This window comes from Thalia democratica, chromosome 4 (assembly GCF_965202585.1).
Source record: "Thalia democratica chromosome 4, ktThaDemo2.hap1.1, whole genome shotgun sequence".
Classification (NCBI taxonomy): Eukaryota; Metazoa; Chordata; class Thaliacea; order Salpida; family Salpidae; genus Thalia; species Thalia democratica.
In genome coordinates, this window is record NC_139168.1 from 37,631,995 (window position 1) to 37,696,482 (window position 64,488).

The following is a 64,488-nucleotide window of genomic DNA, read 5'->3' on the forward strand; positions in this document are numbered from 1 at the left end:
TTTAACATATCTGTATTAGGCTTAACATAAGTAACTAAAAACTAAAATTTCCTAGGTACGCACTGCCGATTCAGTACGCACTTCTGCGCAGTGTTCAAAGTGCGTACCTAGTTGGCAGATTACTGTATTTTAAATTAAAACTTTTATATCAGTTCATTCACATTCTATTTTTCGATCAAAAAGTTTTGTTTGATACCGTTTAACAATTTTTAAATGTTTTTTATAATAACTTAGAAAAAGAATAAATATTAATTAAATAATTTTTATTTGTAATATCTTCGATAATCTGTACTCAACCTCAGGGGTTTGTTTAGACTGTTTTTTTGGAGTCTGTGCGACGCTGAAAAAAAAGCCGAAAACGGAAGGTTTTATTTACTAAAAACGTTGTTTACTCATATTTACTTGTTTTAGTAGATTTGCTTGTGTTTTCTTTCCAAAATTGTAAATGTTTATAAAACAAGTATAAAAATGCTTTAACAACCAAATACTATAAAAATAATTAAATTATAAGTAAATTATTTCAGCAGTTGAAATAATTTTATAGAAAAATAAAACTTTTGTTATCAAAATAGATAAAACTGTTTTTAAAATGATTAAGTATTTTAGAGAAATGATAGATAACAAGATATACTGGTCAGAACATATTAAAATGATAAAGAGCATACTTGTTGAAACAAAATGCTAAATTTACAATTTAGCTAACTAAGCGTGCAATTTTAACTTAAACAAACATTTAGGCAAACATTTTTCAGGTACTTAGTTTTCAAAGGGTATAAGAAATGTACAATTTTTGCAACACTGGTAGAAAGTAATTTATCAAAGACAATTCGTGTTTTTAACAAAACTAGGCAGTTTTTAAACGACAAAAAGTTATAGACAATTAAAATTTCACTTTTCATAAGTCACATAAGGTACGGTTTGTTGTCTTGCAGGCAAAACTTATATAACTAATGTTAATGAAGTCAACAATTTGTAGTTTTTTAAAGTTATCTTTTCTGGAAACACAGAGTAATTATATGATATACCTTCTACTTTTAAAAGAAGTTAGAGCTAGAGCTATAAAATTTAGGATTTATAAGTTTTTTTTTAGAAACACCATTAATGTAACAAAACCTTGATTCAATAATCTTAATTTATTTTCATAAAAATTGTACAAATATGTCAGTTGAGTTTACAAAAAACCAGAGAAATAACTCTGTTGCTTGTAATGGAGGTTATTCATATTTCTTTGTGAAAAAATCAAAAAAAGATCCTAGTGTTAGCTTCTATACCTGTGAAAAGTATTGGGACAAGGATTTTAAATGCCTTGCTAAGGTAAATTTTATACATATATAAAAAAAAATTAATTATTTTATTTTACAAAGTTTAACACATCTAAAGTATTTTAAGTTTTTTCTACGAAAAAATTGATTACGTTTTTTTTTTTTTCAAGGTGAAAGAACCAAAGTTTCTATTCAATAGACTCTTGCATATACTAGTTTTTTCATATAATAACATAGTCTAAATATCATAATAAAGTAAACCTACAATTTTGGTGAGAAGCAAAACCTAACTTAACTACTGTTCCATTGCCTTTTAGATACTAAAGCTAGTATTATATTCAGTTTTGGGCTCGTAAAACCTTTATTTCACAAACTCAGTCCAACTCAGGCTTACTAGATGTAACTTAGCTATTTTTGATCACTCAGAAGTGATTTCTATCTCAAAAAATAGCAACCCTGACATAAAAGTATCTCAATGAACTTAGGTGTTAAATACTTATTTAATGAATTTTGATATTTATACATAATTATAAAGATGTATGTTAAGAATACAAAATTTTATCAAAACATATTATAAAACTAATGACTAATAGCGAGTTTTAATGATTAATCCACATTTCTACTAGTTTGGTGTGAAGTTTATGATAATTGTTATCTTTATTATTTAATTCTTGTAAAAGTATTGTTTATAAAAGCAAACACTGTTAGGAAATAAATTTTTAATTAAAGTAATGCTAACGTTATATAAATAATTTCTACTTATAAATTCACCTGAAATAAAGTACTTACTAATAATGTATAATTATTAAAATTTAAGTCAATATGACTTTAAGGTTATAAATTGTTTTTAGCTAAATAGTTTAAACAGTTATTTAGTCCAAGTACAATATAAAAATTCAAATAACAGGGAGGTCATTTACCTTGTAATCTAGGAAAAACTCTGGAGTAACCTGGATTTGTAAAATTTAGGTTAAATAACCTACAAAATCCTAAAAATTAACAATTTTTGACAAATAGTACCTTGAAAAACTGGGATAGTAAACTAAAATCAATAAAAACCTTGAAATTTAGGTTTGCCATACACTCGGGATACTCAGGACTTTCGGATAGCTCAGGATATTATAAATTTTAAAAAATCAAGATGAATCAGGCGAGCTAAGCTATTTTTATTGAACAGTTAGTCTTCTTATAGTTTTAAGGTTTTCAAGAATCTCAGACTTGTTTTTTTCTTGGTTTGAATAATGTTTGTTTGTTTTACTTGATATTGCGATAACTTATAGTCAATTTTAAACAAAAAATAGATTTCCATAGCTTTTAAAAAATCAAAAAAATAATTATGGATTTAAAAAAACTTAGGTTGACTCAAGTTAGTTTAAGGTCACTCATGACATTGTTTTACTAAAATATAGGCAACCCTGAAAACGAGGATTTTATTATCTATTGTTAAGAATTTTTTGCATCAAAATACTTAAAAAATTTTTCAAAATTTAGTACCATCTAAGGCAGTGTTTTACCTAAAATTTAATTTTGTACTAAAAATGGACATATAAACTTATACTTTTAATAACCTGATTTTTTAACCTTCACCAACCTTGTATATTCCATTTAAAACTTGCGTTTTATAAAACTCCTTTAAAATAGCAATAGAGCTTATTTTTATAACTTTATTGTATAAAATACATTTTTTAACCATTAAATGTGTTTTCTTCTAAAAAGAAACATAAAAACTTGTATTTAAATGAACCTGGAAGAAATTTAAAAAACCTGGATTTATTTCTATCAAGCCAGTAGCCACCCTGTAATAAGGTCTAATTAAAATACATTTGTTTAACACTTTAAAAAGCCTGGATGAAAATCAGAAAATTTGGATATATTTCTATAAAATCAATGGCCACCTGTAATAAGGTCTAGTCTAAATACTTTTATTAAAAGAAAATGAAAAACCACAATGTTTCTCTTTAAAAAGTTTAAGGTTAATAATAACTTAAATCTGGATTTTAGTTAATAAAACTAGTACTTAAATTATAGTTTTTTTGACATATTTTAACAGTTAATGTAAACTGTTTTTAAATTATTTTCTATCCTTTGAATGTATCATTCACTAGTGTAAAGTTTTTATGATAGCTGTTGAAATTTTAATGTTTAATAAAGCTGTTTATTTTTCACTCCTAGGTTGCAATACACTCAAGACACTCAGTAGACCAGGGTAACTCAGAACAAATTGAAATAAAAAAAAAAGCTCAGGATGACTTAGGACAACTCAAGCTAACTCATGATAGAATTAAGTTAAAAATAAAACTATGGCTGACTCAAAACAGTTAGCTTTTATTATAAAAATCTCAAGATACTTTTATATTTGAAAAAAATTCAGACATTTTTTACATAAATCTTAGGTGTGATTTTGTTGATCTAGATCCAAATTTTTTTATTATATAATTACTTTTGTTAAAGAACTAGATATATATTGAAACAAGTTTATTTAAACACTTACTTAGTCTTTTTATTAATCAAAAAACTAAAGGATGACTCAGGACAGTTTAAGGTCACTAAGGATAGTTTTTGGTCATCCAGAACAGTTATTTTGTGTCAAAGAATGACAATTTTGTAAATAGTCTAGGTAAAAAAATCTTTATTAATTTAGTTTCCCGCTGTTTTTAATTATAAAAACAATATTTTTTAAGTAGTTTAATCAATACTATTAAAGAGCTTTTCGAAATCAATACCAAATTATTTATATAGTAATTATATTTGATAATCATAAGTATATAAACAGTTTACTATTTTGTATTTTACAAGTTCTTTAAGTAGACTCTTATAATTGTCGTTAATCTTAGGTACACATCAAAGAAAGTGTGATAGTAAAGAGAGTAGGTTCCCACTCGCATATACCAAACCCAACAAAGAAAAAGGTAGTTCAATTCATTTATACTTAATTGATTAAGAATATTTACATAAAATAACTCATTACATAATGCTAAGTTTTACAAAATTAATCAACAGGTACGTGAAGCAGTTGAAAAGTTAAAAAACCTTAGCAGGACTGGTATGGTAAGTACAGAAAGCTGTGTCAATCGATCGCTGGAGGTTGCTGGGAAAAACTGTGGTATGCAACTTCCAAGCAGAAACGCTTTAAAACAGTTAAGTAGACGAACAAGAAGAACAGCTGAAAATGTTACTCCCGAACCTTAATAAGTTTTTTAGTAGTATTATCTAACTTAAATCTATTTCTATAAAACTTGTTTCAGTTCTTACTTTCAACTTATCAATTTCTCTATCGGTTTTCGTTTTTGTTCGTTATAAAATTCATTAATTTCTGAAATATGTTAATAACTTCTATAGTTATAAGTCTGTGGTTAATTTGTCTGTAAACTACATTATTAAGTTGATAACTTAATTGGTAATACTTTGAAATATACATATTTATAAAATTAGATTTTAAAGTTCCATAAAGGTATATTGAGTTAAATTAGTTTTTAGTAGACGTTTAAAATTAGCATGGGAGGCAATCAATAAATATTCATTTATACAAAATTTAGATCTTTTAGGTTTTATCGATTTTAAATCATACAGTAAGACGACACACAAGTGTCATTGTACTTTTATTATTAAACCACCTACAACAACAGTCTTTGTGTAACTGTAAGTTATTATTAGTTGTTGAAAATTTATTTTAAACATCCTATATTTTTACTTAAATAAAAGTAATGTTTTAAAAAAACATTCTTTGTGTTTAAAAAAAAAAAACTAAGCTTATACTTTGCTAAATATATATGATAGTTATTTGGTTTTAAAGCTATGACTTAAAGAAATGCTTTTCTGAATAACAAATATTTTTTTTGCTTGATCTGGATTAAACTTTAGTAACAATGGTAGCCTTTTACTAGTAAAATACCATTTTTTCTATAAAAGCTGATCGTGGACATAGATCATTCAAAATCAATGTTAAAATCAACAAAAGAAATACTGTTTAAAAAAAAAAAACGGAAGCAATAATAAAAATTTAAGTTTACAAAACTTGCCATAAGAAAATTATTCTGTAAATTATAATATCTATATTTGTTACAAAAGTAGATTTATTCGGACAAAATCTATACCATAGAACATTTTACTATGAAAAATATTTGGGATACTAAATAACTTGATTTTGCTTAAAACCTTATCTAGAATTCATAAAAGTAGCTGTAAAAGCCTTATACAAGAAACTGGCCAATTATCCTAGAAAAAGCTGCTTGCTGGCTGTAGTTATTAAAAATATTTATAAATCGACAAACAAAAGTAGTTTAGATCGAGAGTATAATAAAATAAGCATAAGTATTAACTTTAAGTTTCATTAAAAAGAACTATGTTCTACAGTACTAAAAATTATTTTATTGTTTAACTGTTTATTTTACAGCTTCAAAAAACTAAAATTTTATTGAGTGTCAATTGTTTTAACTCGTACAAAAGTAGATTTAATGGGCATAAATCAGTTACCACTATAAAAAGTAGTTCCGGTACTAAAATGTGCATTATTTAAAGTCTGGATTTAATTTTACTAGGCAAAAAACAGGCCAATTTTCTGCTGCCCGCGAGCCGTAAATATTCAAAATTACGGTGTTAATCAGCAAAGAAAACCTACATTTGACTAAAAACACGATAATATTAGTGAGAACAACAATTTTATTTTCAAAAACTTCAATTTAAAAAATTATGCTTTATATCACTTAATTATTTTCCATAGCTTAATTTATTCCAAACTTTTAAAACGAAACATTTTTATTTTTAAATAAATAAACATTAATAATTTTTTCTGAAGTTCTACTTGCTTTTATTGTAATTTTCAAACCTTAAAACTTGACGTGTATACCTTTTTAAAACGAAAATAATGGAGAATCTTTTTATTGAAATAGAAAAAAAAAAGTTTTATAAGAAATTTTAAACATGATGAAAGTAGTATTAGTATTAAAAAAAACAATTCATCGTTGAAACCTAAAAATGCTAAAAAAAGTAATATTAGTTATTAATAGAGACTGCTCAAATTAAGTTTTATATTTAATGTCTGTCCAAATTTTTCGTAAGTCTCAGTTACTAAACAGTTTCATTTTTCTAAAGTTTACGTCCTTTCACTTTATAATTTAATTTAAACTATAAATTTTATTTACAAATAAAAATTTAAACGTTTATATACTGATTCTAGAATAAATTGTTTGAAAAAAATATATAATAAATATTTTAAAACTTATTAGTTACAGATAAACTTGCTACTACTTATTGACACTTATGTTTATTTGTGCAATACTTAAGTAAAGATATAAACTACAGTGTAAGTTTTTTATCAGATAAAATAAAGAAAGTACTATTAAATGTCAACAGAAGAGCTTTTTAAAAAATCAATAGTCAGAATTTTTTCATTAACGTAAAAATTTACCATGTTCTATTTCCAAATGATTTTTACAAAGTTTATTGAAGTGGGCAGGGCAGTTTCGCTCTCATAATTTTATATCTTTTAATAACAAATACAACTTAATTTTTAAACATTTTGTACTAGGGTGATTTAGAGGGGATTATTAAATTATTTTTAATTATACGTATAAATTTTCTGTAATAAAACATTTCACCAAAAAGTCCTTATGTTAGTGCTGTTTTTAAGCTTTAAAAGTAAACTTGTGTTTACTAGTCTATTTCGTAAAGTTTTAGAAATATATAAAAAAAGTTTTGTACTAAAAAGTAGAAATCATCTTTAAGGACTACTAGTTACAATATATTTTTTTGATGTAGTAAAAGTAAAGTTTAAAAATTAAATAAAAATTACTAAGTTTTAGTGAATTTGAGATTACATAATAGTGTTATTTATCATAAAAAAACTAATATAAAACACATTAAGCTAGAGGTTAAATTAAAAAGAAAAATTTGTTAGAAGTCTTCTTATCATTTAACAAAATATATTTAGCTGATTTTTTTGAACGGGTTTAGACTAAATTTTAGTTCGCTCATACTAATTAATCATGTCGCTCAAGTATTGCATGTAGACACAAGTATGCAGTACCTTTAAGTGGATTTCACTTTTTGACAAGCTTTTAAAAACTCTAACAAGTACTTTTTCTCAATGTCAAGTTTGGTTAACTTGAAAACTTTTTAGTTGACTAGTTTTTAAGAAGTCATTGAGACTGTAAAATTCACTTTCATAAAAAAAAATCAAATAGTATATTAAAAGTTGCTGCAAAGATAAATTACTTTAATTTAATTTAGCTTAAAAAGTTTTATTTTAGATACTAGCTTTAAAATTGTGTGCTTTTGAAAAGTGTAAAAATGACTGTTGTAAATTTTATGACTCAAAAAAAAAATTGTTGGTCGTTTTATAATTTTTAATCCTCCATTTTATATATTTTTAATCCTCCTTTTTTATATATTTTTAATTGTTTAGTTATTGTTTTTTTAAGTATATTTATGTAACTTTATAATTGAATTTCGTTTATCACACTTAATCAAACTTTTCTTTATAGCTCTATTGTAAGACCTGATGATATTTTTTATCAGCGAAAGACTGTTGTCTAAATATGTTTCTACAAAAAAAAATTTTGTAGAAATGAAAGAAAAGCTTTTATTTACGTAAATATCTTTAATTGGCACAGTATGATATATGTTTGCATGAAGTAAGACTTTTGTAAAGCCGTCAGTTCAGCCTGTTTTTGTGTACTGAGAAAACAAGTAGAATTTGGTCAGCTTAAATGCTTTTGTTTTCTTTATATTAATAAGTCAAATACTATCGAAATACGGCTTTCCGCTGAACAGAAAAGTAGGCTTTGTAAGCTCAAGTGGTTTATTTTTATGCGATGCTTGTTAACTTACTGGTCATTTCGAAAGTAAATTTACATGGTGTTATGTTATATTATCAAGTATGATAAAAGTAAAGCTAAATTTTTTGATATTTGTTAGTAGTTTAATTTAAAATTTTTGTAAAACATTAGTTACAAGCATATCTATAAGACAGATTAGTATTTTTAAACAATATAAACATTTATAATAAAGTGTCTTAAAATTTCAATTTTGAGTAATTATGTTAAATTCAAATGAAAGAAACGTGTTTATAATCGCAAAAAAAAAGTCAAAATACGTTTTTTGTATGTTAGTACTTTATGTGAAAAATAAAATATAATATGAACCTGTTTTTTTCAGGAGACTTTAACTTTATTTAAGAAATTTGTCTGTTCTTTATAAATATTTCAATTTATGCTTTACTAGAGTTTTTATTTAAAGAAAGTTATTGACTACATTATAATCTCAAAATATGTTAAATGCTTCAAAACTTTTTTATAATATATTAAAGTAGTTTTTTAGGTATTATTAATCGAAATCACAAATTTATATCATAATAATGAACATCAGGAATATCGGTGTTCAAACAAAAGCTTGTGATTTGCCGGTTAAAAATGAATTCGAGGATGACGATAAACCGATTATTCACGTGCCTTGTGCTTCTCCTGCATTTTCTAACAACAGCAACAAAATGTTACCTGTTAAGCTGAGCACAAAAGTGGTAGAAAAAAGTGAACAAGGTAGTGAAGTTGTTTAGTATAAGCATCATCTAACTACATTCATTTAGTTTGATTTAGTTGAGTTGAAAAAATTTGAAAAAAAAAACCTTAAAAATAAATTCTTAAAGACTAAACTTAATTCCGTTATTTTTTTGTAATCCTTGAACTTCGTATGATTATCTTAAAAAATTTAAAAAAGTTATAATTTTAAGTGACAAAACAAACTAGTTTTGAGATGTAATTTTTATTTGCTTATTATTTATAAATTTACTATACCGATTTAAAACAAAAAGAAACCAAGTATGCATTATTTTAGTTTTAAAAGATAATTTGTTAATTCTTTAAAGTATATAAATTTTTAGCAAACTTAACATTCTATTATTTAATTAAGTATTTTTGAAACAACAAACATTTTTGGTAGGCTTAAACTATTTAAATATTTAAAACTATATGCTAAACGTAACTAAATTAAAAATATGTGATAAATATAAGACCAAAATTTTTATACAAAAAAAAAGCAGTTTGCTTTTAATTTTTTAAATAGTATAACTTATCAAAAGGATATAAACTAAAATTAGGTTTAACTTAAGTCCTTGCTTTAAAAAAAAACCTTAGTAAACTTTGTGTGTACATAAATACGAAAAGTATACTTAAAGGTCTAACTGATTAACATACTTCTTGGACAGCATTTTTTTTTAAAAGCTTTATTTTATTATTTTTTAGATTTATACTCCGATCCCTTACTCACCTTCCCCATACATATTAAAAGTTTATCAAAAAATTAAAATTTAATAACTAAAGTTAAAAATAACGATAAAAAAAATTAATTTTTTTCTACCTAAGCAAATATGCAAATCAGACTGACCTTTAATTATAATTGCCCATAAATACCGTATACGTATTTTGAGGATTATTTAAGTTTTATATTGCAGAAAAAATGGAACCAAATAGAAAACTTTCGTATCGAGTACCAAAAAGAATTAAACCAAAAATTTCAAATTCCATTAGAGTTAAAACTAGATGTTGCAGATTTTCTAATGACAAGGTAAGTTTGTTGTTTACATCTGAAATACTATGAGTTGGTTTTTTTTAAAAGGTTTAACTAAGTTCAAAAAAAGTAGCAACAAAATAAAATAGATTAAATAAACTTTCTAAAATATTTCAAAATATACTTTTTTCATAGTACTTTATTTTATTAATAAAAAATGTATAAAAATATGAAGCTTAAAAGTTAATAAATTTAGATAATCATTTCCTTAGGACTTATTTCTAACACAAATAGTACTTTCTGGACTACAATCAATAAACAAACCTTTTCTTTCTATTTAATAATGTTCTTTTATTGTATTTTGTTTTAAAGTGTGTACCTAAAACAATACTGTTATAATAGTGTTAAAAACTTTTATATTTATGTACTAACAACATTTTTCAAAGGCACTGTTTCTCATAGTTTGCACTTGTGCACAGTAGTGAACATAGAAAGTACTTTTCTATACATATATTTTGATGAGTGGTTTAATTTTTCCAAAATAAGTTTATATAGTACCTTAATAATTTTTCGAAATATCTATTTTATTTAGTTCTTTTAAAGTTTTAACGTGTTATTAACAAATTAAAACAGTTCTGCTATAATAGTACTAAGTTGAGTATTAAAAAGGTATATACAAAATTATCAAGATTCCATAGAAACTTTTCGGAATTTTACGCTGTGCACAGCTGATGAATATTTTGTGAGTGCCTGTTTCAAGCACTTTAGTACAGCAGTTTAAAAATGTGTTAAAGAATAACCACAGGGAAACGTCGTAAATGTTTATAAACTTGGCATTTTGAAGATTGTTGTTGATATATTCCAACGAACCCGTATAGTTGAATGCTTTTTTATCACAAACCTTTTGCAAGCGTTGTTAATTTTTAAAAGCAATCTATTTACTTCTAATATTTACAATAAAAACATTCCACGAACAGACTCCATTACCAACAGCCACAGCTAGTATGAAAAACTACAACGCAATAAAAAACAACTACATTTATACAAACTATGACAAGTTCTACATTGGAACGGATGTCAAACCTACATCAGCTCTTAGTAGCAGTCTAACTACGACTGCAGCTCCCAATATTAGTGAAAAAGAAAGAGCAATTTATTACCAATTTCTTACACAGCGCGTTCGTGCAAATACTTTCGTTTTAGAAAATAAAAACATTTTGAAAAATTTTCATACAAACTTTAAATTTTGTTTTAAGTTTACACCTATTTAAAGACTTATTGCTTTTCTTTTTTTTTTCGCAAATTCGCAGCGAAGAACTTTTAACATAGTCGTCTGTACACGTATTTTGTATAAAAATTAACATATAGAAAATGTATCGCTTAAAATGAAGTTTATTGTTGATCTTAAAACTAAAAATAATGCAATAACAACATTGTTTATAAAAAATTAAAAACATATAGCTCACCGGTCTGAGCGGAATCCGACAATATCGATCCACTTCAGCTTTACAAAAGCGAAGAAATTTTGTTAACTTTATAAATCAAATTCCAGCTACTACAAGTAAGTTAAAAAAAGCAAATACATTATTCATTAAACGCTTTCATATATACGTTAAAAATGACATTTATAAAATCGCTATACAGAGTAATTAACTCCAAAAAATGTTTTGTTATATTATAAAGTTATATACTTTTTACTTTAGAATATACAATAAAAAATCTCGACTCAGAATAAAGCAGAATATTATCACTTGAATGTTTTGTATTTTATTGTCAAAACAATGTTTAACTTCTTTGAAATAATTCGAACGAAATCCTCAGTCAAGTTATTTAAAACGAGTAAACGTTGTTTTGACAACAAAATCTAAAATTTTTAATTGATGTATTAAAGTTATACATGTAAATTTTATATAATATACTTTAAAAATGAAAAAAATATAGCAAGTATCACATTGTTGTCTTTAAGTTTATATAAAAACATTTTAGTTAATATTACTTAAAACGTTTTTTAATTTTTATAAAACTTATAACTTGTTTTTTTTTTCAGTTTCAGTGGAAAAAACACCAAAAGATGAAATAGACAGAGACGTAAGTAACTTTCTATTAAAAACAATAAATGTCTTTTACTAATATTTGCTTAAGGTTTAGTAAATATGATATAAAGATTTGACATTGCAGTTTGTTGTTGATAAAATGTTAAAAATAATCGAATTGAAACTTATTAAAACAAATTTTGCGATATTTTCCTAGTGGATATCGATGAAACACTTGGAGAAAGTTAAGGACCAAGGTGGTAAAATGTGGTACAAGAAGACAGAAAAACAAAAAGTGGTCTACTGTCCACCAGAAATTAGAACTGTTACACACGTGGAAGACATATGTTGCAAAGTACAATAAAATTTTATCATTTATTTTTACTAATCATAATTACTAAATAAGATATTTTATTACTGTGAAACCGTGTATTTTTGTCTAATAATAGCATGTTTAAAAAGTTATGTATTAAGTAAACTACTTATACAACAGAAGCTAAAACATTATTAAACAAAAAAAAGTAAATTTTTAATTGTTAAAATACTTTATGTTAGGTACTTAACAAGTATTAACCTACGTTTTATGATACTAGTGCTAAATAAATCGTATAAACTTAATAAATACTTAAGGAGTTTTTAAACAAATCGAGAGAGGAAGTTTTAGAAGAAAGTTATGAAGTTGAGCTTCTGTTTTCTCCAAAAGGACCAGTACTAAGAGAAGACAAGCATCTGACTGGTATTTGATTACAATAGAACTAGATAAACCTCTATGTAAAGTTTTGTTATTAATTTTTTCTGTTTAAATCTTTAACTGTCCCACTACATAAAATTTTACAAAATTTCGTTTAAAAATTATGTAACATTTTCTTTTTGACACCACAATAACAATAGTGTTAATAAAAACAATATAATTAAAAAATAGTTCTGCAGTAAATTTAGGATATAGGGATTAATGCTTAGATATAAAAACTCTTTCATCATTTATTACAAGATAGAATTTTTTACATAACTGTTTATGTAAGAAGTTTGAATTTTAAATAAGCTATACTTTAGTTTTGTCGGATGCCAAAGAGTTCTTACTAACTCTATAATAAAAATGTTCGCTATAAGAATATTTGTTTTTAAAGTAATGTTTAATATGTGTAAACATTAAAACAAAGCACCTTAACATTTTTAACCTTGTTTTTTTTACTATATATTTAGACGATTTTTATGTTAAAACTACTCGAAAAGGTTTTATGTTTGAAGCAAAAAAAAAAAACAACTCTTTAATGTTTTAAAGTGTAGAATTTTGAAAGACGCTAAAAATTAAAAATAATAAGTATACTTTTTTCTAAGATTAAAACAAGAACTATAATTTAGGTAAATTTTTAGAGAAAAATAGTAGTTGTAGAGTTGATTCCACTACCAAATATTTTGATAAGGTTTAGTTTTTTTAACACAAAAATTAATCAAAAAAAATTATGTTGAAAATTTGTTAAACATTAAGCACTGAACATTATCAGTGACTTATTTTAACTAAACGAAAAATAGAAATCTAAAAAGAAAATTAAATATCTAAAACAAAATATTATAATGTTATGAATATTAACTAAAAAAAACAGGCAGAAAAGAAGTCTACTTTTGCTCGCACTTAGATCCGCAAGCAGCATTGAGAAGGCTCAGGAAAGCTCAACAAAAACAAGATGATGCGCTGGTTGATGAATTAGAATTTCCTCCAAAAGTAAGCAAAATTAGTTTTTTATACTAAAATGTATTAGTATGCAGTAAAAAGCTCTGGACTAATTAAAGGTCTTATAAACTATCAATCTTTTAGTTTAAACACTAAGAGTTTACGTTTTGTATTTTTATTTTAACAGTAAATAAAATAACAATTAGGTTTGTAAACTCTACTTTTGTACTTAAACACTTAAAACAATTGTTAATTTTTTTACTAACTTAAACAAAGTATAATTGAAAAAAAAAAATTTCTTCAATTTTATACTATTAAAAAGGGTAATAAAACACTATACCAAAAACGGTTTCAATCAGCATCCTCAAGGACTTCCTCTAAAAACGGAGCAAATGTAAATTTGACCCCTGAGGTTGTTAAACAAGACGATGGATCAGAAAAAAATGTTAGTTTAAAACAAAAATTAACAATAAATTTTCGTTTATGTTTAAAAGCAATAAACTCTGAGACATTTAATATTAATCTTTTAAAAATATAAACATGCTCAGTAATACTTTTCATTTTTTAGTCATCTATAGATTTTCAGTAAAAATGTTTATTAATGTATAAAATTAGAGAAGTAATTCACTAGCTCTATAAAAAGCTAAGTTTGTTTTTGGCAAATAAGCAGTCTTTGAACTACCTGATTATTTGTTTTGAAAAAACAAAATCTTTTAATAACAGTTAGTTTTGGTGTTAAATTAAAATATCAGTAAACAAAAAATTGTTTGTCCAAGGATAGCAAGTTTAGTTTTCTGGTGTGTTTTACATGTAATTAATTTTGTCAACTTTCTTCAAATGTGATGAAGTTAAGTAAACAAACGATGTATAATTTCTTATTTTACACGTCAAAATTTAGATCTTATCTTACAAAGAGATTTATTGTTTCAGGCATTTAAATAAAATGACGTTATACTTAATACCTTAAGAATTTTAATCTTTTTTTTTAATTTAATAAGTTATCTTAGATTTTTTCGTGTTTAAATAACATAAAAAAACAGGTGTTATATTTTTGTTAACTAAAAGTTTAACAAAGCTGTTGTAATTCTAAAAATACAATTTATTTAAAATTAAAGTAGTACATAATGCCATGTTTTTAGAACTTTAACTAGTTGTAATTTTAGTCAGATACAAGCAGTAGGAGGAAGAAAGGTAAGAAGTTTTTGCTATTTGCGAACGAAAACAAACATTCAAATGATTCAAATGACTCCGGGATTGTTGATGAAATAAACAGTAATGAAAAAAAAGTGTGTTTTTATTACTTTACTAAAAAAAAAACATCAATTGTTTGATATACATAGTATATAAGTTTGTCTATTTTTGTCATTTAAATTTTTAGATATTTGTTTTTAAGTCGTACAAATTTATATTTCTTAGCAAAAAAGTTATTGTTTGAATATAAAATAGGATTATTTTTAACATTTTTAAAAAATTTTAGAAGAAAAGCATAAGTATTTTAAGTCTTAGCAACCCAGACAGAATATTTTTACTCATTTTATACAGTAAGTTATATAAAAAAATATACCAAAAAAGTACTTACTTTAGTCTATTTCTTGACCGTGGACTTTACTATATTAAAAGTTTTAGAATGTATACCTTATTACTTTTTAAATAATCTTAAAGTTTAATTATTAGCAAATGAAGTTTATTTTTAAATACTTTTTGTTTAATATGGTTTTAGCTATAAAATACTGTTGATGTTAATACTTGTGATGTACCATTTTAGTTTTACTGTTTATACTGTTATATATATATTAACTTTATAATGTGTATTTTAGTAAAGCTCTATTTCTACTTAAATATTAGACTAAAAAGGACACAAAAACAAAAAGTAAGTGTAATTCTCACAAAAGACAACCATTAAGAAAACGAATAAAAATAAAAAAACAAGTTGTTTTAATGGAAAACTGTTCGAAAAGTTTTAAGTCATCTACACAGGATTCGGTGAGATTAACAAGCACAAATATAGCTTGCAATGGATGTCAATTATTTATAAAATAATTGACTTTAGTGTTTTAAAATCAAAATGCATGCATAAACTAATTTTTAAATAAACTTAGCGATTTATTTTTAAATAAGTTGATTGATAAGTCATTTGTTTTGTTAATTTCAAAGACGCTTACTGTATTCTACCAAAGTAATTACTTAAAAAGTGTTACTTGTACTACATGAATCTTTTACACTTTTCAAATGGTAGTAATTAGTTTAACCAAATTTACTTGGTAAATAAATAGTTAGTTACCTTTATATTACTTTATGAATACTAATTTGTAATGTTTATAGATTCTAAAGTTGTACTGTATAAAACTTTATTTTAATGTTTTATACAAAAACTAAAAAAAAAACTAAAAAAATTTATCTAGAAGTTTGAGTAAACATTGATGCAAATATTTAAAACAAATAAATATAGTTGACATAGATAAACTACTGAAAACTACAATTAATACATGTTATAAAAAACAAAATTTGTATGCATCAAAAATGTCTTTAGAAATTATCAATGTTATGTAGTTTAAAGATTTATTATTAATCTGTTTTTGTGATCAGCCTATCAAACTTATAAACAATTACCAAAAATTTTAATTTTTTTAGGTAGCATACTAGTACTTTAGTTATAAATAATATAATATCTAATACATAACTATAAACGAAACTATATTCTTATTGCACAATTAAAAAAAATTACTATTACAAACAGAAAATAAAAATTAGCTGATGCTCGATTAAATTGAACACTATAGAAAATCATTTTTTGTGCGGGTGTTTTTGACTAATTTTAGTCTACAACCACATGACTCTACTGTCCTGGGCATGTCGTTAAAACGTATGAACTCGATAACCAAAGAGTTTTACGTGCACCAGACACTAGGACAAAATATTTTGAGCGTCTTTTTCTGTCGTTCAATAAACTAATATAGTTACCAAAATAACAAAACAGCAAATTTAATTCATAAAATTATTGAAATTATGCATTTTTTTTGTAGCTTAGCCTAAACAAACTGTTTTGTAAATTGTCTAAATTGTTTACTAAACTAGGAAGACGATATTGAAGTATTTGAGGAAGAAGAGGAGGAAGATGCGTTACCTCCAAAATCTGCTGCATCTTGTCCGCCTCCTAGACTTTTGCTGAAAGATCTTCAAAAAAAATCAAGATCAAGAAGAAGGTAACGTTGCTACAGCTTTTATAAAAGTTCTAAAACATTTGCATACAATTCGTGACTTTATTTATTTTCGGACTGGTATGTAAACTATCAAATTAGTTTTTGGTTGTACTAAATTTCTTCAAAATTTGATATTTTTTTAATAAATAATATAATAATAATAGATAATAAATAAACTCTATTTATACTTTTTACTGATTAAATTTTAAAGATATATAGTACAAATACTTTTTATAATAAAGTTATTGCAGTATTGCTTCATAAATCATCAACCGAAAATTGTTCAAAATTTAACTCTTACTGTGTTTTGTAAACATGTTTAGCGCTTAACTTCTGTATTATTTTTTATTTAATGAAAAAAGCTTCTTAATTTTGAAGATTTTTTCAAAGTAATTATATAGTTTAGTTTACCAAAATTGAACTAGTTTGATTTTTATATACAGACAAAGCACTGCAATAAATCTCATATCAGCTCCTAATAGTAGAAGAGTAAGTATAACTTTTTTATTCGGAACAAAACTTTTTCACTACAGAGTTTTAAAACATTAATTTATTGTATATTTATACTTTTTTATTAACTTTTCAGCTATAAATATGTTGTATACTTTGGAAGGTTTATGCAAATTTTAAATTAAAGAAGTACTAATCTTATTTCAAAAATTGTTTAGACTTTGTTTAATCTATGCGTTTGAAATAAAATTCGGAAATTTGTAGTATGTACTATAAACAGAGTTTGTGTTTTTTTCTACAAGTATTAAGAAATTTAAAATAAAAATTACAAGTATTCTCATTAAAAAAAAATAGACTCATAGTTTTAGTTTCTGATTAAAAGAAAATTTAACATAGAGACCACCGCCGCCCAAGCTAAAGTCAAGAGGAGGTGGATACAACTTCCCTGGTTGGGATGAAGTTTGTGTAGAAGTTAGGTTTGAAGGAGAGGTTTACTACGAGAACTTTCTTGAATGTAAAACTCTTCAAGTAAGTTCTATGCATCAAAGTATAAGTCTGTATGAATTATTGTGAATAGATTTTTTTTATCTAAATAAGGTTATGGTTACATGAAGAAGTTTTTTTTTAGCATAAAGTAAAAAAAGTTTATAACTGCGTGCCCCAGAAAAAATTTATATTATTTTATTCACTAACTGTTCAAAATTTAGGTTTAATTGTTTGCTAACAAAAGATTTTAGTGAAGTAACTTCACTGTTTCTTTCCTATTAACAACCCAGTTGAAGTGTGTTGATTCGTTGACACACAGAAACATATGTTGGTAGAATAAAGGAAGATTACTGTATAATTTGTTTTTATTATTTTATTCAGTTACATGAATACTAAAAAAACTGCTTTGTTTGATTTAAAAAAAACTTAAATACACAAATTTGTTGAGTTTATCTAGTTTTAGTTTTGTTTTCTAAAGAACTTTAAAAATTACTAGTTTCAACTAAAAAAAATAGCATATGTTATACTTTATGAATTTATAATATTAAAGTATGACTAAAACTTTGTTCTCGAATTATGTTATATGTAATTTATTATACAAAATTATATATGTAAAATTTACACAGTACTTAAATAACAATTTTGAACTAAATCACTTTAAACTACATTAAAAAAAAAATCATAAATAGTTTTAAGTTATTTTTAAAATAAAACTTTTTGACAGTGTAATGAATGAACAACAAATAATCTTAAAATAAATTGTACTTATCAAACAACTCTTAATTGCACTAATATGTCTAGGCTGCTCAACTAATAAGGAAATATTTTAGTAAACAACAATTTGAAAGTTTAATTTGTTTGTACACAAATTTATAATGTACACTAAACGAAAACAATCGATTACAACAGGACGTATACACGTGGATAAAGACAGAGTTAATGACTAAAGAAGTAATAGAGCCATCTTGCCAACTTATGCTTTCAATTGGTAGTAAACTATGGCCCTTAGAAGCAACCACGGCCGGGGTAGCTCTGTCTAAATTTCCATCAGTTTCTTTTACCTGTGAGATCATTGATGAGGTTTGTTTTATAAGATTGAAAAATTTAGGTCTAGTTAAATATTTGTGTTCCTTTAGGTAACTAGCATTATAGTGCTAAAAAGTGTTTTTATTTTAAGTTATGCCAAGTATGATGCTTTAAAGTTAGCTGTTATAAGAAGAAAACAAATAAACTAATATAAAACATAATTTTTCAAGTACATATGCTTAATCATAACTTTATTGTTTGTAAAAATCATAATAACTACACAGTATGGAAACGGGTGTTTTTTTTACGAGCGTTAATTTATTACGAAGGGTCATTTTTGCACGATAGTAAAAAATATATATAGAAAAAAAGTTACCGACCGAGGGTAACGGTTAGTGGTGACAGTGATAGTAAAAATAAAAATGAAAAAGAACATTAAAAAAAAAAAACAACTAATAAAAAAACCAAAAAGGAAAAAAAAAAGTTACCGACCGAGGGTAAGGGTTAGGGGTAAGAGTGATAGAAACAAAAATGTACCATCAAAAAAAATAACAGGAAAAAAATATATAAAAAATAAATTATATAAACCAAAAATATAAAATTAATTAATATGGTTAGGGGTAATAGTGATAACTAAAAAAAATTAGATAATAAAAAAAGTATTTCAACCTGTGCAAAAGCGTCTTCGTGTAAAAGTGACCCTCCGTGCAAAAGTGATACCGTGTAAAAGTGTCCCCTTGTGCACAAGTGTCACCTCGTGCAAAAGTGACACCCACCCATTCAGTACATTCGATAATCGAAAGGTTCTTTTTGCACAGGTTCTAAAACCAAAAGTTTTCATCGTCTTTTTTTGTCCTTCAATAAACTACAATAAAGTTTAGACAATAGTAAATGACTTAAACAAAATCAAGGATTACCAAAAGTCATTTTTATAACCGTCCATTTAGCAAGTATCTAAAATATAAACGCCCCTATTTAGTTAGAAATCGTCCCTTTAATTTTTATTTACCTATTTAGTTTTGCCCCTTACCAGTTACTATTTCCAAGGGGTTTAATATTGCCAACTTTGGGAAACCCTGCAAGAGAAAAAAAACAACATTTCTTATTAGAACTAGACTTAAACAAAGAAAATTTTTTTTTAAGCTTATTGATATAGTTAATAAACATTTAAATTATTATCATTTAAAGCTCTTAAACTGGGGTCAGAAAAAAACTTTAATAATTCTGATAGATATTTTTTATTTATGTATTAACTACTTAAAAGAAACTTTAAGAAAACAGATTTTTAAAATGAAGTATAACTTTTTCAAAGCTTTAGCTTTAATGAAAATACAGCATGGTAGTATTACTATTTATTGAACGACAAAAAAATACGCTCAAAAAGTTTCGTCCAAGGACCTGGTGTACAAAAAAACCTTTCGGTTATCGAGTCGCACATTAAATCAGTTTAATATCATGTCCAGGACAAAAAAAAAGTATAGATCTTACTTGTATTTGCTTTAGTACAATATTTAAAAAATGAGTTTTATGCAGTTTTCACCATTGAAGAGGAAATTAAGTATTAATTTTAGTAGTAATTAAATTACTGCTGATGTATTGTGAATAAACATTGAATTTTTATTTCAAGTAAAATAAAACTAAAATTGTCAGTTTTAAAGAAAAAGTTTGTTTTATAAAAAGTCGTTCGTAAAGCTATTTATATAACTTCGAATACCAAAATAGATTTACAAAACAAGAATTGACTTTTTTTCTTAACAGGCTAAATGGTAGCAATATTAAACAAGCTACCAAAGAAGTAAGCAATTATTTTTTTTTTCTAGTTATAGAAATTAAAAATTTTAATTCAACTTTTGTTTTAACGAAAATTTTACAGGGTGATTCATTTTCAAAGAGAAAAGAGGCGAGCTTTAGCAGGTACGCTTCAAAGTTCACACTACCTTTAAACTTTAAAGAGTTAGAATTTATGAGTCCCATGAACTACTTGATTAGATACAGCTCTGTCGAAACTGCTTGGAATGACTATTTTTCTGGAGTTTTCAAGAGCTATTTGAAAGGAAAAAAAAAGTTTGTATCCACCTCAAATTTCAATTGATTATTCAAGAACTTTTACGCGACCAAATATAAATTTAATGGAATTTAAATTGCAAAAAAATCATTAAAAATATTTTAAGTTTTTAGTGCATTTACCAAATACAAGAAAATTAGTTTTGATTTAACTGCACCACTTATCTACATTAATTTTTCTTTTTTGTAAAGTTAAGTCTAAGATTTAAATGATTAAAAGTAGATTAGGGTTGTTATTATACGATGAATCAGAAAAAAAAAAACATAAGTTGCATTTCATTAATTTCTTATCCTTTATATGACACTAAAAATTTCAATAACTGAAAAGTAAATATTTTAAAATGACACTGTTTTCATTACAAAAAAAAAAGTTTATTATTTACATTTAATGATAATGTGAAGTTTTAATAATAAAACAACAGCACACTAAACTACGAAGAAACGAGCAATGCAATGAACAAACTGTTTGAAAAATTTTCAACGCCACTCCTAAAACGAATACTACTTCTTACTGGTTTTGATCCTAAATCACGAGAAGAGGTTGACATGAACGACTTTAAAGAAGTAGATGATTTAAGTTGGAAGGAAACAGTTTCCGTGGATAGAAAAATATTTATTTGCTTCTGTGCAGTTGGTAACAGAATTATTTGCAATGAAAGTACGATGTTAGTTTTTTTCTTATAATATTTATTGTTTGTACTTATAACAATATGAACTAACAATAATTTTATTTCTGGTCTAATTTAAAAAACTAAAGTTTTATTTTTCAAAAATAAAAGAAAAATGATTGATAACATAATTACTTCTAAACTAATTTGTTTTATTTCTTTTTAAGAAATTTTTTTGATGACGGTTGTGTAGTGCAGTCCAGTGTTTATTGTATGATAGTAAAAAAAAACTTTGATGAAAAGTTTCTTCTTTTAAAGAAATTTTATAATGAATATATTTTAAGCCTAAAAGTTATTAATATAAAATTTAAGAATGTTTTATTTTGTTAAACTTATGTAAAAGTTCTATTTTTATATGTTAAATAGACTACAGATATGCGACTTAATGCCTTTTAAATGGACACCAAAGAAGCTTTTCATACTAGAATATTTAGTTTTGTTTCTTTAATGTTATAATTATATGAAAAACTATTTTTTTTATCTCAATCATGTAGTCCTACTTTAAACCGTTCGTTTTGTTTATCACTTACAGGTTATATAACAAAACAAATAATGAACTTTTAATCTCTCTCGTTTACTAGTTAATAGTTTAAAATTAGTTACAAACTTCAACTACTAAAAACAAAAAACAATTGCAATACTATCTTAAACTTTATTCTAATTTAACTAAACTAATATGCACCAGGATACGCAGTAAAAAAGTATACAAACTTTTTTTTTTATACAAAAATAAAAAGTAGTATTAAATAAACAAGCTATTAATTATTATGTACTTATAATTTAGAGACAATCTAAAAATAACATTTTAAATTTGTAAAAATGATGAAAATAACTGAAAGTCTGTTTAAATTATACCTTGTTTTACACTATATAAAATTATTAGTTTATTTCATAATTAAACTTGTTTTCATTGACCAAAAATTATTATAAACTGTTTTTGACAAAGTATTAAAAAACCGTTTATGTTTTGCTCTTATAAAACGTTTCGCCTTATTAGTTTAGAATTTAGATACAGTAGACTACCGCTTAATTACGCACTTTTTTGGTACGCACCTCGTCTTAAGTACGCACTTACCTAGAAAGACAAAAAAAATCTAAATTTTCTTAGACTTAGATTTTTTCTAAAAACTTGATCCTTAGAGTCATTTTCTGACGCTTTCCATCCATAGTTCTAAATTTCTCTAAATTTTTCTAAAATTTCTAAACATTTTTATTCAAAAACTTTCAGAAAATCTGCAAAAGAAAGGCTAGTTTTAATGTAAGATAATACAAAACTAGTTAAATACAAAAACTAGTTAAAATTTTTATAAAGTCAAAATAAACATATAAAAAGAAGCAACAACAACAAAAAACTAAAGTTGAATAAAAAATAATGAGCATCTTATTATTGTGCACTTATACTATAAATATTTCTACTGATATAAACTTTCTTACAAAAACAGTCCTGAAACGTTTTTCTTTCAAATAAAAAAAATCAAACACTTTTTAGCTAATGGAAAATTATAATAAATGTATTAACTAAACTTAGCTTGACTAGCATTATGTAGAAACTTTTTATAGAAAAAATAAATAATTTTAAAATCTATTAAAAAATTTTGCAGAGTAGAACTATGTATCAAATGTTATTTAAAATAAAAAGACTTGTTTATTTGGCTTAATTATTTGGTGGCTAGTTGTAAGAAAGAAAACAAACAACTAAATTTCATATTATACTATGTCGTCAAAAAGTACGCACTACCCGTGCTAAGTACGCACTTTTTGGTCGGGTTCAATTTGCGTACTTAAGCGGTAGTCTACCGTAACCAATAGTTTACGTTATCAAAAAAATGTTTTACAGAAGGTTGTAAATAAAGAGTTATTTTTATAACCATTGGAGACAAAACTAATTGTTCCTAAAAAAAAATAATTGATAAATATTTCTAGAGACGGAATTTATGTAGGAAGTTTAAAGCAAAAGAATCGTTATTTAGAGAAAGCTGACTTTTACAACCTAGATGATAAACTAGAAACAATAAAAATATCCTCAGAATTAAAACGCTTACTTCTTTATGTAAGAAACACATGACAAGATCTTAATTGCCTTTTCGAGATTATGCCTGTTTTAAAAATAAAGTTTATGCTTTAACAATTATTGCTTTTGATTTTTGAAGCACGAATTACTATCTTTTGATAAATAAAAAAAAACATTTCTTTTGAAATATCCGTATAACCTGTTGCTAATAGTTTTTGTTTTTAGCTATAACTAGTACAAAAAAAAATTAAATGACTGATGACTGGTAATTTGATGTCTCACAATTATTAAAAAAAAAAAGTTAAGTCTTTGGTTAATTTTTTTCTATATTTTACTTATTTCAACCTCTTTTATAAATGCTTTCAAGTTTTGTCATAACCAGTAAATTTACTAGTTTTATTGTTTACTAGACTATTTATTTTTTTAACTAGATCTACAAAAAGCTATATGGTAAAAGTTATTAGTCTAATTGTAAGAGCAAAAAGTTATGTGAAGTATTGTGGTCTGATGACCGAATTGGTGTGATCAACCCTTTTGTTAAACTTGAGCTTGTCTCGGCATACGAAAAGGCATACGGCATACGAAAGTCCAGGCTTCTGCTCTGCAGACTTTCGCCTGTGTTGATCGGTCAATAAAGATGATTTTCTCATAAAATAGTTATGTATAATTAGCAAATTGTTTTAGTTTTTTTTTACTAACTTAAAAAAAAATCGTTAGCATTAGAAAAAATTATATTATTTATAAAAAAACAGAAAAAATAATTAAATAACATTTAGCATAAACTCTAAAATATAGACTTAAATCAAAAATAAACTTTTTGAAACGTAATTAATTAGTAAGACTTGAAATTTTGCAAATACTTTTATTTTTATTTTTTTATAATACAAAAGAGCTATAGTAAAATAAGTAGTTTTAAATTATCAGGTACATTAAGGGATGTCTGAGATTTCTTAGTAAAATCTATTCCGCTGAGATGTTGAGGTTAAACTAAGGTGTAATAAAAAAAAAGTATAGGTGGTATAATTTCTTATTTCCACAATTAATAGTGTATAACTTCAAAACTTTTATGTTGCTAACTTTTACTTTTTGACGTTAAACTGTATCCATGTGGTGTACGACTCGATAACCGAAATGTTTTTTCGTACACTAGGTCTGAGGATCAAACTTTGAGCGTTTTTTTATCGCTCAATAAACAAATTGATATTATGTTTTTAAACTGGTCTGTTTATACTAAAAAATGTTAATTTGCAAGGTTCCTCTGATGATTTGACAGAACATAGTGTTTACCAAAAATTTTTACACTAGTTTGTCCAACATTGTAACTGATAGAAACAGAACAAAGTTTTTCATATGTTTTGGTGTAGCAACCCAAAAACTTAAGTTGATTACTAGCAGATTTGTTGTAAAAACGGTAGCTGAAAAGGTTTTAGAACAAACTTTTGACTTTTTAAGTTTTATTTTTTGTCTAAAATTTGTGACTACTTAATTTAGTTAACTTTTTATACTTATAACAATTAACGGATATTCATTAGCGATCTACAGTCGAGCTAACTTGTTGCTTTAAAAAAACATTTTTGAACATTGATTTTAGACGGTATTTACTACTCAAAGCTGAAAATGTCTACGTTTTCGGGAATTAACAATTTTATTTTGTTTAGTTTTTATTGAACTGTTTGTAATTTCTGTTTCATGAGTTTAGCCAACTATCAGCTAATCATGATGTTTATTCAACAGTTGAATTCAAATCCCGTAAACTAAAATACTTTGATTTAGTTAATTTTAGCACACAAATTTATAAAAAAATATAATTATATTGTTAACAGTTTATGCGCTGTCTTTATTGCTAAAAACAAGTTCTTGTTACATTTAGCATGACAAAAGTAAGTGTTCTTATAAAAAGAGTAAGTTTATCATTTAAAACATAAACTAAAGAATTTATTTCAAGTTGTACTTTATGTATGTTAAGTTGTACTTTATGTTTACTTATTGAAATATCCTTTTGCAAAAATACTTTTATTTACCTAACTTGTGACTTAAACTTGCAAAAATTTATATTTAAAAAATCTGAGGTTAAATAATTCACTCAAAAATCTTGTTTTCCTACATGGAAGACTTATATTAGCTAAAGTAAAATATTTCTCACGATTTTTTAAACTTGAAAATATTTGTATATAAGTGTTGCTATTTTTCATGATGATATATTTTTTAAATAAGAAATTGTTTGAAATAAAAAGTATTTAATACTGATTACTGTTAACGTAAATTATTAAAGTAAAATAAGAGCAAAGATTTTAATTAAGTAATATTGAATCATATCTGAAAGTTTAATGTACATAATATAAATCACATTCTATTGAGTATGAAACTTTAAATTAACTCTTGTGATATAGTCATTTTTGTAAAACGTCTCCGCATGGACCACAATTTATTCATCGTCAATTAGAACGTTTACTTAAAATATATGACTTTTTTTGTATTTGAGCAATAACTGACAATGTTTTAGATTTTTATTTTAAAAGAATAATCAGGTTTGAATTTCTAATCAAAACTAAAAAAAAAATATTTAAAAAATAACGAAAAAAAAGGATGGTGGACTATTTTTTTTCTTAAGTTACCTTCTTAAGTATTAGTAAAGGTTCAAAAATTAAGAAGACGGATTTTTAGTGGTTTTAATTTTTGGTTTGCGCCTTCAATGACCAGTTTACTGAGCTCGCCGACTTGGATTGCATAATCTTAAAACTATTGATTTATCAACTGTGGCTGTGAGTAAATAATAAATCAAAACTGAACTTTAATTTGAAGCTGCCACAATTCTTCGCACCTGCTGTTTATTTTCGCACTTATGATTTGGATTCAACAAACGAAATCAGCCAAAAAACGACCTCACTAAACTAAATTCAAATGGTAGAAACCATATTTGTAATTTACTTAGCATTGTTATATTTTAAACTGTTTTATATATTTAAAAGGTGTAAGAAAATCAGACAAACTACGTTACATACGTCTGACATGTATCTATTTTGTATTCTTAAAATTTTAGTTAACTGAATTGGAGTATTTTTTAAAAGATTCAGACTACATTAACAGATCATCAAACAAAGTTTCACTAATATTTATGAATAACTTCTGACTCATTTAGCATTAACGTGATATAACTTTAGCTCAAGTATTTTACTTTAGATATAATTTTCAAGTGATTAAATGAAAAACTTATTAGTAATAAAATTTATATTCTTCAAGTGCAGAACCAAATGTGACATAATAGATAAAAAAAAAGTCTAGCTTATATAGTTTTAACTTTACTGTAGTTCGAGTTTATTTAAAAACATTTTATCACGCGTATAAAAATTGTAAGATAGCTTTTAGTTATACAACTTTTCTATAAATTTCTTTTTTTATCATACGTAAACTATAAAAAACTCAATGCATCAAATTACTTTAAACATAAAAGTATCGTTTTATAGTAAATGTACGTTTAATTTATGTTATATTTTGTTATTAGATTGTTAATAAAAATTTACTTTTAAAATTAAAAGAATAAAATTAGTTTAATTACATAGATTTTTGATAAAAGCAAAAAAATACAACGTCAATTTAGTAAACATATTAATGAGTCAAAGATTGTTTTAAAACTACAGCCTAATGTTAATTTTAAGCCATAAAAAATTATTAGCTTCAAGACATGTTATTGTAAGTAAAAAAGTTATGACACAATAATACCCTTTAACATACAGCAGTACTGGGACTAGAAGAAAAAGAATGAAAGAGTAGAAAAATATTTACAGAAATACAAATCTCATTTTTGTTTTAACTAATTGTATAAATTGAAAACATTCCAAGTCTGTATACTAATACACTGTTAAATATGATAAAATTTCGGTAAACAACTATTTTTTTCTGTCGTCTTATTTGATTTTGAAATACTTTGGATTTTTATTAACTGCGATCATATAGGGCAAGTTTGTTGTTTAATACGGGCTTTCAAAATTCGCAAACGTAAAACAAAGAGAAAAAATACATAAAAATATGATCATTGAAACATATTGCTACAAAAATCTAGCAAGATATCAGCAGAAACAATATTAGTAAAAGTAAAACAACTTGAAAAAAAACACGATTTAACTTGCAATAATTACAAAAATTTTAAAAAAGAGTTAAATTTTTTAGTATTTGGTAGACATTTAAAATAAAATTTACAGATGTATATAAACGGACACAGTAAAATAATTTCTAAAACGTAGTAAAGTACGTTAATCAAATACAACTTTTGTCTTTAAGAAAAACGCAAACCCTGCGCCAGCCGCATTACAGTCACTGCCAGTTCATACAACTTAAACACCTTGAGCGAAATTTATTTTTTCATCAGCTTTATGATCCAACCCGTAACCATCAAACGCTGACCCATCAGATACTACGTCACCGTTGTCAATAGCAACAAGCGTGGTTTCTTCTTCAGCAATGGAATTTTTAAGGCCATTTTTCACTCTTTTACCCGCTAACTTCTTGCGTTTTCTTCTAATATATTTTAATTTGTTAAATAAACATGATTAAGTATAGAAATTTATAGTCTATAAACAATTTAACTCCTTAATATCAGTATAATTTTAAATACGATAAATAAATTAAATAATCAAAAATTGTCTATATAATAAAAACTTGATCCAGCGCCAAGCAAAAAAAATTAAATTATGGATAAACCTGGTGATTTCTTTTTGTAAACTTACGAAGTCTTGGGAAACTCAGTTTAGTGGAAACCATGTTTAAGGATGAAAATTAAATTTTTTAGAGCGTAAAAACTGGTTGACACGAAATTTGGTAGATTTTTTTTTTAGAAATTGAAAGCCGAAATTTTTGAAGCTCACAGAAAAAATCAGACAAAAAATAAAAAATACAGTCACCTTTCGCGAATCTACGCACTTATTTAGATACGCATTTAAAACAACAATAAAATAAAAAATTTAAAGGTTTTTATAGAACAGGTTTTTTAGAACAATAACGAAAGGAAAATTTCAAACGAATTTAAAATAAGTAAACTGCTCTGTATATTTAGATGTCTTACCGCCCCTTTATACAACTTTTATCAAATAAGTTACAATGTTTAGATCCTCACAATATGTATGACACAAAGTTTTATTTTAACTCAATAAATCTCTTATTTTTAGCTAATTTGTTCCTTGCCTACTTATACTTGAACATGTCTCAAGATCTTTCTCTAATACCATGCAAGACAAGTTTAATTTTAGGTGGCCAAGGAACAAAGTAGAAAAATAAAATAATAACACATTAACAATTTTTATTAAAAACATTATGCATTTATGAAAATCTTTAATGAAAACTATTGTTGTAAAGATATAAAGTCAGGGTTGCCACTGGTTTTTGAGAAATTTCTTCCAGGTTTTTAAAAGTACACATTTTTGGATCTATTTTTAATTTAAACTTAAGTTTAAGGTTTAAAACTATGTTAAGTAGTATAACAACATTGAAAAGAAACTGTAAAGCTACTCTAAATATGGTTTTAGTAAAAAAAAAATGATTATGATAAAAAAAGTTTATCTATATAATAGATTTTTCGTGTCAAATCAAAATTTTACTACGTAACATGTAAAAAATGTTAAAAATTTCAGTTTTCTTAGTGATTTTTATTCATAATTCCAGTTTTTTCCAGCCTTTTTTTAAAACTTCTCAAATTCCAGGTTTTTTTAGCCTAAATTGTCAAATTCCAGGTTTAGTGGCAACCCTGTAAAGTTGAAAAGTCAACAAACTGTATTTTATCGAATGCATTATAAGAAAACAGCGAAAATGGTAGGTATATTATTTGCTACCTCTCGTTTAGTTACGTTCTCTCGTTTTGTAACGAACTTTTGCTGTGGACATAATGTGCGTAGATTCGCGAGAGGTGACTGTATAACTTTTAGTGTTTAAGTATATTCTAAATTAAATTATTAAAAATGTATCAGGAATTTGACCTGATACGATTAACAAAAACCTTAATAAACAGTACAAGTGAGAAAAACAACTTTGAGTAATAATCATTTAAACTTAGTTGTACACAAACCTGTTGTTAGCGTTAGTGACGCTTCCATGCATAAACTTGCGTTTCTCTTGCAGACTTGATGTCATCAACTGTATTTCGTCATTATCTTCACAGGAGCTTTCAGACGATGACGTCATGCTACGCATGAGAGAGCTCGTTTGGCTTCCACGGAAACCATCTGTTGTGATGTAAGAAAGGTAAATGCGGTTGTAATCGAGCAGTTTTTTAACATTTTATATTTGCAACAGTTTTACAAAAAAAAAAAAGAAAATTTGTATACTTTTACGCCCGTGCATTCTGCCGTTCAGCTTGAAATATTTTTTGTTTTTTCTTTTTTTCACAGCATCCATTATCTTTTCCTTTTTCTTGCAAACGTAAAAGGTGAAGCAGGAAAGAAACATGAGAAGCATTAACGACAAGATAAAGCTGATTATGATCACGTATAAAACGCTCCAATCTGCAAAATAGTAACGTTGCAAAAAAAGCTAAACTAACATTTAAAAACAAGAATAAAAAATTAGAATTTATAATACAAGTCCCATTTTAGCTTGAAAATTTTAATACTTTTATTATCAAGTTTGACTATTGCCATCAATATTAAAGATAAGCCTAGGGCAGGGGTCAGCAAACTGCGGCATACAAGCATATTTTTATTATATTTGGTCTGAAGTCCATAAAAGATAAAACTGCGAACTACAAATATGCAAATTTGGCCAGCAAAATTAAATTTTGAAACTTACGATAGATATTTTGGTTCTAGTAATTATATAAACTATAACATAAAAAAGATGAGCAACAAAATCTCAGGTAAATTTGGGAAATATTAAAGACTTACACTTCATATTTCTGGTTAATTAAGAAGAATAAAACCTAAAACTTTTTTTTTATTTGGCTTCCGACAAAATTTGGCTTCCGACCCCTAAACCTAGGGTTATTTTTCTAATGCAAAACAGACGATCAACCTACTTTAAAAATTATTGCAACATTTATTCGGTTGTTTTAATTCTTTAAAATTTTTAGACTAAAACTGTACATATTTTAAAAACAAGTTTTAAGAGAAATAAATTATATTTTAAATTAAAGTGACAAACTAGAACTTTATTTAAAGGTTACTTAACCATGGATATCTATACTTTTTACATTTATAAGCCAAGAGTTTACAAAACTTAACATGTTGCTCTAATCTAAATTAATTTACGTCCATTAAATTTAGTATTTCAAAAACTAAAGTCATTGAAGAAATATAAATTAAGAAAATTTTTCATAAATGCATGTTTTTTGGCTTTTAATCAATTTTGTAATTCGAAACTTGTAATAAAATAAAACAATAAAAAGTTTATAAGGTATTTGTTTTTTTCAAACGTAGGAAAAGAGAAACTGTTATTATAATTTATTAGTAAATAAAATACAACTTAAAGGGAACAATTTCATTCTTCAATACCAGTTTAAAAAACACTGATAAAAATATAATGTTATTAGTACAAAAATCTCAGTTTAAAAATTAGACTCAATAATACAAACAAACAAGGATAATAGTTAATGACTTCAAAATTCTAAAACAGTGTCATAAAAATTAGAAATATGTATATCTGAAGCAATTGAGCTGATAAAAACTTCTATCCAAATTTGCACATATTTTGATAACTTTTGATTAAGTATAAATTATACTAAGGGTATGATAATATGAGTTTCCGTCTGGCACTATAATTAATTAGCTTACATTGAACAAAATTACAAAGAAAAATAATATCTTATTTCATTTTCTTATTTCAGCTATCTTTATTTTATTTAAACTAAATAGTCTTTAATTATTAATACTGTTTAGGGTTTCCTCTAAAAATTCAAGAAAAAATTAAGTGTAAATGTTTTGAATTAAACTTTATCCGCAGAAAGTCCTTCTTTATTTAAGATTTTTTTTAATCTTTACGTATTTTCAGTTTTTTTTTTTTGACACATTTAAAAAACTTACAAAAAATAGTAAATTACTACTAGAAAAAATAACTTTATAATGAATTTACTTACTTTACTATCTCATATGCACATAAATTTTCCTTTACTTATTTGCATTTGTGCACATAATTTTAAGAGTTAGAGAACCATGGACTTAAACTACGTTAATATTCATAATTTATTTTGTATAAAACTTGTTTGTATAAAACCATTCGTTTTATATAGAAAATTACTTTTTGTAGAAGTTTATTATTATTGTTATTCTATGTTTGTTATATAACAAAAAAATATATAAACTAAATAGTCGATGTGTATCTCGATGACCAAACGGTCTTTCTATACACCGGGTCCTTTGACCAAAATATTAGAGCATTAACTTTTTATCGTGTTCAATAAACTAATATGATTTAAGTTTATATATTATTTAATTTCAAAAGACTTTTATAGAAAAGCTTGTTTTAAAAACTTATTGTTAAAATGTATATAGTTTATAGTACATCTATAATAACACAATGAAAAGTAATGGTTTACCATAATTAAGTTAAGTGCAGCAGCAGACACCTAGTAAATCAACATAATAGGAAATCTTATATAAGTCTTTTAAAAGTCTTATTCTCATTTCTAGTCACAAAAAAAAAGTTAAAAACTGGTCCAGTGCTTACAAGAAAAAGTAAAATCCTGTTTTTTTTTGTAAAATTGCGATTATCCATGAAAAACCAAATTAAGTAAGAACCCTGTCAATCACAGTAAAGTTTGTAATTTTCACATTTTATTTTAATATAGTTTTGTTTAACCGCAGTTTTTTATATGCTTGAAAATGATTTTGATGTATTTGATGTATCACATGGTCAAAATAACCTTACGAAGTAAACTTTAAAACTCTTTGTTTGGGTTTTAAACGGTTTTTATGTACAAAGTTAATATTTGCCAATATCTACTAATTACATATCATGCGTAATTTTTTGCAACTTTCTTATTAATAAAAAAATTCTATTAAAGTCACTTAACAAAGATAACTAAAATATTAAACTAAACCGGCAAAAAAACTATATAAACATGGTGATGTATAAAAATTAAATTTCAAAGCTTTTAAAATTACTTTAAACAAAAACAAACCGCAATTTCTGACACCATCTCCAGCGTAGACTCTGAGAAAGTTTTCCATCCAAAACGTGTCGCATTCACAATACTTGTAATGACATCTACCACGACCGCTACACGTATTACGGCACTCTGTCAGTGATGATAAAAATTTTGCACAGACTGTACCGTACTAAAGTGTTTAAAATAGTGAACATAAATACAATTGGTTCAGAGTTTTTTGGAATAGATTGAAAACAAGTCACAGTTGTAGTGAGTATCAATCTTGAAAAAAAAGTCTCTCAAGTAGCATGCGTAAATAATTCTTTTTGACTTTTATTTCAAAATGACACCAATCGCCTTTATACATATGGTGACTTATTGCACTATGTTTGAGGGTTAAAAGTTACGGGCTGTATACTTGTTAGTGGCTAGTATTTGTAGATATTGTGATATATAACACATTAAGGATACTAAAATAATTGGAAAAGTTAAAAAATTGCTGTTCTTTTTTTGTTTGAGGCAATAGGGGAAAAATACTTTTTATAAAAGTTAATCTTATTTTTTACATAAAAAAGTAACCTGTTAGTTATTTTTTACCGATTTAAAAGATCACAGTAACACTTGAGATATAAACATTCAAAGTGAGAGTGTAGTAGGTTCTTTATAGAAGGAGCAAACAAAAAAGCAAAAATAACTACTTTACTAAAAATCTATCTCTTTCTTCAGTTTTAGGCAGTTGACTTAAAAGTTTTTCAGTCAAATCTTTGATAAATTTAAAACAGTTTGTAGGAATTATTTTTTTTTTTAATAAACAAAAAACTGATTTATTTTTATAATAATAGTCATGTTTTTTTTTCGTAAATCTGCTTTCTACAAGTTGCTTGTTATACTTAAAAGAACATTATCTAGAAAGATTATTAAATTTCTTTAAAAATTAAGGCGGATATAGATTTTATTTCAGAAATTTAGTGAACTTTTCAAATTTCAGAAAAAATTGGCCATGAATTTTTTTTATTCCATACAGTTGTATGTATCATACTTTTTAGTTGGTTATACCTCAAAAATTAGTTAAAATTTTTTTGTTCTATAAAAAGTATATTTCTAGTCACTCTTATAAGATTTCTAATAATAGCCAATGTTAATTTTTGTAAAAAAGAAAATTTAGACTCCCCTCTTTGGCCTTAAACACAACTTTACACTTAATGATTTGAATTGATAACAAATTCAAAAGTACTCATAACCCAAAAAAAAATTTTTTTGAATTATAAATAATACATAAAACTTTAAAAGTTAAAAAATATAAGACGTATTGAATTGTTTATTTTTATCATGAAATTTTATTTTTTATTATAGCAATTTAATATTTGTATTTAAGAAGCTAATTTTAAAAATTCAAAAGTTTATGAATTAATTTATAATTTTAAAAAGTTAAATGTATATAAAAGAATCATCATATGTTTTTTCAATATAAAAAAATATTCAATCTAAAAGGAATTGTATTTCAAAGTTTAACTTTAGACATAATAATTACTTAAATAAAATATAAAGGGCAATTAACTTATTTAGATAGAAAATCAATAAAGCTTTTGTGTGTTTGTGCTCTTGAGTCCAAGCTTTAACAAATTAGTGCGCTTAGATTAATTATTTACATTAAACTGTTAGTGTGGTGAAACTATCCGGAAATACGATTAAAATTGAATGCTTTTAAGATGTATTAAAGTACTTAGGTATAACAATAAACAAGAAGTTTTTTTTTTAAATAGAACACATATAAATAAAAGACGATAATCAAAACAAAATCAAAAAAGATAACACAGTTGTTTAATTTAAAACATAAAGTAGTTCAAATTCTAGAAAATTTAAATTCAACAAACTTACCATAAGTTTCAACAGCTTTTACTTCCACACCAAGTAATGTGCTTGTTGTTTCTAGATTAGCACCTATTTCATCTACAATTAGTGAAGCTTGAATGTTATTGATTGGTTTAACTGAAAACTCTTTGGATTTCATGTAAAAAACTAGAACCATTCTGTTGTTAAAGCTTAGCATTAATTACAACTAAATCAAGTTAGGTTAAAAGTTTAGAAATATAACTAAGCAGGAGTGATAAAACTATTAGTACTCCTATTAAGTTAGTAAAAAATATTGTTTATAAAAGAATTATATCTAAAATATTATACTATAGTACATTATTGAGATAAAGTTAACAATTTGAAAACAGTTTAACCATATGATAACTATTTTTTGTTGGTTAAGTAGTTTGAAACAATATAATTTACCTAATTTAAGCATTTTAAGTATAAACACTTATTACTTAAACCACTTTTTAATAATATAGTTTACATACGGCTTTACTACAAAAACTTGTATAAATTTCTTAGATATATATATATATTTTGTCAATGAGTCTAATTTTAAAAAGTTTGGCTACTTTTACAAATAATCATTTGGTTGTCATTTTTTTTTGTTTGAGTAAACTTGTAATAAGTGAGCAAACAATGATCCAACGTAATAATGATAGTAAATAATTAGACTACGAATTTTGTGAAATTAAAATTTTTAAGTACTTTGCAATTAAACCACATGTAAGTACACACAAACTCAAAAAGCATAAAGAAAACAAGTTTCTCACGTGTCGTATCTATGATCATCGTATTTTTCAACAACAACAATTTCCCCATTAAACTTCGACAAACTAAGTTCCAGTAATTTCACAAAGTCATTAAACTCAGTTTTGCTCTGGATTGCTCCTTGCGGTAAATGAAGCTCAACCTATAGTTTTTAGGGTGTGATCAATACTTTAAGAGAAATAAAAAATACACCATGTAAGAAAAATGTTTGGTATCATCAACTTATTGTTTAAAAATTAATAAGTCGTTAATTAATTTTTTGTTTATTTATAATTTGAGTTTTTTAATAATATCTAAAGTGAATAAAATTTAAATTTAGAAAACAACTTGTACTGCTAAAAGTCTTACATAGTACGGAATGTTCACGTCAGCTTCCACATGAACTGTCACGTTATCCGTGGCAATTCTGTTTCTCTTGTTGGTAACTTGCAGCGTCAACTTGTAAGTACCAGCTTGTAAGTTTGTCAGAAGCAGTCTGCTCGTTTCGTCACTGTTGTTCACTATGCGCTGTTATTCATAAACTCCTTTTATCATAATCAATATATAAAAACAGCGTTATAGACTTACTAGGAAGTAAAATGTAGTTTTATGTGGGCACAATTATTTGATACAAATATTAATTTACTAACCCAAAATGGAGGGCAGGTATCTTGCATTATCCAGTTAAACTTAACAATTCCATAGTCATCACTAGACTTGTTTCCATCCAGTACTACACTGTTGTCAGGCAACTGAATTGTGATGTCATCGCCCGCCCTAGCAACAGGTGCACGTTCTAAATATAAATACCGGTAGTTAAGTAATTTTAAAGTATTAGTAAATACAAGGCACTGATTTGCGATATTTAAAAACAAATTTAAAAGAAGTTTTATTGTCAGTAGGGATTTTGTTATAAATCAGATCATCTCCTACATAGGAGAGACATCGCGTCAAATGTTTTGAAGAGTTGCTGATCACAAAGGACAAGACAAGCGTAGTGCTATTTCAATCATTTGCATCAACACCGAGTCAAAACTCAAACATTGAGAAGAACTTCGAAGTTTTAAAGAGATATGCTCGAGGTAAGCTTTATTGCATAAAATTGATGCTAGTTGCACAAGAAAACTCTGAGTTAAACATACAAGTAGCAACAAAAAGAAAAGCTTTATTGATTAGTTATTAGATTGCTTTTGTTTTAAATTTTGTTTGACTAGCTTGCTTCTTATAACTTTGTTTACTTTGTTACAACCAATTGAAATTTTAAGAAGTCTCTTAAACAGTTTTACTTTTCTTTTTACTTTTGATAAGGATTTGAGTATAATTTGTTAAGCTTAAAAATATAAACAAACGTATCAAATGGAATATGTAGTAATTTTAAGTTGCAAATGGTTTTTTAAATAAAATCGAAGATTTTTATTTAAAAATTCAATGCCTTTTTAATAACAACACTTTATACTATGGAATAGATGCAATTTTTTATTAAAAAGACATTTAAAAAAACCAAAAAAAATAAACATCTTTTTAGTAAAAAAACTCATTCAGTAATACTTAAAAAAGACTATCTTTTTAGTTCATGAAATTACTTTAATGAGATTTAATCTAGAATACCTTGCATTTAGTTTTTAACTTACAAACTTTTTAAGCAAATATAATTTTCATGAAATACAAGCTAACCTGGGTTGAGCGTAATATCAACAGTGTCCTCATCTTGCCTACCATGAGCATCTAATACAGTCAGTTTGAATTGATATATACCCGGTTCTTGCAATCCCTCGACTTCTGCTATCATGCTTGTAGCATGCAATATCTCTACTTTTGACGGAACTTCTCTGTTTAGTGATCAGTATTGGTTTTATATCAAAATATCAGTTACTTATAGATTTGAAGTTTAATTTATAAAGGTTTAGTTGTTCAGTTTTATTTACAGAAGTACACATCAAGTAGAACGTAAATTTTTGTAGACCATGGTAAATACTAGACTCTCGTTTAGGTACATCTAGTAATTTCAATTACAATTTTCGAATAAAATTCATCTACTAACAGTTAGACGCACATCAAATGACCAGACTTAATAAGAAAATAAGTTTGCTGTTAGATATAAGCACCCAGACTAACTTTATAAAAAAAAGCACCAACCCAACTTGTACCCAGCTGTATGAAGTGACGAGCTCGTCGTCTCTAGATAAATTTCCGTTCAAAACAGCAGACGCAGGTCCCTCTAGCGGTAGTAATATTTCACTATCCGCCCCGGCATTCGCCACTGGAGGCTCGTTTGATTTCTGTAAATAATTAAAAATGAAAAAACTTTTAAAATTATACAATGAACAATCAAAATAAACTTATTTGGTAGAGCTGTTATAAAAACACAAAACGGAATTCAAAGCTTTTATTTTAAAACCATAGCTATTTAAGTAAAAAAATTGTAAACATTAGTAGTGCTTATTTCTTGAATTTTTAAATTGAAGATATATATTAATTAGTAAAAATATCAGAAGTTAGTCAAGAAATATCTGTTAGAATTACAACAATCAAAGCTTATTAATAAAATAAACTTAAACAACATAGAAAACTAATATGCATTATAACGAACTTTTATTTAAATAGATGAAAAAATAAACCAAATTTAAAGATAGAGATATGGCAGTAGTTGGCAACTTTAAAAGTAAAAAACTAAATATTTCACTTAATCCGAAGTATTAAACCTAATAATAAATAAAAATTCGATGAAAAAGCGTAGCATTTTACTATGTTGTTTATTTTATTTTTACTTATTTTACTTAAATTCAAGTTAATAATTCAAGAATAACTTATTATTTTTCTAATTAATTTTGATCAATTAATACTGTTGATCATATTTATTCTAATGTTTTTTAAAGTAAGAACTATGTAAATAAGTTAAATACATTAAGCTTGTTTTCTATGCAATTAAAGTTGTATGTGTTAAAATTTAATTTGCAATTGAAGCTTGCTTTTTAATATACTTTACTACATTTGTATTAAAATATCTACATATTAACCATTAAAATATATATGTATATAAAATTTTGAAAATAAGATAATATATTCAAAAACAATTGCTCAAAAACTTAGACAATGTTCATTTCTCAATTATACTGTTTAAGTAATCAAATAAACTAAGGTTTTAAAGTTAATAACAAACGTTAAACTTTGGACTTACTGTTAGCAAAATAAGAAAATGAAAACAATTTGAACTTAAAAAAACTAAACAAGTTGTTGTTTTATAATAAAAAAATGTACTAGAAAAAAAAATTAATCAGGTAAATACATCTTTAATAATATACAAAACATAACTTAAGAAGTTTTGCTGTAGTGAAATTCTGTAAATTTGCTTATTAAAAATAATATTCATATATTTAGTAAAACAAAATGATACATTTAGTGCATTGAGGTAGTTATAGTTAGAAACTGTCAAAAACTTTAAAGTATCACAAAAAGCAAACTATATATCAAATACTAAGTTTACTTTTTAGTTTAGTTTACAACATTACTATAATTGAAAACTAGTTTGACTGACTTACTTAAAAATGTATAAGCAATTAGTAAAAGATGGCAATGCTTTAAAAATTTAACTATTCTATTGAAAATTATTAAATAAAATAATTTTCATGATTAATTATTTTAATTATATACTTAACACATGTTATGCTTTAAATTTTGTTGACTAATATTTTTAAAAAATGTTAGGTAATTAATAATATTTTTAGAATCAAAGAATTTTAAACACTTTTCATTAATTAACAATACATTTTTTTAAAGAAAATTAAAACAAAAACTACTAAAACTTTCACTTTTTAACCTTTAAATACTTGTTTATTAACAATTTAAAACTGTACTAAAGAATAAACACGATCTTGCATAATATTTTTAAATACTTAACAACTTGAAAATATAAATAGACAATTTTTTTATCGATTTTAAGCAAACATTGTTACAATCAGAATAAACTGTAATAAGTACAACATACCTTAAAGTAGACTAATGTATATTTACGTTTTAAATAAGCTTTTTTTTATCAACTCACAGGTTGAACAATAATGTTTATTTTGGCAGCAGCCTTTTGGCCACTGGTGTCGGTAACAACGAGCTGAAATGTATATTCCCCTTCCTGCATCTGAGTCACATGCAGAACTTTTGTACTTGATCCCTGTTACAAAAAATTAAAGTCAAGCCACTTGTTTTAAATTTATAAAGCGAGTACAAATACTTTAACTTTTTTGTAGTTAGTGAGCTAAAATTGCTCATAGTTATATAAAAATTTGCATCGTCATTTTGTTTTGTATTTACTATAATTTATGTGACTCTAAAGCACAAAATTTTTAGAAAAAATATGTATTATTTTTACGAATTATCACAAAAAAAAAGCTAACATCAAGATCAGCAACAGCCATTTTGCTTTCAGCAGCAATACTCCATTGATAAGAAGCGATACCCCAGTCGTCTGTTGATTGATTACCGAACAAATATATTGAGTCTACGGGTAATGTTATCGCCTGGTCAGACGCAACTACAATGGCTACTGGTTGGTGGTCTATCTCTGTAGTTGTTTTGTTGTTTAAAATCGATACAAAAACTAAAGTTATGAAAGTTAAAGATTGAAATTTTTAAATATAGGAATTATACTTTAACGATTAAGTTATTTAAATATTTGCACGTTTAACATTTCAAATCCAACTTAAATTAAGTTTGAGTGAATCATTTTTTAAATTTATGTAACTATTTTAAGTTCTGTTACACAAAAATCAAAAAACTATAAGCATATTTACTGATTTAATACTTTTTTATCAATTATTTTTTTATAAGAAAATATACTAGCTATAAAATTGTATAAATCTAGAATCAAAGGTTAAAACAGAAAAAAAAAGTATTTAAAATAATTTAATATACTTTAAAAAGTTATAATAATGAGCTGATGCTTTGTTTAAAAAGTTTAATAATAAAACTGTCTTTTAATTGATAAAACGAAATATGATAAAAACAGAAAATACTGTTTTGAATACTAATCTTATATTTAACCTCTGCTTATTTAAATACATAAAATTAATTTTGATATTATTGTTGCAAATTAAGACTTTGCTAAACAAAAAAACTAACTTTCATCAACTCTGATATAAGCAATTTCAGAGTCAGTTTCTCCATCCGTATCAGTGATTGTTAGTTTGTAAGTATAATTTCCTACTGTCAAGTTTTTCAACCTCAATATCTGTTCAATGTAAGTAAAATTATTTTCCTTCTTTTAAATTACTATTTTATTAGCATATATTTTAAGTTCAAAATTATTTTTTAGTTAATCATTCGACAAACTGTACACAAAGTTTAGCCTTTTTTATATTCCTAAGTTTACTTTTTTTAAACAAATTACCTTAACAAAGAAATTTTACATGCTTACTTAAAAATATCAAACTTATGTATAAAATAAGTTTACATTAAACATTTTGTATCATAATGAGTTTATTACATCATGCAGTCAAAAACCTTATCGTGACCAGCATTATTGTAGCTGCTGTCTTGTAGCGGGCCAGTGACAAGCTCCCAATCAAAACTCTCAATACCGTCGTCATCCGTTGAACCTGGAAAACAAAAACAAATCGTTGAGTAAGACAACACATACATTAAACTATTTTTAGAACTCAAAAGTTGCTAAACACTTACGAATGTTTACGAGGCGTTTTTGTCAAGCCGTTTTTTTGATCATAACATGATTTTGTTAAACTGCTCAAAAAATAAGTAAACTAAAGTTATTTTAAAAACCAGTAAAACTCTTTTATAATAAGTACAACAAATGAGGACTAATAAACCAGACTTAAGGCATTATAATTTATTTAAAATGGGTGCAAAAAAGTCATTGCTTTAAAACTTTATAAACTAATAAAACAATTATTATAACATTTTAATAAAAGTTATAGTTTTCCATTATTCAAAATATTACTTCAAAAAACATTAAACAATCATTTTGATTAAAATTGAAGTATAAATAGCAAAAATTCATTTAAACACAAAGATAAAATTATTACAATTTAGCACAAAAAATTCTTAAAACAGTAAATAAGTTTTTCTCATAACACAATGCTATGCTAAAATATAAACTTTACTGCTCACACAAAATTCATTTAGTTTATTGCTTTCCTTATCGTGTTTTACAACTTCCTACAATTAAAGCATAAATTACACAATAAAACTCTACTTATAAATATCTCTTTTTTTAAGGTTTTAAAATAAACTACATATTTTTGATAAAAAACTACCTTTCTTATGATACAACATTTGACTGACATTTAAAAGTAAATCAGGTCAGTTGTACACTTTTGAAAACTATTGAAAAAATTTTTAGCATATTAAAAAATATTATTAACAAAATATAAATTCAATTACTTTTTTAAAGTTAAATATTATTTATTAAAAGAGCTTTTGAAAGTCATTAAATTTACAAAAATAAAAAAATATTTATAATAGTCTTTCACAGTTTTTTTTTTATAAAAACAAAAAAAAAACAATTTAATTTGAGTATAAGCTTGCTATTAAAAAACAACTTATAAAAAAACTTCTTCTGCACATAAATTAAAACAAAAAAAGTTTACTAATCTCATTCACCTTAGTGTATATATCATACTTAATAGTATATTATAAAATACAATCACAATGTTGTTAGCTAGACCTACATAAGCTTTTTTTTTCAAATATATATTAGCTTTTGAGATGTGGCCCATTAATCTTTATTTGTAATAACAGAATTTTCAGAATTTGAATTGTTATGTAAACCTTACAATTACACAATTTAGTATTCTAAAACTACTAAATTTTTAAATGTTTTGTACTATAAATGTTATGTAATTTTTAAATACTTTTACTTTGAAAATGACGAATAAAAACAAATAATACAGCATAATCTAAAATTGTATTGATCTAGATTTTATTTTAAGTACTAATTGGTTTTAATAAAATACTATAGAACAGACAATAATACAGAAATAACAAACCAGAAGCATCGATTATAGCCTGGTTAGTTGGAAGTGTGATGATTTGTCGTATGGGGTCTACATTGGCTATTGGTGGGGTGTTTATTCTGGGTATTTTTAACACGGTCACATTGACGGAGGATTCTCCTTTAAGCCTTTTTTGATTGGTCACTTTTACCTAATAAAAATTTATTTAAAGACTTGGACTTTTCTTATTGTCTTATAAAATAAAAAAAAAATTTTTTTGTGTAATTTAGTCTATTATTCTTTTTTGGTGAACAATACACTGAACTTTACCAGTGATCCAGTCAAACATTTTAAGGGCATAATAATTAGACAAAAAATACACTTTCAAGCATTAAAAAAAAAAAAAAAGTTTAATAACATGGCAAAAGCTTATAATATAAGTCATTAAAAATTGTTACGAATAAGCTTGAAAACAAATTAAGTAAAACAAAGATTAATTCGTCAAAAACTATAAATGGATCATGTCTTTAATATTGATCATATATTTTGCACCTTGGACGATTTTTAGCTTTTGTCTTAATTTTCTTTTACAAAAAATTATTGAAAAATGCTCAAGATTACTATGATATTTCAAATCATACAAAAAACTTAAAAATGAAAAAATTGTCAAAATGTGACAAGCTAAAAAAACCAATGTATAAAAATTAGTATTTACAAAAAATGGCGTTTAATCATGTTTATTTGACAAATTTATACTAAGCATGAATTTTTTTATATATTTGTTTAATACCGCTATTTTAAGTTTTTATTAATTGAAAGTTAAACCTTGGACTAGTATATACAAGTTACTTTAAGAATTTTAATAAAAGCATGTTGCAAATTACTAATTTTAAGTAGTAGTGGCAACAATACATTTAATTAAAATTTGTATGCGTACGATATAAGAAGTTTTTATTTAGGATTGAAAAAGACAGTGTGTTTGAAACTTTCGTAGATTTAAAACTTGAATTTAGCGTAAACTTGTTGATTTTGTCTTTTAAGTTTTATTTAATTTAAATTTAGCTAAATACTTAAATAACTCAGCAAGCTAATAACATTTGTTGCTGGAAAATTAAAGTTACAAAATATAGAGCTTTATTGAAATACTCTTTATAAAATGTAAGTATTCTTAAGGCATCTAAAACAAAAAAGATCATTTAAGTGAATAATTCAAAGTATATCAAGGACATAGAGGGAAAATATATTTATCATTACTTTTGCAAAAATAAATAACCTATCAGTTACCTTTTATCATTTAAAAAAATTAAGAGTGGCTTTAAGATATAAGCTTATCAATATGTCAACTTTCAGAGGTTTATCATGGAAGACACAAACTAAAAAGGCACAAAAAATCATTAATAGTCTTTCTCCTACAAATTTTGTGAACTTTTTGAGACTCTCTCAGTGTAAGCTTTAAAAAAAATTATATTTAAGAAAAATGAATTGCCATTACAATATCTAAAAAGCTGTTCAAAAACATATATTGGTTTAAATTTTAGAGAAGTTAAAAACTAGAATATTTATATATCAAGTAAGATGGTTTAAAATAAATAAGTCTGTTTTAACACGAAATAAACTGATATCAAACTTATTAACTTAAAAAAAATATTCAGCTTTAGTAATAAATATAAGTAGCAAAACTTTCTAAACTTCATTTTATGAATTTTCTGGGAGCCGCAATATATTAATATATAAAAGTTTGTTTATACAAATTAAACAATTATTTTTTTGTTAGTTTTTAGATCATTAAAAAAAATATATATATATATGTATTTTATTCTTTAAATAAAAGCCAGTTGTACGTTTATTTTCATTTTTTCGCTGTTGTATAAACAAAAAAAAAACGGTATTTTAAATAAACAACAAGTATAATTTATATTTAAATATTGAAATAATCCAAAGACACTTACCTCAAACTGATACAATCCAGCTATTAGTTGAGAGCTTTCAATTTTATTCTCTTTCTTTTCCATCTGTGCTTTTGAATTTTTTGGTTGACTTACAAGAACCCACTCATAGCTTAGATCATCTAAATACTCCTTTTCTGTATATTTAAATAAAAACTAATAATTAATATATTTCATTAACTTTAGGATCTTTATTTAAAAAAAAACATGACAGGTTAGAACGAAATAACCATAGGAAAAATTCCTACTATAAATAAAAGAAGTATAGAAATTAGTCATAAGAAAATATTCTCTTTAAGATACAATATGAACTTAGATCTCAATGATCTACTACTGATACAAATTTATCTTGATTTCTTATGAAAAACAAACGAAACTGAGATTTTTTATAACAAGTATTTTTAATTGCTTTTTTTTTCTAAACATAACAGTACAATCCGACCGTAAAAGACTTTTTCTGTTTAATCTGACCTAAAGATTAAAAAATGCTATTTAACTCTAGTCTAAAGTCTTATCAAATAAAATTTGAAAAAATAAAAATAAAAAACATTAAAACCAATTTCCGACTTAATGAGCTTTTCAAAAAAACAAGCTGTTTAAATGTTTTTATGGATTAAATAAAATATTTTATTTTTGTTTTATAAAGTTTTAATTATTTTAATTCTACATGTGTTTTATATACTAAGCAATAAGAATGGTTATTTTATACTTAAATAAATTTGAAAATCAAAAGAAATAATTCAAGTCATAGAAGGTATTGCTAGGAATGCATGTCAAAAATGAGAAACCAAATAAGGACTAAAACAAAAACTATATAAAAACACTTTTTGTTATAAAAAAGTTATCAAGTTTATAATTTTATTTTTGTATTTATGCAGTAAACTTAGATAAATAAAGTTTTATCTAATCAGTTTAACAATTAGAAGTAAAATTTTAAACTATTGAAATATTTTAAACAAAAGTTTAGATGAAAATTTATATTGAAGTATATGTCTAACTTAATGTGGAATTATTAAGCGATACCACAGCTTCAAGTTGAACAACATTTTGAGGAAGCTGAACTGTTGTGTTGCCTAGAACTTTCACTTGCAACTCAATACTTTTTTCCTCTTCAGCTTTGACAGTCTTGTCTTTATTAGTAATTTTAGCACCATTTTGCTTGTGTAGTGCATCTTTTGTGGAATTTACTTTGTGGTTTTCAACTTTTATAGGAATTTGAGCAACTTTTTCACCAGATCGGTTTTCTAAATAATATTTTTATTAAAGTTTATACATACACTATATTTATATATACTTTAAATACACAAAAAGTTACTTCAATAATAAAGTATGATAAGCAAGATTTTACTATTTGAATTCAAATACTTTTGAGTTCTAGTTAATCTCACTTTTAATTATATTAATTAATTTTTAGAGAATAACCAAAAACTAATCTGTTTAAAAAACCTATGCTCAAGAAACAATGAAAAAAATATCTTTTAGTTTCAGAACTAGTTATTGAAATGAAATCAGAGCTTTAAATTTCTTTTCATACTTCATTTCAATTTCTTTAATTCATAAAATTAGATTTACAAGCATAATTAGATTACAAATTACTGATTTTTAATAATTGTTTTCTTTAAACAGCATTACAAAACACACACTCTTAATTCATAACAAAAAGAAACCTTGAGTTAAATTATTAGCAAAATCACTCAAACTGGTATTGTCAAACGTATGCATTATAATCGTTGAAATCGTTGTCTCATCTGATAAGTTGAAATTTGGGGTGGTGGTCGGAGAAATAGTTGCCATGGTATGAAGTGAAAGATCACCATCATATCCTGGTCAATTTAGCAAAATGATTGCATGCAAACACAAAAAAAAAACATCAAATAAAAACATAGTTATAAAAGAGTTAATTTTTAATTGGATTAAATAAAAAAATTAAAACACAAATAAAAATAAATTTTATATTACAAAAACTGTCAAAAATAATAACTTAGTCCAGTTAAAACAATAGAGCAAAACTAAATAAATAAAGATATGGATATGGCTAAATAAAATGTATATGAGTCTAAACAAAATAAAAATGAGTTATGTTTGTTTCAAAACAAGTAGTACATTATATCACTTTTTTTACTATTGATGGGTTGCTTATATTTTGTACCTTTTAATTCTAAATAACATTAATAATGAACTGATAATTATAACATGAAGAAGTAAAAGTAAAACTTAAACACAATTTACTATAAGTTACTTTTTCATAATGCAAAATTGTTAGAATTACAAAACTTATTGCACAGCAATCTTTTTATAAAATTTACAATCTATACAAACTTAACTAACTTTTAATTTTATGATGATTTGTTTTGGTTGCTTCAATTAAATTAATAACTAACATCAAAACAAGTATCTTGCATGCAAAATACATTAATCTCATATTTATAGTTTCTGTAAAAACATGTTCAATTTTTTAAGTTTATATCTTTGAAGAATTTAGTTGATTTTTAATATAGTTATATCGTTTTCAAAGTTTAATAACAAGACAATTTTTCGTAATTAAAATCATTATTAGCTTTTCTTTCACACAATATTTTTTTTCCTATAATAAGCTATTTTCCATATTTAAAACTAATACTTTTATACTATGTAATCTTATTTAGTTAATCTTCATAGTTGTCTTTATACAAATATTTTTAAATAAATATAACTTGATAACTAGGTACTTAATACAACCACTTTTATAAACCTAAAAAGTTTTCGCATTTGAATACAGTACATAACTATAAAAAATAATTTCAGACACTCAGTTATTTATGTTATAACACAAGCTAACTTAGTTACTAAGGCAGGGATAATAAATATAGAACAGAAACTCCCTACATATAAATAAGGTAACTGTAGACGAACAAAAAAACTATAACAGGTAACGAAACTACTTGAAATAGACAAGGAGAAAACGTACTTCAGACTGATTTATGTATAGGTGCAAGTCTTAACTTATCTAAATTACCAAATTTATCATCATAGTTCATCTACTAATATTCATACAAGGGGAGGCTTTGAAGTGTTAGCTGCTTAGCATTAACTTATTAATGTTTAGTAGTATTACTAGTGGCAAAACATTTGACTACTTCATATACACACAGTTTTTTTTTGGTAACACTGTTAAAGTTAAACTGCATTAATATCAATCAGGGGCTAACCCTTTAAAGCCTTCCCTTACAAGTATTTCTAAAGATGAACCAAATATATAAATCAATTGCATAAGAGTCTAGCTCAAATAAATGTCACAACTCAAAAATTTTAAAGGATAAATCAGTAAAATAAAACTAAGTAAACGAAAAATGTAGCAAAATGGCAACTGTTTACTAAAAAAATCTATAAAGCAACAGCATAAAACATTAAGCAAGAGGTTGGGTAATTAGTTTTATGTCTAAATTTTTTGATGTAGTTATAATAAGTAATAACAAATTTTCACAGTACTCTTTCTTTATTAAACAAACATTTGTACAATGATAATATGTTATTATATATTCCAGTGAATTTACTTCCCGAGGATATCTTTTAACAAATGATTAATTTTAAATTTTGAATTATTATGCTTAGTATAAATTTTTATTTAAAAACAGTAAATGCAAGCTTAAAACCACACTTTTAAAATATTTTAGAATTTAAAAGATAAAACTGTGGACTTTTATATTAATTATATTTTATTTATATTTTATATATATACCATTTGCAACTAAGTATGTAGAGGTTACTCACTTTATTTTATATTTGATTTAACAAACGTTTTCAGACTAAATAGTTTCATTCTCAAGTGGTAAATGTTTAAAAAATTTCAAAAATATTTTGATTTGTAAAAAATTAAAAAATAAATTTAAATTATAACGTATGAACAAGTTCAAATAAATACAAACGTTCAAGTTTAGCAAATAAAACTTAAATAAAGATATTTTAGTTAATTAATTGTTAATAGTTTTTCTTTTTCATTTAATGCTACTTGCGTATTTAACTTATGTAATTTTTCCTCAATCAATATTGATTACAGGCTGTAGATTTCGCTTTGTTCACATGGTTTCAAAACTTTAAAGTTTTGAATTATGTCAGAGTTTTGACAGTATGTGCAATTGAAAAGGTGGTTGAATGTTGTGCTGTTTTTATCTATGCTACAGTGGTCTGTAATTTGTTAAGAGTTGTCATGATGTTTCACTGAAGTTTCCAATGCGGAACAGATAAAACCAGCGTAATATTTTACTATCTTTTAAATTGCACACTCCTTCAAAACAATCTAAATTAAATATGCAAACAGCATTAAACGGAAATGTAAAATTATTAACAAGTTATTAATTAAAAGAGCTTTACTTAAGTTTTATTTGCTAAACTCTAAAAATTTGTATTTATTTCAATTTATTCATATGTCATAATTTTAATTTATTTTTTAAACTGTTTTACTAACCAAAAACTCCTTGAAATTTTTTTAACATTAACCACTTGAAAATTAAACTAGTACAGTTTTGGAAATGTTTGTGAAATAAAATGAGTAACCTCTACATACTTAGTTGTAAATAATACATAAATACGTTTAAAAGCCTTTATATGATAGTAAATAATTTTTTAATTTAAATTAAAATGTATTGTTTGTAAGTAATTTAAAAATGAGAATACAAATTAAATCTAAATTTGTTTTAAATCAAAGAAAGGAATTCTTTTATAGCAATCAAAGTTTTCTTAATGTTATTTTATACAATTTTGAACTTTTATACAACTCTCATGTATCTGCTTCAAAGCTAATTAATTTAAAGACCTATTAACTAGTCCTGGACGAGATGTTAAAATATGTATTCAAATTTGTACTACTCCATAACAAAAAGGTTTTCAGGTACACTAGGTCTTAGAATTAACTATTTTGAATGCTTTTTTTTCCATTAAATAAACAGTACATTAATGCTTACAATTTTTTAGCTAAAAATTTGTGTACTTATTTATGATCTTTTTTATGCTTTTTTTAATCAATTTACTGACAATCAGGTCTACTTTTAAACACCAGTGAAAATATTATTTTACAAATGTTGTGTTTTGTTTTAAAACTTATAGTGCCACCTATTTTGTTAGATAAGTTTCTCAGTTTTTATACTTACTTTTGGAAAAGAAAAATAATAAAAACTATTCTAAAAACAAGTTAAACCAAACAAAAGAATCAACTTAATTAATTTAAGGGTATAGGGAGTGAACACCTATTTTTGAAATTTGATCTTATTTTATTTAGTTTTTAGTAAGCTACAAGATACTTTTTGCAGATTTTAAAATTTCAAAACAATTTTGAGATATAGCTAAAGTCGGAGGCAACAATAGGATCCTTATGGGAGTCCATATCACTAAAAATCAATCTCCTCCTACGTTTTTTGAGATAACTACCTCAAATTTTCAGGAAATGTTCCTTGCAATATTTATAAAATTCTTAAAAATTTGAGGTATCTCAAAAAACGTAGGAGGAAATAGATTTTTAGTGCTTTCAAGTTATTAGCCGTTTTAGTTTGAGCTTTCCATAAGGATCCTACTGTTGCCTCTGACTTTGACCGGCTATATCTCAAAAATTATTTTGAATTTTTAAAATCTGTAAAAAGCATCTTGTAGCTTAGTAAAAACTATAAAAAATAAGATCAAATTTCAAAAAAAGGTGTTTACCCCCTATGCCCTTAACCAATCAATCTTTTTATCTGTTAAAAAAAAAGTTGAATCATATTATAATACAGTAAAAAATAAAATATGTTGCAAAAGCTAAGTAGGAACTATATAATATTGATTATTAATTTTTTGAATATAATTTGAGTAGGAGGTTTAAATCTTAAAATCTTCTTGTTTTTTTTTCATTGTTTTAACAACTATGTTTCTATCTTGCAACATTCAACTAGGTGAGTTTTTTAATTTTTTTTTTAAGGTAGGGAAACATCAGAGAACACACTCTCCCCTCTGCAACAATACACATTTTTTGAAGGTTAAGTGAATTAGTTAGAGATCATCATGTGTTACTCCACCTGCCCTATCTTCAAATTTATCAATTAAAAAACTTCCTTTTAATGAAAAAAATAAAACTAAATCTAACTATAAACAAAAAAAAGAACTTTTAACTAACCAAAATAAAATTAAAAAAACTAATCCTAACCCTTTATTGAAAAAAAAACCTGGTGGCACGTTGTTTGGCAAACAGTCACAAGGTTAAAATCTCAACATTAAAAACCACAAAGTGTGGAAAATTCCTGAAGCTCCAATCCCCAAGCAAGTGTTGCCAACGTTCAGAACAAAACAACAATCGCAACAATCCAATTATGATATCACTGCCACCAAGTGATTCCACAATTAGCCGTTGAAAATTTAAGTAGCAATATACCATAAGTATAAATTAAAAACAAACAACTACAAAACACAAAAGAAAAAAAAAACTAATGTAATTTATTGTTAGCATTAAGTGAAAAAAATCTTGATCAATATTTAAACATTGACAAATAATTTATCTCATAACAAACTTATACTAGAAAAAGTAGAACATCTCAACAGAAATGTTCCTTTATATAATAAAAATAAGATAACCAACACAAAAAATTAAACTTGAATTTATACAGAAATCAACAGGGAAAACAAAATATATAATTAATCTAGTTTATACAAAAATGCACAATAAAACAATATACTCAGGCATATGATTATAAGCACTCCAGTTTCACTTCTTGTAGCAAGTTAATAGGAAATTTTTATAACCGCATTCAAACTTACACTAGACCAAAACCTTGGACCCAAATACCTAAATGAGTTTAGGCTAAGTCTTGTTCTAGGTCTTTCAGTTATGAAATTTAATTTTTTTGGAAAACCTTGTATTGTGTGAGTGAAGAGAACTAGCAAGAGAAAAACTTTTATGCTCAACATCAAATCCAGTCATACTATTCTGCATCAATTAAACAAACTTGCAATTTAAAAACATCATTTAATTTCAGCAGACCAGTTTTCACAAACAGTGGGTTTGTTTGAGTCAAAGCAGGCACACAGCAAACATACCTTGCTATCCTTTTTTGCATAGTAACAATGTGTTTCAAATAACATTCAGCAGCACCACCCCAAGCAGATATACAGTATTGAATTTGCAGGTAAAACAAACTATAATACACCATTTTAAGTGTACTCACATCCAAGTAGTACCTCAATTTTGACAACACAAAACAACTTTTAGACAGCTTTGATTTGAGAGATCTTAAGTGAGCCCTCCAATTCAGTTTTTCATCCAAAACCACACCTAAATACTTTATACTATCTGGCTGTTCAATAGCAAATCCATTAATACTTATTTTAAAACCACATTTTTTACAAGTATTGTTAAAAAGCAAGAATTTAGTTTTAGAATAGTTAATAAAAAGTTTATTAGCACGCAACCATACATCAACTTATCTCAGCTCTTCATTAATAACACTGTTCACACAAGCAGGATCACTATGTTGGTAGCTTAAGCAGGCATCATCAGCAAACAATCTGATATTAATCTCAGTAGAAGAAAAAATATCATTTATATACACAAGAAACAAAAGAGGATTTAAACAAGAACCTTGCGGTATTCCAACATTCACAATTTCACGCTCAGACACAACATTATTGATAACAGTCGATTGGCTTCTACTATTTAAATAGCTTTGTAGTAAATTTAACATAGATCCTTTAACTTTATAACATTTTAATTTTGACAAGAGTATTTCATGATTAACTGTATTGAATGCTTTTGCTAAATCTAAAAAAACAGAACAATTAACTAACTTTTTCTCACCAGCCTTAGTCGACTCATCCACAACTTGATTCACAGCCAGCTCAGTTGTACTATTTTTTCTAAAACCATATTACTTTTTATGAAAAACATTATTTGACAAAAAAAATTATTCAACCTCTCACACATCAAGGACTCAAAAATTTTTGAAAAAGGAGATAAAAGGGAAATATAGTTATTGACATTGTTTTTTTACCAGACTTGTAAAATGGTACCACTTCAGCATATTTAAGCGATTTGGTAAACACACCATACTATACACACTTGTTAAACAGTTTACATAAATAAGGAGCAATAACTTTTACACTTAGTTTTACAAATTGTATACTTGGCACATCAGATCGCACACTTTTATTTGGTCTCATATTCCTAATGTACATCTCAATTTCACTATTAAAGAATTCTTTGAATACAAAATCATTACATACTGAACTAAAACAAAACTCAAGATTATTATGAAAAGCATTCTTTCCTTCATTTAACAACTTGTCTGGTATATTAACAAAATTTTATTCATTAAATAAGTTACTTCTTTCAGGTCACTCACAATCTTACCACTCTCGTCAAGCGCACCAATTATTTTACAGCTTGAAGTAGATTTAGTAGAGACAATATTATTTACAATTTTCCATAAATTTTTACTGTTACCTTTATTGTACTTAACTATTTGTTAAAAAAAAAATCTTTTGGCTAATTCTATAACTCTATTAAGTAAATTTCTATATTTTTTAAATGAATTTTTTTTTTGTTTTCCTTTAGGTTTACTAAGTCATCTGACAACACATTTAACTATTACAGTTTAACAAAATCTTTTAAGAAGTTGTTTAAAATATTTTTATTTGGGTATTAACTTTTTTGCGAAGTTTAACTGTACATTTTAAAAAACTTTTTCAATTTTTTTTGAAATTTTCATTAAAATTTAGGACTCAAATATCTGAAAAAGTTTTTTTTTGTATGTGTGTTGATCACTATTGTTTATTAAATGACAAATCAAGAGCTCAAAATGTTTGGTCCTATGACAATGTGTACAAAAAAATTTTTTGGTTGTTGAGTGACACACCACTTGGATACTTTAATGTCTTGTCCATTAATGGTTTAGATCTTGCATTATCCAAATTGACTTTTTAACTAATGTAATTTTTTTTATTGTAAGAAAACATCAGTCTCAAACTCTATCCCTTGCAACAATAAAAGTTTGCTGAGGGATTAAATTAATAACCAAATTTAAACTCTTAACAATCTTCTGCCTTAAAAATAATTAAGTAAACTGGGTGAAGTTCACAAAGACCAACATAAATTCAACATCAATAAAACTAAAAAGCTTATATTAAAATCAACATAAGATAGCAAACATGGGTTGGTTATGGTCTATTAAGCACAAAAATAATATGTTTGGTAGTTTTTGTAGTATAAAGGTTGGTATCTAACTAAGTAAAATTATCTCACACATTTAAAATTAACTGTTCAAAAAAAAAAAATTATAAAGAGTAACTAAAGAAAAATTAACTGAAGTTTATAGTTTATTGAACAACAAAAAAAGCGCTCAAAATAATTGGTCCTAGGACCTGGTGCACGAAGAACCTTTTTGTTATCGAGTCGCACATCACGGATACCTTTTAACGTCTTGTCCAGGATATGAACGTTGTGCTTTTACTTTGTTTTTGACAGATGAACAAAAAAAATCTTAAATATTTTTTTAAATACTTAGCTTAAGATTTGTGTAATGATTTTTCTTTTTTTTTTAAACAAAGATTAGCTCCTTTTAAGTGGATAAACAGTTTTGATCGACTAACTACTAATTAAATCAATTAATAGAAATTCTAAGATCTTTCAAGTTGTTTTTTTTTTTAGTTAAAACTTTTTGTTATGTTTTTTCTTTAAAATAATTTAATTTTTACTTCTGTTAAACAAATCTTTTGTTTTTTCAACAAGTCTTTACATAATAAAATCACAATTGTTCAAAAATTATTTGTTACAAATTTTTTATTTACAAAAAAAATGAAATATTTTTTATCTCAGTCAAAGATGGTAATTAGATTAATAATTAATAGTATTTACAACATTATTGTTTTATTTTGAAATGATCTGTTTTTAGCATAGATGAGTATCGTCTGATAAGATTAACAGTTGTTTTTAAGAAAAACGCAACCTATTAAAACAAATTGGAGGGTTTTTAATTTGTTTCTATAACTATAAAAAAATAATTTTAAACTAATTTAAATATTTATATAAAAGTAAGAAACACTCTTACAAAATTTAAAGTAAATAAAGTAAAAAATTAAAAAAGTTAACTTATAATATAAATCTATAAACATAAATTTTTTTCACCTACTTACAATTATTTTAAAACAAATATTTAATAATTTAAATACCAAATAGTTAAAACCGTGTAAAATGCCAAAACTAAAAAATTTTAAATTAACCATTAAATTTATAAAATTAGACAGAAAACGATTAGGTTTAAAGAAAGTCTTATAAATTTGTAAACAATAAGTTTAATGTATAAAAACAAAACTAAATTTAAAACACAAGTTACGACCTTTAAAAATAATACATACAAGCCGTTGAAGACTGAAATAGCTTTATTTCAAAAGTAGTAGTAGTAGATAAAAAATCTTTTCTAGATTCAGAAGCTATCTCTTTCACCGCTGCTCTTGTAACATGTACCATACCAAACCAAAGTACAATTACCAATGTACAATTCTGTATTTTGCCAGAGTTTAAATATGGCTTAAATCTAGCGTTTGTGAATGCTAAAGTTTCTTAAATTTACTGTTTAACATCCTAGTTTATATTTGAAAATAGTCCGTTCTGGCATGGCAATTGTTTTTGTTAACTTAGGTAGATATTAGCCATATTGCTATCCAACATAGCTATGGGCAATTTACTATTAGGTATTGATTGCCTAGTTTTTAATCTTATTTGACTTACGCTCTAGCCTTTTTGCAAAGTTTATTACTTTTAAGCTTTGTAGAACACAAGAACTCGCTTTTTACCAGTTTTTTTTATTATAAACTGTTTAAATTAAACTACAATTAAGATGAATGGCGTAAAAATTAGTTATCAAAAAATTCTACTGAACTAACAGTGTAGTTCTAAGTCTAAGTCTAACTGTCTAACAAATAAAGTTCTTAGTGTTAAATTAATTATATCGTTATTGAACGACAAAAAAAAGCGCTCAAAATATTTGGTCGTAGGACCTAGTGCACAAAAAAACCTTTCGGTTATCGAGTTGCACACCACGGATTGTCCAGGACAATTTTTCATCAATAATTGTTCAATTGTAATAAAAATCAAACAGCTAAATATAACTCTAAGACAAATAAATAGTGTGTTAGGTTACAAGACCGAATGGGTGTAAACTTGATTGTTTATTTATGATTAAATTTAAACGAGAACTAATCTAATTATATGAGTTTACAGCCTCTCCATTAGCAAAATATTTTCTGCCAATGTTTACTTTATAAGAATAAAAAAGCAGAAATAAATTCTGTCAATAAAATTATCAGAATTGGCATCCAAAAATGTATTTAAATAAAAAAAACGAAAAATGTTTTGTTAGTATAGTTTTAGAAATTATAAAATTTTAAAATAATACTTTACTTTTTAAATTTTTTCTCAACTCTGTAGTAAAAGATTTTAGAATCATGCTAGAATATCCAGAACCAATTAGTATAGCACAGTAATAGTTTTTTGATTGTTAAAGAAGTTTTACCATAGAATTGCAAAAATGAAAAAAATTGTTGAAAATAAAGACAAAAACAATTTAGTATTTTCTGAAGTTATTGTTACTTTTTCATAAAATTTATTTGTTGAACTAAAAAATAAATACTTTAATTTTTGTTTAAAAAAATAAAGTATATGCATTTGCAAAACTCGAATTAAAAAAATGTATATTTAAAGTTTAATTTATTTCAAGTTTTTTATACCATTTTTGAAATATTTAAGCTTAAGTTTAAAGTGTGTTTCTAACTTGATTAGTATGTTTTATGTCAAAAGTATATATCAAAATGCAAAAGCAGAACCAAATAAGGTTCAACATAGGTTTTCGTTAAACTATTGTTAGTTAATTAAGAGATATTGATTAAATCTTAGCTTGTTTAAGTTTTAAGAGTTTTTTGGTTTCATAACACAATAACTGACAATTTTTTAAGTACAGCATCTTTAACATCTTAAATTTGTAAACTATATACTATATAACTAGCTAAGTTTTGTAAAAAGTAATAAAGTTATGTATTTTTAATATCTATACATTAAAGAGTGTACCACTTATTTTGCTTTTAGTAAATGCTAATTTCGAAGCTGCAACTGGAAATATTTTAACTTTATTTATAACACTTTGAAATTTAAATTCTTAAATAGTATACACCTTTTACAAAAATGAAATGAATACTAAATATTGCTGTAATTTTTGCAGCGTGATACTATTGTTACAAACAACTTATTCTGTTTTTTGTTTCATGAAAATCTTTTTTAGTTTGATTTGACAGCACATAATGAACCGGAAGTTTTTTTTTTGTTGAAACACTATTGCTATCCTTGCTTTCCTAATACAAAATTTCTGTTTAAGATAAATAGTCAAAAGTCAACCATATTAGTAATAAAAGTTCTTAAAAGCATGGTTTACAAATAACTATTTAAAAACTGTATCTAAGTACTTTTAAAAATATTAAAGTTAATTCGAACTTAAATATTTTCTTTAATATCAAATTTTTTTTCAAGGTAAATTTAGATAAAGCTTTTTGTAAAAAAAGTCTCTTTGCTAAAGTTCAATTGAAATTTAATAAGTACAAACGTTAAAAAAAGCTATACTTATTACTAGTATTTTTTTCAATATTTACCCAGTATTTATAACTATGTAATGACAAAAAGACAAAATAGTTAGAAACATGATATGAGTAACTAGTTTTTTACTTTTACTGAAAATTTATGTTGAATTGTAAAGTTTAAAGCATAAACCCTTCTAATTAAATATTATTACAATTTTGAATATGAATGCACACATCATTAATGTGTAATTTTTTTCAATAACTATTGGAATGCACCGCACAACCATCAACAACAGTTTCCGAGATAATCTACGATCCATTTCGACCTTAGTAGGTCTCGTCAGGCAGAAATAGTGGCGAGAAATTGCTTTCGACTGTAAGTAACAAAGACGAAACCGGTCGAGGGTTTAGTGGAAAACTGTTGCTGATGGTCGGTGCGGTTCAATCAAAAACTTTATATATGATGACAAAAATATCTCAGCTTCACAGAAAATTGTTGAAATATTGCTCCCAGTTAACCTTTTTTTTAGAAATAATTTATACTTTTGTGACACTTTTAAAGCCTAAAAACAGCTTAGTTGTGAAATTTTTTAATAAGCATTTTTTTGACATGTCATTTTTAAAGTACTGATTCTTGTGTTAATACCATAAAGTTTATGGTATTAACACAACTATGGTTTATGGCATAAACCAATGGTAGATTAGATTGGTACTTTATATGCAGCTTATTATTTATAGTATGTGCTCCTTAAAAGTTCATTTCTAGTGCTATCGAATCCTGTCAAAAATAAAGTTTCATGAAATTTCCAACTATATTTAATTTTTACTTATTATACACTTATTATCATTTAAAGTCTTTATTTTCACAGACTGTTACAAACAAAACAGTGTTTTTTACTTTAAGTAAACTATATAATAATATAAAAGTGTAATAATCTGTGAAAAAAAATAGTTCGTCTACAAAAATTGAGAACCTTCTATTATTTAATTTAAAGCAATTTACAGTATAATAAACTTAAAGTAAAAGTTTAAACTTTTGATGTTTAAGTTATGTGTACAAAAGCTCTATTATTATTACGTCATTATATATATATTTTTAAATTTTGATAAATACAGAAATCATTAATAATATTTGCACAATAGATTTAAATGATAATACATACAATCAAGTATTGAAAACATATGAAATATATGTGTATAATGTGGTAATAGATATTGAAAATTTTTAGTTTTTAATTAACAATTTACTTTAGTTTTATTGTATATTATAGTAGATTTAGTCAAATTAGATAAAATATAATAAATCATACAGTTTCACATGTTTTCAGCTTCTACTAGTGCAGTCAAAATGCTAGTTTTTTAGTTTTTATTTGAGAATCTTACAAAAATTTGTAAATAGTAGTTTTATTTTTCAGTAAAGAAGCTTTGCATATTTTTGATATCGTTTTAATAATTTCCAATTAACTAAGATGGAAGTTAGTGCAGTAACACCAATACCAAAATTAACAAGTTCAAGTTCAGGTTACCAATGTGATACTAGCTTTGAGGTTTGAAAACTTTATTATCAAGTTTAAAATACTTAACCTAAAACTTGTAACACATGATGAAGATTAGTGGTGATGATAGCTGTAAAATAGTTCTATATTATGTACGGTTCGTATGTAGTTTTGCTTTACTTTTATGCTTTTCTACTTAAACAGAGTGAAACAACTGAGTCTTTAGAATCGTTTTCAAGTTCTGATAGTTTGAAAAATGTACCTTATGTTTCAATGGGAGGTTGCTGCCAAAGAAACAAAAATGTTAGTTTAAATATTTGTGGTATATAGCTAAAAGCTTAATTATAAAAAGCATATTCGATATCGTAAATAATTAATTTTCAATTTAATGCGTTTTTTAGACTGTTATTAAATATTTAAAACTTTTAAAATCATCAAAAAGTTTATATTCAAAGATAACAAAAGTATTTTAGAGTACTCATCAACTAAAAAGTTACTACACCTGTGATGTAATATTCAACTAAAAATTGATTAGTTCTCTGCCACCCATATATAAGTTTATTTTACTGATGAAATTTTTAATCGAAAAAAATATTCATTTCATAAAAGCATCTTTAAAAATCATAATAAATTTACACAAATTTTATTCAATACTAAGATTTCAAAATTAAAAGATTGTTTTACTAAATATTTTTGTTATAGATTGCTGAATGTTCATGCTCGAGCAAGTATAATGAACAGTATGAAAAATGTTTACAAGATTGGAAAGATTTCACTTATGGTCAAACTTGCGATAGAACAAATCTTAAAGATGTCCAGGAAAATTATGAGATTAAAGATCAAATGTTAAGAATGCCAGTAAGTGTTTTTTATATAAATTAAGTATGGACATCGATAAAGGTACGCACTTAAAGGGGTACGCAAGTGCGTAAAATATCCACTGAATGTCGAAAATAAGATGCATCAGCATTTTTTGAAACGATTACTTCATATACTATTTAACAAACTGAGTTAACAAAGGAAACATGGTATTATGATTACCAAAAATATAACACACCTTTTATTTTTATGAAAAAGTCCAGCAGAATATTTCAAAAGATGCTCCTTAACTCAATTGGCAAGGCCACTGAAGATGTTTTGAAGATCAGTCACATCGTTTAGATACTATTTTTTATATTTGTTGTTGTAGTTGTCATTCTGAACAATTTTCTGTTTTCATAACCAAGTCATTTTTATTTAAGCAGTTTTAATGCTCTGTCACAGATTCCCATGATTTTTATAGAAAAATCAAATCTGAAAGCGTCGCTGGCTTTTCGTAGACTTCTCTAACTTTTTCTTTGTATTTTAAGAAACATTTTTGTAAAAATCTTTAAGATCATTGAATTACAAACAACCAGAAAAAGAGAAATATTGTTAAAAAAGTATTTTCAGTTTATTTATTTTAAGTAAGTTATAAACTAGAACAAATCGTATCTTTTTTTAAATTAGTACATATTATCTATTACTTGGGTGAAAAGTGTAAATCTTTTTCAAAGCTAAACGCATTTAAGTAAGGTACGCATTTTCGCCTGGGTTCAAGCTTCGTACCTTATGAATGTTCCTATTTTAGCTGTTTAAAACTTCTGAAGCATGGTAGTCTTTCCACTATTTTTATCAGTCACGATTACCTAGAGACATTTTTATACACAAAGTCCTTTGATCATATTTTTGAGCGTCGACTTCTTTTTTGTGTTAATAAGCTATAAATATAATAACAAAAATAACATATAAAATAAAATCATGTATAATTTTTACTTTATGACTAAAGTTTTTACATCTATTTATTATATTATAGATTATTGAACGACAAACAAAAAATCGCTTAAAATAATTGGTCGTAGGACTTGGTGTTCGCAAAAACCTTTCGGTTATCGAATCGTACACCGATTGGATGCAGTTTTGCGTATTGTCCGGGACAAATTCAATAAGATCATAACCTAATAGTAGTGTAATTATTCTAAAAAAAAGAGATAATCTGATCAAATATTTCAATACCTTCCAACAAAAAGCGCTAGTATATAAGTTTAATAGTAAAGCTCTACTGCGTAATCTATTGCTAATTAAACTTTCTTTACAGATATTCTACCCATACGCAGCTCCGTTTTATCCATATCCATGCTTTGTTAGTTTTGTTACCTTAGAAAACAGAGCAAATAAATTTAATATCAGCATAGATAGAGTTGTGTGGTTTATTTAATTACAGTAAGCTAAATAAGTTTACTTAGAAAAACTAAATAAAACTATTTCATTTACTTTAACTAACTAAAAAGTTTTTTGTACTTTTAAAAACTACAACTAAAATTTTGTTATACAAAAAAGAATACTGTATACATTTTTTTTTTCTTAATTCACAATTTATTAGTTGTTTTTTTATCACAGACTAAATCAAATTTTGAGTGCTGTGAAAGTAACGAATCAACAGAGTCACTATCAGAGATTGAAAAAGCACATGAAAAACAAAAACGCTTTTTTAATAGATCAAATGTAGCACCGCAGCTAAAGTTTGACGATAAATCCGAGGAGAATGATAGTAATTCGGTTAGTCATGAAAAGCTTGGAAAATCCAATTCAAAGCACTCTATTTCTGGTAACGAGTTAGCAGAAAAAACTACAGAGTTCAACAAAAATAGTTCAAATAAAGTTCCATCTCAATTGAATGTTAAAGAAAACTTTAGTAAAATAAGCCAAAAGTCAATGTCAAATGAAAACTTGACTTGTTTAAGCAATTTTTCAGGAAATATTGAAGAATATGAAGCCTATGTAGATTTTAAAAAGAAACATGTTTATAGCTGTGAAAGCAAATTGGAGAATGATGTCAAAAGTCTTAGTTCGTGTGAACTTCAAAGTATTAGCAACCTATCTAGCTCACAAGTATTTTCGCTTCTACTAACAAATTTTGTTTGGTTTCAACTTGTTTAAAAGGATATACTTAACCTTTAGTAGTTGAAATCTCTTTGTTTGTTTTCTGAAAATATGAATATATAATAAGAATATTCTTAAATTAAACACGCATCTTTAAAAGTCGTTCTTGAAATAAACCTTTCAAAATTTAAAACACAAGTACCTCACTAATTATTGTTCTAAAATATTTTAAAACCTTCACGATCAACTACATATGTCAACAAACAATTACCCAAATACAAAGACATTAACCCTAGCTGAATTGACTTAGATTTACATAAAATTTCTTAAATCAAAACCGATACATAAAACTAAATTTAAATTTAAATATAAAACTCAAAAAAATGTTTTACATTTGCGTGCACCACTAAAGTATCATGTTTTAAATTTGAACACAATAAAAAAATATTAAGTTTGTTGTATATTTTTATAATAAAGCATTGTTATCTATTATTTTGAATTGTAATAAATTCAATAAACATAATTTATTACTTTCAGGCTTTAGAAAGCATGGGAAAAGACCGAAAAATACCAATTAAGAAAAAAGTAAAATCTAAAAGAACGTTGAAACAAATAAAAGTAAGACTATAATTAATTTTAAAATTCTTTATAACTACAGAATTCTTTTTTAGGAAAGAACGAAATATTTTCAAAGTTTCCCAGAAGTTAGTATCTTGTTTTTGTAACAAATTACTTCAAAGCTAAACTTTTTAAAGTAAACATTCACTTTAAAACAAAAACTTTGTACCAGAGATTCTTATAAAATGTTGAATTAAATTATGCAGAAACGTTTTTAGAAATTAGTTCATACTAAATGTAGTATTTAAACAAATTTATTCAGTTAATCCATGTTATATATACATATTTATTTAGTACAAATTTAAACAGTATTCTTTTTTATTACCCTAACACATGTTTCTGTGTGTTAACGGGTTAATGTAATGTGTTAGTGTAGTAAATAAGTAGTACTGTTTTATTTGTTATTATTACATATTCCAGTGAACTTGTTTTGCTCGGATCTTTGTTAACAAACGCTTAAATTTATGTTTTTGAACAAATATATATTATATTTATTTATATATATATAATTTTTCAACAAAATTTATTATTGTTTAGATAATATGCTAAACACATTGAAACAGCCAAAAACAGTTTGAAAATTAGTTGTTTTTTTTTGTATTATAAACAAATATATATAATCTTGTTTTTTTATCAGCTTTTCAAAGCAAAAGAGGAATATCAAGTCGCAATAGAACAAGTATGTTTTAACTTATAATAGTTTATTATAGATATAATTAAGTAAACGTTATAGACAGGAAAGGCTAGAGAGGCTCTTGATAAAACAACTGAGCTTGTAAGTTATGTTTTTGGCATTAAATACTCAAACTTAAATAAGAAATAAAGTATATAGTATACATTTTAAACTGTTTAGATACAAAATATTAAACGCGAACAAGGTGCCCTGACAAAAAATCAGCAAAAACAAGTAAGTTTTTTATACTTCTTCGTTATTTACTATTTTATACTATGTAACTTAGATCAATAAAGTATACCTTTTAATAGCCGTTTACTTTTTTTTAACAAAATAGTCTATTTATAGTTGAATTATAATGATGAACATTACAATCTTTGTAAAGACTTTATATAAAAACCTGCCGTAAATATTTTATAAAATCAATAGGTAATTTTTACTGTATTATTAGTTTTATATTTTAGTATATGTTGTATAAAGTTCTTATATTAATGTATATTAAACGTTAGCTTTTTAGTTCTTTTTCCTGACGTGTTAGCTTCCATATACGTGAAGTTTTTTCGGTAGTTAGTATTTTATAGTTTCAATGCTCACTAAATATCATAACTACACTTTAACAGTTGAATGAAGCAGAGTTGGTTTACTCGGATGAATACAAAAACGTAAGTTGTTATGATTTAATACAAGGGCAAAAAGGAACTTCTATTTTTTGTAGACTGTAGTTATCAAAACGACACTTTGTCAACTGTCTTTGTTTATATACTTTTGCTTAGTTTTTTATTAAAATAACATGCAATTTTTTAATTGAGTCAATTTGAATATTTGATTTAAGGAATTATATTCTAATAAAGTTCTGCATCAGTTAAGCAGATAAGTTAAAAATTACTTATTAAAACGTTACTATCCATGTTAACATCAAAAACTTAATCAATAAATTCATAGAGCGTTTAAATCTTTGTATTTTAAAAATATTAAAGGTTGAATAATGTCTTTTAATGCTGTTTTGTTGTTGAAAATCTTAATTGAAAGTGTACGTTATTTTTCCTTGAATAATCTATACTTAACAATTTCTCTACCCGCTAAACAAGATACCTGCTACCGGGTTCAATGATGTTTCATAAGTTATATCGTAATGTTTATACATGAATTATAAAAACTTTAATTTACATTTTTACTGCGGCTTGCTTATTAAAAGAGGCTATTTTAATTTGCTCGTAGTTTATACTGTTTTAGCAGCTTTAATTATTGTTGATTTGTTTAAAATCAAAACTTGAATTACAGTTTTGTTTCTGATCAAATCTCTTTTGACTGCTGAGACTTTAAACCATTTTTTACATTAAATAAAGCCTAAAAAATACTTCAAAAATATTATCTTTCACAATAGTAGACCTTTTTTATGGATTTATAAAGTTTATTTAAAAATATAAGATGATAATACATACATACAATTATAGTTCTTTATAAGTCGTGTTGGGTTATTTTTCACGAATGCTTGTAAACCTTAAAACAGGATGTTCATACTATTGGTTAAAACAAATTAAACTCAAAAAGATTATAAAAACACACTAAATTTATTTATTTAAGAGATATAAAATATTTTTAAGTAAAAAATCCCATTAATATTTCCTCTCATTCATCAGACTATAAGTGTAAGATTTTGTTTTTGTATCATCTATGTAAAAAAATTACATGTAATGTTCATTTACCATTTATAACATTTGTACATGTGACTTTATATTTGTAGGTCCACATTTTTCTGATAAATTGATTTAAATTATTATGTTCCAAGTTTTAAACACACTTATTTTTACAGTATATAAGCTCAAAAAGAAAGTTTGAAGCTTTATTAAAGAAAGTGAGTTTAAAAACATACAACTGAAACAATTTTAAACAAGATAATTTGGTTTGATTTTTTATAAATATCACAATATTTTTCTAAAAAGGGTAAACAAGTAATTAACCTTATAGTTTTAATTTTTGTTAGCACAGCCTCGGACATTGCATATCTGACGTATCCTTACCAGAAGTTAAAGAATTACAAGACAAATTCAAATCAAAGCCAAAAGTTTTTTGTTTTATTTATAAATTCCAAATTTGTATGTGTTATATAGCTTTAAAGAATAAGTTAAGCATTTCATAATAATTTTTTTTTAAATTTAAAATTAATTACACATATGTCTAAAATTATATCAAATTATGTTTAAAACATGTTCACAGCTGTTTCTAAAAGATATAAAGTTGACTTTAAAGTATCTTTAAAGCATTTCCTTCTTTCTTGATTTTCATGTTGTTTTAATTTTA

General features: G+C 25.1%; 2 protein-coding genes across 4 annotated transcripts; one reads left to right on the plus strand and one right to left on the minus strand.

Moving 5' to 3' along the window:
• Positions 1-8,576: 8,576 nt before the first annotated feature.
• On the plus strand, positions 8,577-23,703 carry LOC145834508 (uncharacterized). Of its 2 annotated transcripts, XM_082941954.1 has the most exons (17): positions 8,577-8,797; positions 9,709-9,821; positions 10,742-10,942; positions 11,226-11,325; positions 11,812-11,852; positions 12,015-12,152; positions 12,428-12,533; positions 13,402-13,520; positions 13,792-13,914; positions 14,633-14,755; positions 16,545-16,672; positions 17,113-17,158; positions 17,516-17,647; positions 18,515-18,685; positions 20,505-20,695; positions 21,118-21,360; positions 23,287-23,703. In XM_082941954.1, the coding sequence occupies exons 1-17, from the start codon at positions 8,617-8,619 to the stop codon at positions 23,426-23,428; spliced, it is 2,298 nt and encodes a 765-aa protein (XP_082798080.1). In that variant the 5' UTR covers positions 8,577-8,616; the 3' UTR covers positions 23,429-23,703. The 2 variants fall into 2 exon arrangements, with proteins under 2 accessions (XP_082798080.1, XP_082798081.1); XM_082941955.1 differs by lacking the exon at positions 10,742-10,942.
• Positions 23,704-26,941: 3,238 nt separating this feature from the next.
• Positions 26,942-46,367, minus strand: LOC145834275 (dyslexia-associated protein KIAA0319-like protein). 2 transcript variants are annotated; one of them, XM_082941663.1, is made up of 19 exons: positions 46,267-46,367; positions 45,606-45,761; positions 44,937-45,182; positions 43,942-44,075; positions 42,047-42,203; positions 40,545-40,639; positions 40,164-40,272; positions 39,440-39,606; positions 39,094-39,216; positions 37,188-37,330; positions 36,726-36,880; positions 35,702-35,847; positions 35,421-35,579; positions 35,075-35,214; positions 34,320-34,471; positions 32,475-32,591; positions 29,689-29,865; positions 29,430-29,586; positions 26,942-27,889 (listed from the first exon to the last, which is right to left on the minus strand). In XM_082941663.1, the coding sequence occupies exons 1-19, from the start codon at positions 46,358-46,360 to the stop codon at positions 27,706-27,708; spliced, it is 2,811 nt and encodes a 936-aa protein (XP_082797789.1). In that variant the 5' UTR covers positions 46,361-46,367; the 3' UTR covers positions 26,942-27,705. The 2 variants fall into 2 exon arrangements, with proteins under 2 accessions (XP_082797789.1, XP_082797790.1); XM_082941664.1 differs by lacking the exon at positions 45,606-45,761 and having other exon boundaries at positions 46,267-46,361.
• Positions 46,368-64,488: the final 18,121 nt, after the last annotated feature.

Bases quoted from the DNA above. Each gene is read 5' to 3' on its own strand.
- LOC145834508 (XM_082941954.1), top strand. From the start codon at position 8,617: ATGAACATCAGGAATATCGGTGTTCAAACAAAAGCTTGTGATTTGCCG. The intron at 12,153-12,427 runs GTACAATAAAAT...TAAATACTTAAG, and splicing joins TGGAAGACATATGTTGCAAA to GAGTTTTTAAACAAATCGAG. The intron at 17,159-17,515 runs GTAAGTATAACT...AATTTAACATAG, and splicing joins CAGCTCCTAATAGTAGAAGA to AGACCACCGCCGCCCAAGCT.
- LOC145834275 (XM_082941663.1), bottom strand. From the start codon at position 46,360: ATGAGATTAATGTATTTTGCATGCAAGATACTTGTTTTGATGTTAGTT. The intron at 42,204-43,941 runs GTAAGTGTCTTT...AATTTTTATTAG, and splicing joins CTGGATTGTATCAGTTTGAG to GTAAAAGTGACCAATCAAAA. The intron at 37,331-39,093 runs GTGAGTTGATAA...AATTATTTACAG, and splicing joins TAAACATTATTGTTCAACCT to AAATCAAACGAGCCTCCAGT.